At 53.2% G+C, this 70,519-nt stretch overlaps 2 protein-coding genes across 4 annotated transcripts in view; one reads left to right on the top strand and one right to left on the bottom strand.

Annotated features, from left to right (window-relative positions):
- KCNG2 (potassium voltage-gated channel modifier subfamily G member 2) overlaps window positions 1-24,722 on the top strand; it is a 25,385-nt gene extending 663 nt beyond the window's left edge. Inside the window, exon 2 of the mRNA XM_068994007.1 lies at window positions 23,922-24,722. Within this exon, the coding sequence (XP_068850108.1) occupies window positions 23,922-24,722 (801 nt within the window). The remainder of the gene's footprint in view (window positions 1-23,921) is intronic.
- Window positions 24,723-29,139: 4,417 nt separating this feature from the next.
- On the bottom strand, window positions 29,140-70,252 carry SLC66A2 (solute carrier family 66 member 2). 3 transcript variants are annotated; one of them, XM_068993758.1, is made up of 5 exons: window positions 69,990-70,252; window positions 65,306-65,439; window positions 58,228-58,281; window positions 43,668-43,884; window positions 29,140-30,571 (listed from the first exon to the last, which is right to left on the bottom strand). In XM_068993758.1, the coding sequence occupies exons 1-5, from the start codon at window positions 70,190-70,192 to the stop codon at window positions 30,364-30,366; spliced, it is 816 nt and encodes a 271-aa protein (XP_068849859.1). In that variant the 5' UTR covers window positions 70,193-70,252; the 3' UTR covers window positions 29,140-30,363. The 3 variants fall into 3 exon arrangements, with proteins under 3 accessions (XP_068849859.1, XP_068849860.1, XP_068849861.1); XM_068993759.1 differs by lacking the exon at window positions 58,228-58,281; XM_068993760.1 differs by lacking the exons at window positions 43,668-43,884; window positions 58,228-58,281 and having other exon boundaries at window positions 30,397-30,571.
- Window positions 70,253-70,519: the final 267 nt, after the last annotated feature.

Raw genomic sequence — 70,519 nt, 5'->3', positions numbered from 1 at the left:
ACCCGGGCTGGACTGGGCAGGGCTGGGGGTGGCGGAGACGGAACCGGCCCGGGTGGTGGGGGTCAGCGGGGACCTAGGGCTGGACTCGAGTCGCGGCCTGGAGGCAGCCGGGCCAGGGGAGGGAGGGGCACCCACGGCCTGGTGGCCTTAGGCACCCCTGCCCCGTTGGTTGAAACCATGGGCCCTGGAACCACCGCACCAGCTCCGGTTCGGGGGAGAGAGCCGCTGGCACGGGGGTGGGGGGAGGGGGGCACCAGGCTGTCCACTGCTGGCAGAGGCTCCACATTCCTGCCAGTTCTGAGAACTCAGTGAGTCCGCACGTCAGCGGCCTTCTCACCCATCCTGTCTGCCAGCCAGGCCCAGAAGCTTGGACAATTCGGAGCTAAAATGCCCGCTTTAGAGTGCTGTGCTGTAAACTCAAGTCCCGTCATCCTGGACCAGAAGAAGGGAACCTGGGAATTCTTCCAGGCGCCCAGCTCCTGCACTGGCTCTGAGCAGCTGGTGGACTTCCCGCCCCCTTGTTGACCTGAGAGGTACAGGTGGAAGTGTCCTCCACGGGTTGGGGACGGGTGTTTGTGTGCTGCACGCGCCCCGGAAGGTCTCAGATGCGTTCGGGGAGGCTAGAGTGGATGGCGTCGGGGCTGGGGTCAGGAGAGGGGAGCTGCTGTGTGTCTGACGATGTGACTGTCGCCCTGCAGCGTCACCTGCGTTTCCTCACGGAGTGGCGGGGGGTTCGCTGCCTGCCTGCTCTGCAGCTCCAGCTTCCAGGGGTGGGCATTGGACTTGAACACCCCCACCCCCGTCTAGGTGGAGCAGGTCAGAGCTCCCATAGCCCCTCCCCGAGAGCCCCTCGCTGTCCAGGGTCATGTCCAAGTTCACCCCATGTGGTCAGCTCATTATTCAGAGATGCAGAGCCCGGTCCTCTGGTAACAGCTATGAGTGGGCTCCACTGGGAGCCTGGTGACCCTGACTGCAGATCAAATTTAAATGTAAATTTTAGGAAATTGGTTTCGCTTCCTTCATTGTTTGGGTGTCTGATTCCTGGGCTGTCATTTCCAGTTGTCTTAACTATACCCAGGTTTTGGATTCTGCTTCTAAAGATGTGTTTGGACTTTCTAAGTAGCAATAACTCACAATCCGAGGAGGAAACCATTTACGCAAGAATCAGGGAACAGAAGTCAGGGCTGTGTCACCAGAGACTGAGCCGGCCTTGAGTCTCCTTGCTGGTCCCCACGTCAGCCACCATTCACATCCACCACCCACCTCTTTGTCATTTCCAGAAACATCGCTTCCTGCCACCCGACACTGTCTCACCAAATCAGTCCTCAGCTTAGGAAGTAAGGACCCCAGTGTGGGTGAGCACGTGCTGAGTGTGTCCATGTGTTGGTGAATCCATGGACTTATACCTGTGTGCACTGCCAGATCCCAGCACACTGCACACAGTAGGTGCCAAGTCACAGTAGGTGGTGTCACTGCCACAGGAAGGAAAAGTTTTTATGTTTCATCAACACTGTGTGAGGCAAAATACACGTGAAATTCACCAGCTGAGCTGTTTTTATGCGCAGTTCAGTGGCATTAACTACAGTCACATGTGCACCATCCATTGCTAGAAATCTCTCATCTTCCCAGACGGAAACTCTTCCCGCTATACACTGACTCCGCAGCCCCCAGAACCCGCCTTGGACCTTCTGCCTCTGTGGATCTAACAACCTTAGGGACTCTAAGAGGAATCATGCAGGCACCGTGTCCTCCAGGTTCACAGCGTTGTGGCAGATGTCAGACTCCTTCCTTCTTAGGGCCGAGTAGTGTCCCCTTTCCTTGCGCACCCGTTATCCATCCGTGACACCTGGGTCGCTTCCCCCTCTTGCTGTTGTAACACGCGTTGCTGTGGACACGTGTGCATGTGTCTGGTGAGTCCTGCCCTCGGGTCTGGGGCTTGTCCCAGCAGTGGGCCAGCTGGCATCTGTGATGATTCTGTGTTTATGTTTCCGGGGAGCTTCTGCTGTCTCCCCTGCTGCTGCAGCCTTGACTTACCAGGGAAGTTTCCAGGCACAAGGCATTGGAGATGTAGGGCAGAGAAGAACGTGAAACCCTTCATTATTTTCTTGATTGCTGGGTTTTTTCCCCAGTAGAACTTAGCCTGGGCTAAAATATTATCTATATGTGATCTCTGGTTTTAATTAAGTAGCTAAGTAATTTCTTTTCAAATTTTCAAGTCTTCTCTTGAAGGCTCCAGAAAGCGTCCTCTGAGGGGCTCAGCACCAACTGTCCCCTGAGCCTGAGTCTTCCACTAGCAAGGATGCTTCCGCGGGGCACCCACACTCTAGTGGATGGTCCAGATCAATGCACCCAACTTCCTCCTGGAGAAGGATCTTGGGGAGCAGGAAGTGTCCTCAGGAATCAGAGGTGGCTGGTGAGGCTCCCTTATCAGTCTGGGGGTGTCGCTCGTCATCTCTGGCAGCGTTAGTGTTTGATGGTTACTTTTATGTGTTGGTGAAGAAAAGCATGGAGGGAGAGGAAAGATTATTATCTTCCATTATTCAGGGAATCAGAGGAAAACGGTTCCGTGGTTCCTGCTGCTGGCCCACGAGATGCCCCCTTGAGTGAGTGGGGCCCCCACGGCGCTGAAGGAAGCCCCCAGTGCACAGAGATCCTGGCTTTGGGGCGGCTGGGGTGTGCCCTTTGGGCACAGGGACGTCTCCCTCTGCCTTGGCCCCGGGCGTGTCTCACTGTTGATGTCACGGAGTCTCTCGTGTTGCCTCGGGGCACCTTTCCCGCCCCAGGGAGGACTCTGCAGCCAGACTGCTCAGGCCAGCTGAGAGCCGTGGGCAGAGGCTGTGCAGGGCCTGTGTGCTTGTTGGGGGCTTCTGGGCAGTCTGCCCTGCTAGAGTCCAGGCTGTGGCCACCCCCGTGTCTCCTCGATGCCCGGGCAGCCCCTGTGGCCAGTGGTGGCTCTGTCAGGAATCTGCTCTCACACGTCGTAACTGAACGAGAGCTGGTCTCTGCTTTTCGTTGTTTATAGGCTGGATGATGGGAAAAGCATACTTGTGGGACGAACCTTGAAGACGCTGTGCAGAGGGAAACAAGCCAACTGTCAGGGCAGAGCCTGTGTGACTCCACCCCCCCTGAGGCGTTTGGAGTCAGCAGGCCCTTGGAGATGGAGGTGGACGGGCTGGGCGGGGGCCGGCGGGGCTCTGGGGGCCGGTGGGGCTCTGGGGGCCGGTGGGGCACAGACCACCAGGGGGAAGCAGCCAGGGTTCCACTGCATCCAGCGCCTCACAAGGTACCAAGGACCCTCGGCCCTCACGCTCAGCGAGAGAGCAGTGGGCCCCAGGCCGAATGGGGCCCCAGGCTTACGGGGGCGCCAGGCCGAGGGGCATGCAGCCCCAGCCCTTGCTGCTTCCTGCCCCGCCCATTGAAATGCAGGGGGTGGGGGGTCCCCAGTTCCATGTTCCTCGCCTCGGGGTCCAGGTCAGAGCAGCTGAGGGCTGGGCTCAGCCTGGGTGCCGGCCCTGCGCGACCCCCAGGCCCCTTCTCTGGCCCCCGCTGTCTGAAGCTGGCTCAGCGAGCACTGAGGCCTGCTTCTTGGGGACTCATTCAGGGTCAGGCCTTGATTCCAGCTCCGTCGTGGACCTGCGTGTGTCCCCGCTGCCACAAAACAAACCACCACCAATGGCCTCCTCAAACTGCCAGTCTCTGCCTCGTGGTCCTGCTGGGACGGGGCCTTCTGCAGGGCTGGTTCCTCCAGGGGACTCCCTCCCTTGTTCCGGGGCCCCTCAGCTGGCTCTCCTCTCCTGCCGCAGTCCCCTCCTGCTGCGGTCCCCTCCCTGCTGCCAGGAGGCTCCAGCTCCAGGGCTGACCCCTGACCTCCCTCCCGCATGTCACCATAGGAGCCCCAAGCTAGAGGGAGGCGAGCTTCCTATTCTGCTTTCTTGGGGTCTGCAGCGCCTCTGGCCTCACTCCTAGGGTGTTGGGGGCTCAGTGAAGGAGACAGAGCATGTTTCTAGCTGTTCCCCCAACACCTTGCTGTCGGGTAACACGCAGACCTCAGGTGTGCCCAGAGCACCCCATCCCTGCTGGATACTCGGTTCTGTGAGAGGTGTGTCCAGCGTGGTTAGGCGACCCCGGGAACGGGTGTGCACACTGGCGCCCACCCCGCTGGATGTCGCAGTGATCAGATGCTGAGGACAGGCCTTCGGAACCAGAGAGGCCTTTGTTCTGACAGTCGGCTCTTGGATTCCTCCCTGCGGGGCGTTGCCTGGAGACGGTGCTGGGCCTGCGGGTAGTGAGGCCCGGGTGCACACGCCGGCCTGGGGAACAGCGAGTCCTCAGAGGCTGTGTTCAACCCATCACTTCCTTTTCACGGAGGCTGGTGTTTGGCTTGCAAGTCGATTTTTAACTCTAAGCTCATATGATTAAATCAAGACCCACATAATTAGTTATGGATTTCATGAGTGCAACTTCGAGCACCAAATTCACGAAGACACTTGGCAACAGCATCGGAAGCTGGCGACAGAGCTGCTGCTGCGTGTGGGCACAGACAAGCTCGTTGAGCTTAACAGCCTGAGCCGGGCTGAGGGCTTCACTGCTCCAAGCTGTCAGTCAGGGCTCCCCAGCGCACAAACAGAACCGATGCAGCGGGCTTGGAGCCTGTTCCGTGGGGCACGGGTTATGACCCGCTGCGTTGTGAGAAAGCACGTCACTGCGCACAGGCTCAGGGGCTTTGCCTCTAATGACTTGACCTGGAGTCCCCCCAACCCCCGACTTGGATGACGTCAGGCCTTCGAGTTGATAGTGAAGTTTCTTAGACTTTGGGGGCTGCAGGATGGAATACAGGCGAGAAGGACATGAATTTTGGGTGCTGGGGGCCGAATGCTGCCATCTGAATGTCAAGTTCCCAGAATTCGCAGGCTGAATCCCAAGCCCAGTATGTCAGGAGGGGGGCTTCTGGGGGTGACAGAGTCAGAAAAGTTGAGCCTCGTCATCGGATTAGTCTCCTACAACAGTGACCACCCAGAGCTGCCCACCCGTTCCTCTGGAGCAGACACAGTGAGAAGGTGCTTCCGCAAACCAGGAGGCAGGGACCCACTAGACACCAGGCGTGTCGGGGCCTGGACCGCGGATGTCCAGCTCCAGGGCCGTGAGCCATGCGCTGCTCTTTCAGCGCCGCCAGCAGCAGGGCTTGAGCCAGTGGCAAAGAAGCCCCTGAGGCTCATTTCCTGTCCACGAGGGCTAAGAATGCTGCACTGGGGCCGCTGCCGCAGGACCGTGGGGGCCTCCCACGCGCATCAGCCGGACGCCGGGCCCCGCATCCAGGAGGCTCCAGTCCCACCCAGCAGGGGCCGTCTGTGTCCGGTTATCACACCATGCCAACGGGCTGTGGTGCTCCCTGCCGCGGTCAGGCCCAAGAAGCTGAAAGGAGGAAGGGAGGATGGACCCCAGCCGGCTGCCGGCTCAGCCACCGACTCCAGAGAGGGCCCTGAGCCCCAGGACTGAGCTGGGGACAGAGGCTCCCAGGGCCCTGGGCTGGACCATGGGTCTGGCCGGTTGGGTTTCTTATTTGCAAAGGTCTGATCCAGGAACCGACACGACCTGGTGGCCGATACTCCGCTGCAGGCGAAGCTGGGTCTGGGATAGGTCCAGCCCTGATCATCATGCTCTTCTGTTAAATGAGGGGGCCCCAGGGCTGCGAGGAAGGTGAAGCGGCAGCCCCTCCCCACGGGGAGTCTTGTCTGAAGCCCCCACTCTGGCCTGGCAACCCCGCCAGCCCCTAGAACTGCAGGCCGAGCCCCAGCAGTCATCAGCCACCGCGTTGGAGGGAACACTGGCTGTTTTCATGGGGGACCCTCCTGCCAGACTCTGAAAGGCTCTGGAAACACAGCCACATGTGCCAGGGGATAAACATGGAGCTTGGGGCATTTTCCTCCACTTTCCACGTAAATTTGGCAGAAAAAATAGGGGATTTCTGTTTTGGATTTGTGCTTTAGTCTGAGGGAAAAAAAGACTTGTGCTCAAATGCCTAGAATAGAAGCTACAAGATTCTTTTTTTTTTTTTTTAAGACAAGTTTTTCGAGCAGTTTTAAATCCACAGCAAAATTGAGAGGAAGGTGCAGAGAGTTCCTGTGGGCCCCCGCCCCACCCTTACACAGCATCGCCCATCATCAGCCTCCTGAGAGTGACGAACCTCGGTTGGCAACTGCCCAAAGCCTACGGTTTACATTAGGGCTCCACCTCATTCTATGGGTTTGGACACAAGTACAATGACCTCTATCCACTATAACGGTATCGCTCAGAACCATTTTCCTGCCCTGAAAACCCTCTGTGCCTCCCCGACCCCTCCCCTTCCCCAGGGCCTGGCCTCGCTGATCCTTTCACTTTATCTGTAGTTTTGCCTTTTTCAGAATGTCCCATAGTTGAAATGCTTTGCAGATTAACCTCTTTCAGTTAGTAATATGCATTTAAGTTTTATCCATTTTTTTCACGACTTGATAGCTTGTTTCTTTTTGGCCTTTAATAATACCCCATTGTTTGGATGTTCTGGAGTTGGTTTACCCACTGCTGACTGCAGGACCTCTTGGCTGCTTCCAGGTTTGACAGTTATGAACAGAGCTGCTATAAGTACCTCTGTGCAGGTTTTCATGTGAACATAAGGTTTTGATTCCTTTGGGTAAATACCAAGGAGTGTGGTTGCTATATCACTAGTGTAAAATAGACTTAGTTTTTACGAAAGCACCAAACTGTCTTCCAGAGTGCCTGCCCCACTTGCCTCCCCAGCGACGCTGACTGAGGCCCCGCTGCTCCCCTGCCGCTGGCGTCTGGGCTGCTGGTGCTCTGGACATGGGCCTTTCTGACAGGCGTGGTGTCTCCGTGTTGTTTTCCCTTGCATCTCCTTGACGACATATGAGTGGGGCGTCTTTTCATGTGCTGCTTGCCATCTGCGTATCTTCTTTTCTCCCATATTTACTGAGAACCTTGGCGGGCTCTGGCAGCAAATTTCCCGGTAAATCTCAACAGGTACCCTGGAGCTTACAGCTCTCAGACTTATTCACACTGAGCCTCCAGCAACTGAAACTCACAGTTCAGGCTTTCCTCCCAGCACTGCTTCCAGGCGGCTTTGAGTCTCGCCCCGGAAGCCTGGCTCCCTGTGTTCACCCATCTGTCACTCCAGTCTTGGGGGCAGTGGTTTGCTCTGTGCCCTCCCTTCTCTTACAGACCTGAGAAGACTGTGTTTTTCAATCTGTTCAGGTTTTTAGTTGTTGTTTGCAGGGTGTGGCAGCTGCCAAGCCCCTGACGTGCAGAACTGGAGGCCGGTCCCAAGACTCCACCATGATCTAGCCAAGGCTGTGGGTTCACCTTCTCTGTCACTCAAGAGGCAGACAGGTGCTGGTTAAGTTCTCAGACTTAAACGCAGACCAGGGCTCCCACCCCAGCCCCTGTACAGACTGCTGAAGACCCAAAAACACGTGGTCTCCTTTCTGAGCCTGTTTTCTCATCTATAAAATGAGGCTACTTCAGAGTTGTTAAGATTAAATTGAATAATGCTTGTGAAACAGCTTTCGACAGTGCTTTGCACAGAGAATTAAGTGACAGCTTTTACCCTTTTGCACACAAGGTGCTGCAGCACACGTGGGCCACGGGGCAGGTGGAGGCAAGGAGGCCGTGTCCAGGCACCGGCTTCTGTGGGGGACACAGTGGGTCTGCGGAGGGTAGGGGTCGGATGGGGGAAGCCAGTCCGCAGGCACAGCTGGAGAGGCAGCCGACCCGCGCTGCGTGGCTGTCCGCAGGCGCCTCGCCACACCCAGGATGCGAGCAGAGCCTGTGGCGAGGCCTCTGCCTCCCGGGTGGTGGAGGTGGCTGGCGGGGTGGCTGGGAGGCGGGGGCGGGGGAACCCCCTGGCTACCTCCCGCCCTCCCTCCTTTAGCCACAAGGAGTCCCCACGGGGTTCCCTGCACCCAAGTCTGCGCTGACCCCCTCTGGCCACTGCCCTCGTCTTCAAGAACTTTCCTGTCTCAGCTGCCTCTCTGGGGAGGCCAGGGTCCTGCTCTCCATACAACTGCCTAGATCAGGAGGGACGGTCACTTGCTCCAGATCCAGGAGGGTGGGAAGACGGGTGGACGTGGCCTGAGGGGGAGGTGGTGGGGCCTGCAGGTCCCTGCAGCCCGCACCCACCTGGCCAGCGCCCAGGGCCCCCCAGGCTGCTGCGCCCACCCTCCTGGGCGGCCCTGCTGTGCGGTGACGAGGACGTGCTGGGCAGCTGGGGCTTGGGGGGGGGGGGCAGGAGTCACCTTGTGTTGCAGGAGAGCTTGGGGTCCCCCTGCCCTGTGGCTGGCAGCGTGGGAGAGCTGTGAGAGCGCTGAACGTGGAGCCGATGTGGGTGCGGGTCCCGGGGCCTCTCAGGTGCCCCCGAGCCCTGACCTCCTCTCTTCCCCCCCGAGGCCTGCAGCGTTTTCTTTAAAAGCCACACATTTAAGGCAGGGAGATTATCCGGTACCAGGCAGTGGTGGGAACAGACCTGAGCATTCAGGTGATGCTAGGCTCCACCTGAAGGCAATGGCACCCCACTCCAGTGCTCTTGCCTGGAAAATCCCATGGACGGAGGAGCCTGGTGGGCTGTAGTCCATGGGGTCACTAAGAGTCAGACATGACTGAGCGACTTCACTTTGACTTTTCACTTTCATACATTGGAGAAGGAAATGGCAACCCACTCCAGTGTTCTTGCCTGGAGAATCCCAGGAACGGGGGAGCCTGATGAGCTGCTGTCTCTGGGGTTGCACAGAGTCGGACACGACTGAAGCGACTTAGCAGCAGCAGCAGGCTCCACTGAAGCCCTAGATGGGGCTGCCGTGGTGACTCAGCTGGTAAAGAATCTGCCTGCAATGCTGGAGACCTGGGTTCAATCCCCAGGTCAGAAAGACCCCCTGGAGAAGGGAACGGCTACCCACTCCAGTATTCTGGTCTGGAGAATCCCTTGGACAGAGGAGCCTGGCAGGCTTCAGTCCATGGGGTCACAGACTCAGACATGACCGAGCGACTTTTCAAGCCCTAGATGTTAATTATAACATGAATGTACATTTTTAATGAGAAGACAGTGCCTGCTGTAATTCATCAAATTGGCTGTTCCCAAACGAAGAGCTTGTGCTGTTTATTTTACCACAAATACTAACTTATTGACACCTGTCAGAAGTTTGGTGAGGGTCAGGGTCAGGCTGTCCTTGGGACACCCCTATGTTGGAAGTTCCTGGGGAGGGGGCGGCACTCTGAGGAGCATGGTGATGGGGTCCTGGAAGACTTGCTCTTCCTGATACAACCTAGAAATGAGCATCTGGAGAAGTAAATCTGGCGCGCCCACGGGAACCAGCCACCAAAGCTCCTGGGGAGGGGGCGGCACTCTGAGGAGCATGGTCAGGGGGTCCTGGAAGACTTGCTCTTCCTGATACAACCTAGAAATGAGCATCTGGAGAAGTAAACCTGGCGCGCCCGCGGGAACCAGCCACCAAAGCTCAGATCCTGCCTGGACGGTCAGCCAGGCCCCCCGCCTGCCTGGACGGCCTGTCCCTCTGCTCCCCCAGCGGCCCAAAGAACACGCCCCTCAGAGTGTCCTGGTTGTAAACACGATGCCTGCTCTTCACGGAGGCTGGGCAGGTACAAAGCTGTATGGAGAAGAAAGTGAAAATAAATTGCGAGGTCATTACTGAAGCCTGAGTGCACCTCACTACCTCTGCTCTGGAACCTCTCGTGAGACTGGAGGAGAAGCGCGCAGGCAGCGTCTTGTAGCCACTTGGTCCCCTAACAGTAGCAGCCAGGCAGTCCTGTTCTGTAGTTTCACATGTCCCCTCCTGCTTCCAGCCCTTCCTGTCACGAGCCCTGCTGGGATGAACACTTGCTCACCCAGCTTCCACTACTCAACCGCTCACCTGATCAGGTCCTCAGCTGTGCCCATCTTGGGGGCTGTGCCCATCTGGGGCCTGCAAACCTGCACCCCAGGTGCTGCCCTGAGGAGGCCTTGCCATGCCTTTGTGAGCTCGAGTTCCCCGGACCCTGGCCTACCAGTGCTGGGTGGCCTGGTAACAATTTGCCTGGTTCTTTAAAAAAAAAATTCACCTCCTGCTTTTTCAATTTCCGTTCGATCACCCCTAGAAGCCGACATCTCACGTCTTCACCTCCATTTGTACTTCCCACAGTTCCATCGCCTTCGTCCGCCTGCCCTGTGTGGTCTGTTCTCAGTTCCCTATGAGCATCTCGGGATTTCTCAGTGGGAGACAAGCAGGCGGCTTCACGGGGCCCCTCACCACGTCCGCCCCGTGCAGCCTTCCCTGCCCACCTGTCCCTCCATCCTTCACCCCCAGGATGTCCGTTCAGTGCTGGCCATGGCCCTGGTCCCACCCGTGAGGAGCTGTGCCCTGCCCACGTGTCTCTTGTCTTGGCTGCGGGGTGGATGTGCAGACACAGTCGGCGGGGAGGGCCGCCTTCCTGGAAAATATCACCTTCCGATGAACCGAGTCAGCACTGGGCGCAGGAGCCAGGGGCCCTCCTGCCTGGGTCGTGGGAGCCGGGAATTGTCGCAGGGCCAGCTGTCCAGCTTGGGAGTCTCTGCCCTTGTGGAGGAGCCACGTCTGAACCCAGGCAGCCAGGAAGGTGCGGTTAAGTCGGTGCTACCAAAGGTTCTCAGGGAAACTCAAGCAGCTGTGAGATGGGGGCGCCTGCACGGATGGGTGGGGCCAAACCCAGCACAGAAGAGAGGAGAAAGCACACCTGTGCCCTTGGCAAGAGCACAGCCACTGCTGTGGATGCACCCCAGGACCAGGGACTGAGATTGGGGAACAAATGAAGAGCAGTGGCTCCAGATTTTGTGTCCTTGTCTGTGACGCAGGAAGCATTCAGATTGGTGGTGGGGAACCGTTCTCCCCCGAGGTGGACGCCCTGCTTGCTGATCTGTGGGTGGCGCTGCTGTCACCAGCTTGCTGTCTGTGTCCGTCTCAGCTCATGCTGGTCACTTCCGCGGGGACGTTGGGGCCCTGGGCGTTTGCTCCTCGGGGCACCAAAGTGTGAGATGTTGGTGACCGCAGTTCTGTCTGATTCCTGAACCCTCGCTGGGTTCAGGTTGGTGCATCACGCTCAGGAGGGACCATGGAGGTCGATAGGGCCAATTGGAAGACAGGCTCCTTCCAGCCAGGGCAGGCAGAGGGTGGAGGACTTCACAGCAAGGTATCTTCATTTCTTTCTGTGTTACCCCATAAAGCTAGTCCGCAGGATGTTGACAGGAAGGTGAACTGACAGCTCTGCTTCAGTGCAGGTAATTTCAAGTGAGCGCATTCATGACTTCTATGTAAATAACTGTTTGATCTTTTTATACAATTTGTTCTCCTAAGTGGATTTAATATTCCTTCTCCTGATTATCTATTTGTACTACGAGAGTCTTTTATTACAGATAATTGGAAAAAAATAAACCTCAACTAAGTTCAAAGGCAAGTTATTATGAATGTTAGTAAATTGAGTTAATAAATATTTTCCTTTAAGTGCTCATGGGAGGCAGAGAGAAAATCTCACACAAAGCTGTTAATGAGTGGATAAATTAGTAAGGACGGAGCATTCACCCTTCTCAACATCCTGCCACACGCCGGTGTGTTCCCAGCTGCAGACAGTAGCTCAGACTGGCTCCTCTGCTGGACACAGGGTCCACGCTGGATCAACAGAGGGGTGTGAATCGGTGTCCAGAACACACTCGGGCAGCAAGGGGGCATGTGTTTTCAGAGTCTGATTACCCTGGATAAACACAGGCAGAGTCTACCTGCCTTGGGGTCTGCGGTGAAGCACCCCTGGCATCGGGGGCCTCGTGCCGGGCAGCAGGCGTCAGCCAAGCTCGGCGCTGTCCTTGTGGTGAGCAGTACACCCTGACCTGTCTGTCTTGTCACCCTCACACCTGAGTTTATCCTTGAGGAACAATGGCACTCAGGCTCCTTAGCAGAATGGATACCACAATTTTCGATGCTCTGAAAAGAGAACAAAGCTGGGATTGGGAGCGTGGCCAGGCCAGGCCTCTCCTGACCGCACCCAGGATGCTGGCTGCCCCATGGCCCAAGTTACTGAGGAAGCTAGTCAGGGTGCCTGCTTATTCTACTAGAAAATTGAGGCAGCGATAGTGCCACGGGAGTGCCAGGCCGTGGAGGCTGCAGTTTGGAAAACGGTTCAAAAACCACTTTGTTAGCTAGGACATGGAAGCAACCTAGACGTCCATCGGCAGACGAATGGGTAAGAAAGCTGTGGTACATATACACAATGGAATATTACTCAGCTATTAGAAAGAATGCATTTGAGTCAGTTCTAATGAGGTGGATGAAACTGGAGCCTATTATACAGAGTGAAGTAAGTCAGAAAGAAAAACACCAACACAGTATATTAACACATATATATGTAATTTAGGAAGATGGTAACGATGGCCCTGTGTGCGAGACAGCAAAAGAGAGACAGATGTGAAGAACAGTCTGTTGGACTCTGTGGGAGAAAGTGAGGGTGGGATGCTTTGAGAGAATAGCATTGAAAATGTATATTATCATATGTGAAATAGATCACCAGTCCAGGTTTTCAATGCATGAGACAGGGCGCTCAGGGCCAGTGCACTGGGATGACCCTGAGGGATGGGATGGGGAGAGAGGTGGGAGGGGGGTTCAGAATGGGGGACGCATGTACACCCGTGGCTGATTCATGTCCATGTTTGGCAAAACCACTACAATATTGTAAAGTAATTAGCCTCCAATTAAAATAAAGTAATTAATTCAAAATAAAAAAGCGACTGTTTCCAGAAGGGCCTGTCTCCTGGGCTCCACCCCCACCCATGGTGACACTTCTGGCCACCTGCCCTCCCCCGCAGGAGTCCCGAGCCTGGGAGTGGGTTTGGGGTGCAGCCACAGAAGGTGTGGGAGAAATGGCCGTGGGCTGAGCCAGCCCCAACGCTTGAGCCAGCACCTGTGCACGCATGGGCACCTGGATGGGGAGACTGCCGCCTGCTGGTGAGGGGACCCCGCCAAGGCCCCGCCTGACCTTCTCACCTGCGAAGCCCAGAGGCTCGGCCACTGAGGGGGAAGCCCATCAGGGAAAGGCGAAGGCGGAGCCTGGAGGAGCCGGGAGCCCCAGGGCCCGCGGGGCAGGCCCATGCGTGCGCAGCTGGGTGGGTGCACTTCAGGCACTGCTCTGAGGGTGCTGGGAGACTGATGGAAACTTGGGGGAGGGAAGGACCTCGGGGGTGTAGGTTTACTGCTGACCCGATTTTGGCCAAATAGGCCAGATGTGTGAAATTAGACAGGGATCAAGACCATCCCCATGGAAAAGAAATGCACAAAAGAAAAATGGCTGTCTGGGGAGGCTTTACAAATAGCTGTGAAAGAAGAGAGGTGAAAAGCAAAGGAGAAAAGGAAACATATAAGCATCTCAATGCAGAGTTCCAAAGAATAGCAAGGAGAGATAAGAAAGCCTTCCTCAGCGATCAATGCAAAGAATTAGAGGAAAAGAACAGAATGGGAAAGACTAGAGATCTCTTCAAGAAAATTAGAGATACCAAGGGAACATTTCATGCAAAGATGGGCTCGATAAAGGACAAAAATGGTCTGGACCTAACAGAAGCAGAAGATATTAAGAAGAGGTGGCAAGAATACACAGAAGAACTGTACAAAAAGGATCTTCACGACCTGGATAATCACGATGGTGTGATCACTCATCTAGAGCCAGACATCCTGGAATGTGAAGTCAAGTAGGCCTTAGAAAGCATCACTACGAATAAAGCTAGTGGAGGTGATGGAATTTCAGTTGAGCTGTTTCAAATCCTGAAAGATCATGCTGTGAAAGTGCTTCACTCAATATGCCAGCAAATTTGGAAAATTCAGCAGTGGCCACAAGACTGGAAAAGGTCAGTTTTCATTCCAATTCCAAAGAAAGGCAATGCCAAAGAATGCTCAAACTACCACACAACTGCACTCATCTCACATGCTAGTAAAGTAATGCTCAAAATTCTCCAAGCCAGGCTTCAGCAATACGTGAACCATGAACTTCCTGATGTTCAAGCTGGTTTTAGAAAAGGCAGAGGAACCAGAGATCAAATTGCCAACATCCGCTGGATCGTGGAAAAAGCAAGAGAGTTCCAGAAAAACATCTATTTCTGCTTTATTGACTATGCCAAAGCCTTTGTGTGGATCACAATAAACTGTGGAAAATTCTGAGAGAGATGGGAATACCAGACCACCTGACCTGCCTCTTGAGAAATCTGTATGCAGGTCAGGAAGCAACAGTTAGAACTGGACATGGAACAATAGACTGGTTCCAAATAGGAAAAGGAGTACGTGAAGGCTGTATATTGTCACCCTGCTTATTTAACTTCTATGCAGAGTACATCATGAGAAACGCTGGGCTGGAAGAAACACAAGCTGGAATCAAGATTGCCAGGAGAAATATCAATAACCTCAGATATGCAGATGACACCACCCTTATGGCAGGAAGTGAAGAGGAACTAAAAAGCCTCTTGATGAAAGTGAAAGAGGAGAGTGAAAAAGTTGGCTTAAAGCTCAACATTCAGAAAACGAAGATCATGGCATCCGGTCCCATCACTTCATAGGAAAGAGATGGGGAAACAGTGGAAACAGTGTCAGACTTTATTTTGGGGGGCTCCAAAATCACTGCAGATGGTGACTGGAGCTATGAAATTAAAAGACGCTTACTCCTTGGAAGGAAAGTTATGACTAACCTAGATAATATATTCAAAAGCAGAGACATTACTTTGCCAACTAAGGTCCGTCTAGTCAAGGCTATGGTTTTTCCTGTGGTCATGTATGGATGTGAGAGTTGGACTGTGAAGAAGGCTGAGCACCGAAGAACTGATGCTTTTGAACTGTGGTGTTGGAGAAGACTCTTGAGAGTCCCTTGGACTGCAAGGAGATCCAACCAGTCCATTCTGAAGATCAACCCTGGGATTTCTTTGGAGGGAATGATGCTAAAGCTGAAGCTCCAGTACTTTGGCCACCTCATGCGAAGAGTTGACTCATTGCAAAAGACTCTGATGCTGGGAGGGATTGGGGGCAGGAGAAGGGGACGACAGAGGATGAGATGGCTGGATGACATCACTGACTCGATGGACATGAGTCTGAGTGAACTCCGGGAGTTGGTGATGGACAGGGAGGCCTGGCATGCTGCGATTCATGGGGTCTCAAAGAGTCGGACACGACTGAGCAACTGAACTGAACTGAGGGTCATTTTCTAAAAGTTCCCAAAATAGTTCCTTCCACTTATCCACCTTAATGGTCCTTAAGAGAGTGGTGGGGCGCAGGGGTTCGCAGGCCGAATTGACTGGATTGACCTGTCTCCGGGCAGGTTTGGGGACCAAGGGGCCGCCTCCCACCCACCCCAGGGGGGCCTACAGTCTTCGTCCCTCCTCCTCCTGCACTCAGGGCCACCACCCACCCAATGGGGGCTTGCGGCTGGACTTGGCCAAGAGATGATGGGGGGAGCCAGGAGCCCAAGTTCAGCCCGGACGATGGGACGTCGTGTGCGGGTGTTCCTGGGGTGTGGGTCATGGGACCCCCAAGCACCCGGTGGGCTGAGGTCATCAGACTCCAGGTGAGGATGGCGAGTCTCCCTTCCCGCTGCCTGGGCTTCTGCCCCAGCAGCCCCACGGCCCCTTCCCACCTAACTGCCGCCGTGTCCCGAGGCCCCAGGCCCGGCAGGGGGGCCGAGGCCCGGGGCATCAGCGCTGCCTGGAGGAGCTTCAGCCTCTCAGAGCCTGGCCCCGGTGACGCCAGGCTGCCCAGAAGGGCTGAGGCGGAACGGGGCTGCGGGGCCACGGGGCCGCCGGGGTGGAAGTCTTTCATGTCATTTTCCGTACTCATCTGTGGCTGTGCTGGGTCTTGGGTGCTGGGCTGGCTCTTCTCTGGTTGTGTGCTCGGGCTTCTCATCGCGGTGGCTGCTCTCGTGGAGCAGGGCTCCGGGTACCCAGGCTTCGGTGGCCGTGGCGTGCTGGCTCTAGAGCGCGGGCTCAGCAGTTTGGCTCCGTTGCTCCGCCACATGTGGGATCTTCCTGGACCAGGGATGGAACCCGTGCCTCCTGCGTTGCCAGGCAGACTCTAGATTCCCCGAGCCACGCAGGAAGCCCTAATTGTTATTTCTTAACAATAGCTCTGCTGCTACATGACTCACATACTGCACAGTTTGCCCCTCTTGAGTGTACGATTCCGCCGTTTCTGGAGTGTGCACAAATTCTGGAGCCACCACTTCCGTCTGATTTTAGAGAATCTCCATCTCCCAGAAGACCCTGGTGGCTGGTTCATGCACTCCTCAGCCCCTCCCTGCTCCTCCCAGCCCTGAGCTACCAAGGCTGTGTCTTGAATATGTCCTTGTTCTGGATCCTGAGAACAGAGCCACCCAGCATGTCTGGCGTAGCTGGGCCCTCTCGCCCTGAGCTGTCTTCAGGGTTCATCCACGTTGTGGCAGCAGTCAGCGCTTCATTTCCTCCACGGCCCAGCAGTGTCCCAGTGTGTGTGCGGCTTCCAGATTTTCAGTCCGTCCGGCAGCAGGACACCTGGGTTGTGTCCAGCTCTTGGCTGTTGCGACTCACTCGACCCTGAACATCCAAGTACAGGCTTCTGTGTTGACTTCTCTGGGCACACACCTAGGAGTGGGATGGTGGGGCTGTGTGGCCACTCCATGAGGAAGGTTTGGGGGCACATCCAGGCTCTTGTCAAGGTGGCTAGACTGCGGCATGCTCCCATCAGCAGTGCAGAGGCCTGGTTTCTCCAGCATGTGTTGTCGGCTCTTACACTCTGGCTGTCCTGGTGGGGGTGAGCTAGGACCTTAGGGTGGGTTTGCCCAACATTTCCCCGGTGGTGAATGGTGCTGAGCCCCTTTTTATGTGCTTCTCAGTCACTTGTGTATCTGCTTTGAACAAAGGTCTATTCAGATCTCTCGCCTATGTTTTAAACTGGGCTGTCTTTTCTTTCCTGTCATTGAATTGGAGGAATTCTGTGTTCTCGATACCAGTCCCTTATCACGTATGATGTGCACACATATTCTTCCATTCTGCGGCTTGGCTTATACTTCCCAGACACTCTGTGTTCTCCATTACTCTGCTCAGTTCAGTTCAGTCGCTCAGTCGTGTCCGACTCTTCACGACCCCATGAACCGTGGCACGCCAGGCCTCCCTGTCCATCACCAACTCTCGGAGTCCACCCAAACCCATGTCCATTGAGTCGGTGATGCCATCCAACCATCTCCTCCTCTGTTGTCCCCTTCTCCTCCTGCCCTCAATCTTTCCCAGCATCAGGGTCTTTTCAAATGAGTTAGCTCTTCACATCAGGTGGCCAAAGTATTAGAGTTACAGCTTTAACATCAGTCCCTCCAATGAACACCCAGGACTGATCTCCTTTAGGATGGACTGGTTGGATCTCCTTGCAATCCAAGGGACTCTCAAGAGTCTTCTCCAACACCACAGTTCAAAAGCATCAGTTCTTCGGTGCTCAGCCTTCTTTATAGTCCAGCTATCACATCCATACATGACTACCGGAAAACTATAGCTTTGACTAGAAAGACCTTTGTTAACAAAGTAATGTCTCTGCTTTTGACTATGCTATCTAGGTTGGTCATAACTTTCCTTCCAAGGAGCAAGCGTCTTTTAATTTCATAGCTGCAGTCACCATCTGCAGTGATTTTGGAGCCCCAAAAAATAAAGTCTGACACTGTTTCCACTGTTTCCCCATCTCTTTCCCATGAAGTGATGGGACCGGATGCCATGATCTTTGTTTTCTGAATGTTGAGCTTTAAGCCAAATTTTTCACTCTCCTCTTTCACTTTCATTAAGAGGCTTTTTAGCTCCTCTTCACTTCCTGCCATAAGGGTGGTGTCATCTGCATATCTGAGGTTATTGATATTTCTCCCAGCAATCTTGATTCCAGCTTGCACTTTATCCAGCCCAGTGTTTCTCATGATATACTCTGCATATAAGTTAAATAAGCAAGGTGACAATATACAGCCTTGACATACTCCTTTTCTTATTTGGAACCAGTCTGTTGTTCCATGTCCAGTTCTAACTGTTGCTTCCTAACCTGCATACAGATTTCTCAAGAGGCAGGTCAGGTGGTCTGGTATTCCCATCTCTCTCAGAATTTTCCAGTTTATTGTGATCCACACAGTCAAAGCCTTTGGCATAATCAATTAACCAGAAATAAATATTTTTCTGGAACTCTCTTGCTTTTTTGATGATCCAGCAGATGTTGGCAATTTGATCTCTGGTTCCTCTGCCTTTGGTAAAACCAGCTTGAACATCTGGAAGTTCATGGTTCAAGTATTGCTGAAGCCTGGCTTGGAGAATTATGAGCATTACTCTACTAGCGTGTGAGTGAAAGTGAAGTCGCTCAGTTGTGTCCGACTCTTTGCAACCCCGTGGACTGTAGCCTACCAGGCTTCTCCGTCCATGGGATTTTCCAGTCAAGAATACTGGAGTGGGTTACCATTTCCTTCTCCAGGGGATCTTCCCAACCCAAGGACTGAACCCAGGTCTCCCGCATTGGAGGCAGACGCTTTAAACTCTGAGCCACCAGGGAGCCAGTAGCATGTGAGATGAGTGCAATTGTGTGGTAGTTTGAGCATTCTTTGGCATTGCCTTTCTTTGGGATTGGCATGAAAACTGACCTTTTCCAATCCTGTGGCCATTGCTGAGTTTTCCAAATTTTCTGGCATATATTGAGTGCAACACTTTCACAGCATCATCTTTCAGGATTTGAAACAGCTCAACTGGAATTCCATCACCTCCACTAGCTTTATTCGTAGTGATGCTTTCTAAGGCCTACTTGACTTCACATTCCAGGATGTCTGGCTCTAGGTTAGTGATCACACCATCATGATTATCTGGTCATGAAGCTCTTTTTTGTACAGTTCTTCTGGGTATTCTTGCCACCTCTTCTTTTTTTTTTTTTTCCAGAGGAAAATAGTATATTATTTCAATTAATTTCTTGCCACCTCTTCTTAATATCTTCTGCCTCTGTTAGGTCCAGACAATTTCTGTCCTTTATCGAGCCCATCTTTGCATGAAATGTTTCCTTGGTATCTCTAATTTTCTTGAAGAGATCTCTAGTCTTTCCCATTCTGTTCTTTTCCTCTAATTCTTTGCATTAATCACTGAGGAAGGCTTTCTTATCTCTCCTTGCTATTCTTTGGAACTCTGCATTCAAATGGGTATATCTTTCCTTTCTCCTTTGCTTTTCGCTTCCCTTCTTTTCACAGCTATTTGTAAGGCCTCTTCAGACAGCCAATTTGCTTTTTTGCATTTCTTTTTCTTGGGGATTGTCTTGATCCCTGTCTCCTGTACAGTGTCACCAACCTCTCTCCATATTTCATCAGGCACTCTGTCTATCAGGTCTAGTCCCTTAAATCTATTTCTCACTTGCACTGTATAATCATAAGGGATTTGATTTAGGTCATACTGAATGGTCTAGTGGTTTCCCCCACTTTTGTCAATTTAAGTCTGAATTTGGCAATAAGGAGTTCATGATCTGAGCCACAGTAAGCTCCCAGTCTTGTTTTTGCTGACTCTATAGAGCTTCTCCGTCTTTGGCTGCAAAGACTATAATCAATCTGATTTCAGTGTTGACCATCTGGTGATGTCCATGTGTAGAGTCTTCTCTTGTGTTGTTGGAAGAGGGTGTTTGCTATGACCAGTGCGTTCTCTTCGCAAAACTCTATTAGCCTTTTTTCTGCTTCATTCTGTACACCAAGGCCAAATTTGCCTGTTTCTCCAGGTGTTTCCTGACTTCCTACTTTTGCATTCCAGTCCCCTATAATGAAAAGGACATCTTTTTGGAGTGTTAGTTCTAAAAGGTCTTGTAGGTCTTCATAGAACAGTTCAACTTCAGCTTCTTCAGCGTTACTGCTCAGGGCATAGACTTGGATTACCGTGATATTGAATGGTTTGTCTTGGAAACGAACAGAGATCATTCTGTCGTTTTTGAGATTGCATCCAAGTACTGCATTTTGGACTCTTTTGTTGACTCTGATGGCTACTCCATTTTTTCTAAGGGAATCCTGCCCATGGTAGTAGGTACAATGGTCATTTGAGTTCAATTTACCCATTCCAGTCTGTCTTAGTTCGCTGACTCCTAGAATGTCGATGTTCACTCTTGCCATCTCCTGTTTGACCACTTCCAATTTGCCTTGATTCATGGACCTAACATTCCAGATTCCTATGCAATATTGCTCTTTACAGCATTGGACCTTGCTTCTATCACCAGTCCCATCCACAACTGGGTGTGGTTTTTGCTTTGGCTCCATCCCTTCATTCTTTCTGGAGTTATTTCTCCACTGATCTCCAGTAGCATATTGGGCACTTACCGACCTGGGGAGTTCATCTTTCATTGTCCTACCTTTTTGCCTTTCCATAGTGTTCATGGGGTTCTCAAGGCAAGAACACTGAAGTGGTTTGCCATTCCCTTCTCCAGTGGGCCACATTCTGTCAGACCTCTCCACCATGACCCGTCCGTCTTGGGTGCCCCCACAGGCATGGCTTAGTTTCATTGAGTTAGACAAGCTGTGGTCCGTGTGATCAGATTAGCTAGTTGTCTGTGATTGTGGTTTCAGTCTGTCTGCCCTCCGATGCCCTCTCTCAGCACCTACCGGTTAACTTGGGTTTCTCTTACCCTGGACGTGGGGCATCTCTTCACGGCTGTAAGTGCAGCTGCTGCTCCTCAGCTTGGCTGTGGGGTGGCTCCGCGCGGCCGCTAGCCTTCTAGGGCTGCTGTGACCAAGCGTCACAGAGGAACCGGAGGTCAGATCCCCAGCATCCGCTGGATCGTGGAAAAAGCAGGAGAGTCCCAGAAAAACATCTATTTCTGCTTTACTGACTATGCCAAAGCCTTTGACTGTGTGGATCACAATAAACTGTGGAAAATTCTGAGAGAGATGGGAATACCAGACCACCTGACCTGCCTCTTGAGAAATCTGTATGCAGGTCAGGAAGCAACAGTTAGAACTGGACATGGAACAACAGACTGGTTCCAAATAGGGAAAGGAGTATGTCAAAGCTGTATATTGTCACCCTGCTTATTTAACTTCTATGCAGAGTACATCATGAGAAACGCTGGGCTGGAAGAAGCGCAAGCTGGAATCAAGATTGCTGGGAGGAATATGAATAACCTCAGATATGCAGATGACACCACCCTTATGGCAGAAAGTGAAGAGGAACTAAAAAGCCTCTTGATGAAAGTGAAAGAGGAGAGTGAAAAAGTTGGCTTAAAGCTCAACATTCAGAAAACGAAGATCATGGCATCTGGCCCCATCACTTCATGGGAAAGAGATGGGGAAACAGTGGAAACAGTGTCAGACTTTATTTTCTTGGGCTCCAAAATCACTGCAGATGGTGATTGTAGCCATGAAATTAAAAGACACTTACTCCTTGGAAGAAAAGTTATGACCAACCTAGGTGGCATATGGAAAAGCAGAGACATTATTTTGCCAGCTAAGGTCCATCTAGTCAGGGCTATGGTTTTTCCAGTGGTCACATATGGATGTGAGAGTTGGACTGTGAAGAAAGCTGAGCGCCGAAGAATTGATGCTTTTGAACTGTGGTGTTGGAGAAGACTCTTGAGAGTCCCTTGGACTGCAAGGAGATCCCACCAGTCCATTCTGAAGATCTGCCCTGGGATTTCTTTGGAGGGAATAATGCTAAAGCTGAAACTCCAATACTTTGGCCACCTCATGTGAAGAGTTGACACATTGGAAAAGACTCTGATGCTGGGAGGGATTGAGGGCAGGAGGAAAAGGGGACGACAGAGGATGAGATGGCTGGATGGCATCACTGACTCGATGGATGTAAGTCTGAGTGAAGTCTGGGAGTTGGTGATGGACAGGGAGGCCTGGCGTGCTGCGATTCATGGGGTCACAAAGAGTCGGACACGACTGAGCGACTGAACTGAACTGAACTGAACTGACCATGTTACTGAACAGAAACCTGTTTTCTCACAATCAAGTCTGAGATCCCAATGTTGACAGCTTGCTTCCTCCTGAGACCTCTCCCCTTGGCAAGTGGACAGCAGTCCTCTCCTGTGTCCTCACGTGGTCCTGCCTCTGCGTGTGTGTGTCTCCTTACCTCCTCTTCTCAAAAGGACACCAGTCCTGTTGTTGGACCAGGGCCCACACACAACCTCTTGTAGCCTTGTTGTTCAATTGCTAAGTCATGTCCAACTGTTTGCACCCCATGGACTGCAGCACACCAGGCCAAAATATTGGAGCTTTAGCTTCAGCATCAGTCCTTCCAATGAGTAATCAGGGTTGACTTCCTTTAGGATTGACTGGTTTGACTGGTTTGATCTCCTTGCTCTCCAAGGGTTCTCAAGAGTGTTCTCCAGCATCACAGTTCGAAAGCATCAATTCTTCAGCGCTCAGCCTTCTTTTTGGTCCAACTCTCACATAGGTACATGACTACTAGAAAAACCATAGCTTTGACTAGACAGACTTGTGTCGGCATGTTTAATCTGTCTGTTTTATCTTGCTTGCTCCTGCGCTTGGTATTGAGAAGAGGCTGGGACCACTGGTTTTCAGCCTGGAGACCTTCCTTAGAGTTCTATAAGGCAGTTCTCAGGTTCTGTTCTGGGCTAGTCTTCATTTCGCCTTCATGCTTCGGTGACAGTGTTGCTGGATATAGGAGCCTCAGGTAGGCGGGTGTTTTCTGAGTGGTGTGAACACGGTCATCCACAGCTTCCTGCTGAGATGTTAGATTGCTAATCTCACCTGAGTGACCTCTCAGGTGACCCATCGCTGTCTCTGCTGTTCTCAAGATTTTCTCCTTATCAGTATTTTTCCTGTGATGTCTCTTCCCTGGCAGAACTCAGCGAGCCTCCTGGGTGTGTGGGTCATTGCTTTTCAGCAGATCTGGGGGGTTGCAGCCACTGTTTCTCAAACACTCTCCTCGCTCTCCCCAATCCCGCTGGTACCTGATGATGCCACAGTGCTGGCCCAACCCGTGTGTCCCAGGTTCTCGCTGATCTCAACCTGCGTAATCGCCACCAGCAATCTCCTAGTTCTCTAACCCTTTCTTCTGACAGTTTACTTCCACTGCTGAGCTCCTGTAGTTTTCTGAATTTTCTGTTATTGTATGCTTCAACTTCAAATTTTCCATTTGACTCTTTAAAAATTTTTCTTTATTGATATTCTCCATCTGATGCTATGAACCGGCAATCAACTTTTCTTTAGTTCTGTGACCGTATTTATAATGGCAGTTTTGAAGCTTTTTGTTAATCTGACATTTGGTCATTCTCATAGGCAGTTTCTGTTGCCTGATTTTTTTCTTTTTTCTGATGTATGGGTCATACTTTACTGTTTCTTTGCCTGCCCTATGATTTTTTATTGAAAACTGGGCATTTTAGGTGATAAAATATCCAGGAACACTGGATATCGCCCTCCCCACTTCATGTTACTGTTCTTTGCTGTGTGTTTAATGATTGGTTGGATTATTTTAGTAAAGTCTATTTTATTTTCTTTTTGGTATCTCCCTGAGCAGTCTCCTCCATGATCTGGGACTTTTTTTGGGGGGTGGGGGGGCGGGGGTCTTGGTTCAAATACCAAAGACTCTTTTTTAAATGAATTTCCATAGATTTTCTTGAACAAATGTTTCATTTGCTGTTGTCCTTGGAACGGCTTCCAGAACTTTAAGTGGTTGTTTTTGGTTTTTTTTTGTAAACAAATTCCCCAGCTTTGCTGGGGAGCTGGTCACCTGAGCTCCGCTCACTCCCTCGCAGGAAGCCTACCTCCTAGTACTTCTTTTTTTTAAAAAAATAAAACACAACAGTAATTGGTTTTTTGTCCACAACCCTTGCCCTGCAGTGCGGTCATCTGGAGAAAGGGCAGCCCAGGAAGGATAGGCCTCCATGCCCCCAACACGAGTACCCCTCTCCCTGCAGGGTGAGTGCTCCCCTAAGTGTCGCAGCCTGTTCGTGCTGGAGACGGTGTGCGTGGCCTGGTTCTCCTTCGAGTTCCTGCTGCGCTCGCTGCAGGCCGAGAGCAAGTGCGCCTTCCTGCGGACCCCGCTCAACATCATCGACATCCTGGCCATCCTGCCCTTCTACGTGTCGCTGCTCGTGGGCCTGGCGGCCCGGCCCGGCGTGGGAGGCAACAAGCTGCTGGAGCGCGCGGGGCTGGTGCTGCGGCTGCTGCGGGCGCTGCGCGTGCTCTACGTGATGCGCCTGGCGCGCCACTCGCTGGGGTTGCGCTCGCTCGGCCTGACCGTGCGCCGCTGCGCGCGCGAGTTTGGGCTGCTGCTGCTCTTCCTCTGCGTGGCCATGGCCCTCTTTGCGCCGCTCGTGCACCTGGCCGAGCGCGAGCTGGGTGCGCGCCGCGACTTCTCCAGCGTGCCAGCCAGCTACTGGTGGGCCGTCATCTCCATGACCACCGTGGGCTATGGCGACATGGTGCCGCGCAGCCTGCCCGGGCAGGTGGTGGCGCTGAGCAGCATCCTCAGCGGGATCCTGCTCATGGCCTTCCCAGTCACCTCCATCTTCCACACCTTCTCGCGCTCCTACTCGGAGCTCAAGGAGCAGCAGCAGCGTGCCGCCAGCCCCGAGCCCGCCCTGCGCGAGGACAGCACGCGCTCCGCCTCCGCCTCCGCCACCGCCACGGAGGACGACGGCTCGCAGAGCCCCGACGGCAACGGCTCGGCCGGGGCCTCTGCGGAGGGGCCGTGGGCACGGGCGGGGCCGACCTGACCTGCGGGGGCAGTCGGGGGCCTGGGGGTAGCACAGCGTCCTCACCCGCCCCTCCGAGCGCTCGGAGGGGCGGGACGGCTTTGGGGCCGGGCTTCTGTCGTCAGCCTGCATGTTGCTCCACCCGCGCACACCAGAACTTGGCCTGGGCCTGACCCGGCCTGACTCGGGGGTCAAAGCCATCCTGTGCTTGGAGTAAAGAGTTTCACCCTAGGAGCACCACCAGCCTGTTCTGCGCTTTCCTTTTTTGTCTCCAGAGTTTTGACTCCATGGCCAACTAAAAATAAATTCCACAGTCTTAGAAGTTCCAAGCCTGTAGCAAATGCCAGAAGGCCACACTTGTCCTTCAGCGTCACCCTGACCTTGCCCTGCTGATCACTGTGGGGCTCAGCGGGGTTGGGGGGCAGACTTAGGGAGCTGTGGGGAAAGGGCAGTGCCTTCCTGCTCCTGCCGTCACCCCTGGGGGCCATGCCCCTTCAGAGGGGGGCATTCCCGTCGGCTCTGTAGAGGCCACATCCCCACCAAGTGACGGGGGCGCTTACAGCTCCAGTTCCTTTGAGGGGGGCGTTTGCCAGCCCTGACCTCTGACCTCCCTTCCGTAGCCCTCACCTGCTCTCCCCTTGGAATGCCCTGCAACGCTGCAGGCCTACATATCAGCCAGGGGCCCCACGGCCTCCCCGGGCGCCTGGCCCCCTTCCCGGGCGTGCAGCTGCTGGAAGCTGGTCGTGACCGAGCTGCTGCTTCTCCGGGGAGGGGAGGGTCTGTGCCGATGCGGCTCTTCCACCACACGCCTGCTCCTCTGGAGGAAACGACTTCCTCCTGGGCAGGGGGGCTCACTGACTGTCCCCCCAAGGGTTCGGTCAGTGGTGGGACACCCCCTCTTCACTGCGGTGGCTCTGAGGGCCCCTAGGAGCCCTGCAGAACCAAAACCACCGTGGGTCACAGGATAGGTGCCGTGGGCTGTGAGTGCCCTGGAGTGGCCCTGTGGATCTGAGTGGATCCCCAAGCCTCCAGGGGTTTGGAGAACCACGTGGGGACGGGAGCACACTGCTCCCCAGCACCCGGGCAGGCCACTCGCCCTGGCTTTCCTGCTTCTCCTCGCATCCCTGCCGCGACCCTCCCACACGGTCCCTCGGGCCGAGTGCTGGTGGGCCTCTGCTGGCCGTAGCAGGAACCTAGGCCACATAGGGTTGGGGCTGGGGGCAGCCCAGCCTGGGCTGGGGGCAGGAACGGGCCTGGTCCCTGCCAGCCTGTGGCCCCACACTCACCCAGGAAGCCCACACCAAGACGCTCCTTGGGACAGTCTCTGTGAGTCCTGCAAGACACGATGTGCCACGGCTGCTTCCTGCCAGAGCTCTCTGGTTTGTCCGAACACATCTGTACACGTTTAAAGAGGGTGGTCTGTGTCAGTGACATTCCAGGGACCTTCAGCAAACAGCCCCCTACCCTCAGGGCTGCTCCTGCACATGCTGTAACCTCCCTGGGCCCGGACTGGCCCTCCACCGCCTCAGCTGACCCCTGGGGGCTCAGGGATCCACTCGGATCCAAAGGGCCACTCCAGGGCTGAACATACTCTACCGTCAGTGATGGGGGTCTGAAACCCCCATATCTGCTGCCAAAATAGGCCCAACTCCAGTGCCTCTTACTTCAGGGGAAAATGCCCGCCGCCCCCCACCCCCCGCCCCCCGCCAGTTTCCTCCCAGCCAGCTGGAGTCCAGGACGGGCAGTGAGCGGCGCGCGGGGCTGTGGGCAGGCGGGCAGCTCTCCGAGCTGTTCACCTGCTCTCACTCTGAGTGGATGCGGTCACTTGCCCAGGAGCCGGGGCAGCAGCACTGTCTCGTTCCCATTTCCAAAGTGTCCCCCTTGTTGAGAAGAAGAGCTATGAAAGTGACCCTCATATATTTTTCTCACTGGGAGCTCCAAGTGGCGTTACTATTAAAAATACCTCCCTTGCCCCAGTGGACGGATTGTCCAGGGCCTGGACACAGAGCCCTCTTGGCCTGTGTGGCACCAGGCCTGGGAAGCCGCCCGCTCTGCTCTGTCTTGGAAGGGCAGCTCCTCAGAGGAACACAGGAGCTGCTTCCAAGCTGGTTCTCTGCTCATCGGTCAAGTCACAGAGGAGGCTACAGGTAAGTTTTCAGGAACAAAGATGGGTTCCCCAAAAAGGCACCCCATGTATTTTTTTGCCTTTTTTAAAAAGTATTTAAACTTTTACTGAATAATTTTTAATTAAAATAGTTATTCTGAATTAACACATTATCAGATGGAAAATAAACATCCATGCCAGAGCAGCACCCCTGCCTTGCACCACTCAGTACGGGGAATCCGGGGTCCACACTGAGACCCTGTGCTGCCCGGGGTGGCCGTGTCAACTGTCACCAGCTCGGGTCAGCTCCAATGGCTGACTTCACCCTCGGACGCTCCAGGGCTGGCGTGACTCATCGAAAAAACTTAATTCCCTTTCATATATCTTGACTGGGTGGATTTTTTTTGCCTTGCCCCCATTGTAAATGCTCTAAAACAAGCTGCTTAGTAGAAACAGCTCCAACTCGATGTTCTATACAGAACTGTGCATTTTCCTTGAAATACCTCTTCTGGCCTTTATAGGAGACACTCCCCAACCTCTTGAGACATTCCGTTGTCAAGGGAACTGTGTGAACTGATGGAGACCAGGGGGCTGCCTACTTCAGCCTGGTCCTGCTGGCCCAGGGAGGTCACTGTCTGAGGGATCTGAGGGGCAACTCTGGTGTCACAGGCCAGCACTGTCCCCAGGGATCTGAGGGGCGACCCCGGTGTCACAGGCCAGTCCTTTCCCCAAGGGATCTGAGGGGCGACCCCGGTGTCACAGGCCAGCACTGTCCCCAGGGATCTGAGGGGCAACACCGGTGTTACACATCAGCAGTTTCCCCCAAGGATCTGAGGGGCGACCCCGGTGTCACAGGCCAGCACTGTCCCCAGGGATCTGAGGGGCGACCCTGGTGTCACACATCAGCAGTTTCCCCCAAGGATCTGAGGGGCGACCCTGGTGTCACACATCAGCAGTTTCCCCCAAGGATCTGAGGGGCGACCCCGGTGTCACAGGCAGCGCTGTCCCCAGGGATCTTAGGGGCGACCCCGGTGTCACAGGCCAGCACTGTCCCCAGGGATCTGAGGGGCGACCCCGGTGTCACACATCAGCAGTTTCCCCCAAGGATCTGAGGGGCGACCCTGGTGTCACAGGCAGCGCTGTCCCCAGGGATCTGAGGGGCGACCCCGGTGTCACAGGCCAGTCCTTTCCCCAAGGGATCTGAGGGGCGACCCCGGTGTCACAGGCCAGTCCTTTCCCCAAGGGATCTGAGGGGCGACCCCGGTGTCACAGGCAGTGCTGTCCCCAGGGATCTGAGGGGCGACCCCGGTGTCACAGGCAGTGCTGTCCCCAGGGATCTGAGGGGCGACCCCGGTGTCACAGGCAGTGCTGTCCCCAGGGATCTGAGGGGCGACCCTGGTGTCACACGTCAGCACTTTCCCCCAAGGATCTGAGGGGCGACCCTGGTGTCACAGGCAGCGCTGTCCCCAGGGATCTTAGGGGCGACCCTGGTGTCACACGTCAGCACTTTCCCCCAGGGATCTGAGGGGCGACCCCAGTGTCACAGGCCAGTCCTTTCCCCAAGGGATCTGAGGGGCGACCCCGGTGTCACAGGCCAGCACTGTCCCCAGGGATCTGAGGGGCGACTCTGGTGTCACACATCAGCAGTTTCCCCCAAGGATCTGAGGGGCGACCCTGGTGTCACAGGCAGCGCTGTCCCCAGGGATCTGAGGGGCGACCCCGGTGTCACAGGCCAGTCCTTTCCCCAAGGGATCTGAGGGGCGACCCCGGTGTCACAGGCCAGCACTGTCCCCAGGGATCTGAGGGGCGACTCTGGTGTCACACGTCAGCAGTTTCCCCCAAGGATCTGAGGGGCGACCCTGGTGTCACAGGCAGCGCTGTCCCCAGGGATCTTAGGGGCGACCCTGGTGTCACACGTCAGCACTTTCCCCCAGGGATCTGAGGGGCGACCCTGGTGTCACAGGCAGCGCTGTCCCCAGGGATCTTAGGGGTGACCCTGGTGTCACACGTCAGCACTTTCCCCCAGGGATCTGAGGGGCGACCCCAGTGTCATAGGCAGTGCTGTCCCCAGGGATCTGAGGGGCGACCCTGGTGTCACAGGCCGCACTGTCCCCCAGGGATCTGAGGGGCGACCCCGGTGTCATAGGCCAGTCCTCTCCTCCAGGGCAGGGTGCTGGCCCAGCACTTCCCTGGGATCCCCTGAGGTGAAGGACAGATGGGCCCTTGACTCTGCCCTGGGCTGTGTTCCAGCTCCACTCACAAGGCCACACTGGATCCACAGCAGTTTATTGAGTTAAAGTCACCCTGACAGGACCACAGGGCTCTCACAAGGGGCACGCACGGCACCGCCACACCCGGTGACAGACATCTCCTTTCATTTTAAAAAATAAACATTTTCAGAGCATTTTGCAGGCCAGAGAGCTGCACGGGATCCTCAAACATTCAGGAGCTTTTGAGGAAAAGTCAGGAGGAGGAGACGGCTACGCATGCCTTCCACCAACCACACAAACGCGGGTGCTTTGGTAGCAGCCCAGGGAACGTGGACGCCACAGGCCCTCCGCCCAGCAGGAGGGGAAGTGCCTGTGGGAAGCCTGCAGAAGTGTCTAGAACACTCGCCTGGGAGGCTGAGATGCCTGTGTAGACTGAAGAGGGCCAATGTCAGACACAGCAGACGCAGAGGGCTGCGCAGAAGGTGGGGGCAGCAGCGGGGCCTCTGCACAGCATTGAGAAGCCTGCCCTGCCGCCCCCTGCCCTGACCCACAGGCGCCTCCAGGCCTGGAAGACGGACGCCTTGGGCTGTGTCTGCAAGGGCACGATTCCCAGAGGGAAGGGATGCCTGGGGCAGCCCAACCCCGGACCTGGGCCCCCAGCCTTCCTGGGTGCGCCTTGGGCCCACCAGCACCCAGGCTCCCCTCCCAACACCCCGGGCCCACACCAGCCACAGCCTGGCCAGACGCATTGAGTCCACAGAAGCCTCACCAGAAGGGGCTGGTGGAGTAGCAAGGCCACCAGGGCCTGGAAAGGTGCCAACCTGGAGTGAGGAAGCCGGAGCCCTGCGTCCCACATGGCTGAGCCCGACGCTGCGGTGCATCACCCCAGCCGGCCTGAGACCGCAGGCCCCTCGGGCAGGGACCCGGGCTCCCCGATGCTGTTTCTCACTCCCACCTCGTCTCGCCCCTCCTGAGACCCCCTGGCCTGGCTGCAAGCCCTCCCACCTGCCACATCAGGGCCCCGGGGCCCGAGACCTGGAGGTTCCCAGAGGTCCCGGGTCCCGTGGGGCGCCCCAGGTTCCCCAGTTGTGTCCTGAGCTGAAGTGGAAGGGAGGCCTGCTTTCCGTTAGCTTGAGAGTGCAGCAGCCCCACCTGGGGAGACCTGCTTGTGGAGTCCTGGGTGGCAGAGCGCAGCGTTGGCCCCCAGGCCCCGCCATACCCAAGAGCCAGAGGCCAGGCGAGTCTCCCACGGCCGGGCCTATCTTGGGGCTGCGGTGCCCACTGCCCATGTGGGGCACAGGTGGCCGGGCCAGAAGCCCTGGTCCCGCGTCCTCATCCTCTGGCCACCTCAGAGGGCCTTGGCACTGGCGGGGTGGGCCGCATGGGGGGCTGGCTTCAGAGGGTAGCGGGTGAACACGTAGGCCTGCCCCAGGATGGCCAGGTCCACCAGTACCTGCAGCAGCCCACACACTGAGAACTGCAGGGGCGCCCCGTTCAGCAGGAAGTAGGCCGTCTTGAAGGTGTCACCACTCGTCCACATGAGGACCATCTTGATGCTGCAGAGACACAGAAGCGGTCAGGGGTCACAGACTGGGGTCAGGGGTCATAGATCAGGGTCAGGGGACTTAACCCAGGGGTCAGTCCGGGGACATGCCAGACTCTGGCCCACCCTCCTGTCCTGGCCGTGAAGCCACCACATGCATGGCCGCAGGGACAGGAAGGCCCTCGAGCAGGAGAAGCCTCAGGTCTGTGGGGCAGAGAAGGGCGCCGCAGGGCCAAGCTCACGTGGGCTCACAAATGTCCCGTCCTGGCTGCAGGCACAGCACGTGTGTGGCCCTCAGGTGACATGCGATGGCCTCAGGCAGGAGAGGCCCGTCACACCATGTCCCACAAGGCAAGCTCGCAGCACGAGAACTGGCCTGGGGGGCAGCCCTCTGCCCCCGACACCTGCACCCAGGGCACTGAGCAGGAGACCAGGGGCCTCTTTTGGGAACTCCTGGCTCAGCCAGGCTCCTCGCTCCAAAGATAGCCTGACGGTAATCCCCTTCTGGTCATCGATGGCACGCCCAGAGTCTCAGACCAGTCCTTGGAGCAGAGAGGGGTCCCGCGTCACCGACCGCTCGTGTCTGCACACACCTCTCCACGTCTAACACCTGGCCGGCCAGGTAGCATGCGCCAGCACACTGTTTCCCTGCATAAAATGTTTAAATCAGACCCATTTCCACAGCAGGCGAACCTTATGTGGCTGATTAAGCCAGGCCACAGTTTGTGGGGGCAGCTGCCTCTCGGCTGTGAGGACCCCAGGGATAGGATGAAGGTCTGAGCCGTCTATGCTGAGGGCAGGGCAGGCACTCCGTGCTCCTGAGGTGGCCCCATCCACCTGGGGCTGGGAGGCCTCTGACCCCAGGCCGGTTCTCACCAGTAAAGCCAGGCAAGGGGCTGTGACCCGTGTCCAGGGTAGTGATCCCCAAATCCCCAGCTCTGTCCACTGGAGCATCAGACGGACCACACAGAAGCAGGGCAGAAAGTGGACAGTTCCCCCAACCTGCACTCTCGAAAGCTGGAGCTTCCAGGACCCTTACTCAGGAGAATGGTTCAGGCTGAGGCTCCAAGCCCGGCCCCCATCCACCCTATGTCCCGGCGTCTGCGTCCAAGCAGCCCTGCGACTCTTGCTGGCTTACCGTGTGGGCTCACATGGTGTTTAAAGACTTTGGTTCTTAGTTAGCTGATATAACTCTGCATTTAAACAGCAGGATCACTATACATCACCAGTCCTTTTTCTCTGGCTGCTTTCACCATTTGACTTTGGTTTCACAGTCTGTGACAGAATGCACGTTTGGGACTTGCTGAGTACCTTAAAATCCATACATGGATCTTGCACTAAATTTGGGAAGTTTTCAGACATCATTTCTTCAACTCTTCTGTGCCACTCTCGCCTCTCCTGGTCTCAGGTGACACAAACGTTAGACATCTTGCTGCTGTCCCTGAGTCTGTTCTTTTTTTTCCCCTATTTTTTTTCCTGTTGTTCAGAATGATTTGTATCAATCCTCAAGTTCATTAATTTGTGCTCTGTCATCTCCATTCTACTAATGAAGTATGTTTTCTGTTCAGCTACTGTATTTTTCAATTTAAAAATTTTGAGTTACTTTTCTCATAGCTTTTATTTCTCCCTTGTGATGGTCCATCTTTGCACTGATTTCAGGAGTATCTGCTATTGCTCTTTAGAGAATAGTTACACCAGTGCCTTTAAGATATGGTAACTCCAGTCTCTGTGTCAATTCTTTTGTTGTCTGTGGTCTTTTCTTTTGAGAGTTGTTGAGATTTTCCTAATCTTCATGGTGAGTAATTTTGGTTAACATCCTGGAGATTTTTAACACTAAGTAAGGAGACTCTGTCTTACTGCAATCCTGTGGAGAATGTTTTTTTTGTTGTTGTTCCAGCAGGAAACTGACATGGTTAAGTTCGAGCTGCACACTGTGGCTGTTATTTGGGGACTATGGCTGAATTCAGTTGTTTCCAAAACCACTCAGATCTGCACAGCATGGCCAGCAATCAGTGGCCAGCATGGGACTTGGGTGGCGGTCTGCCCCAAAGGTCCTGGGGGAACCCCTTTCCACGCCCTAGACAGAAAGCTTTCTGCCCTGTGCACCCTTCTGGGCTTGGGGCTGTGTAGGAGTCCAGAATGACAGATGTGGGAAAACAAGATGCGTCCTGTCATTCATGTAATGCGTCCTCCCACAGTCCGCCCGGTCCTGTACCCAGGACTGCTCCACCCATCCGGTCCAGTCTGTAGGTGCACCCAAGGGAGACATGGGCCCGGCATGAAAAGACCCGAGGTTGGTAGTCAGGGGAGCATCCATCCTGAGTGTACTGGCCTCTGCTGACTGATCCCTGTGGATGAGACCTACTGGGCCCTGGACAGAGGCTGAGGACTGGGAGGGAGGGTGTCTTGTTGCTGTCCTCTCTTCTATGTGGCATCTTTCCCCACAAACTTGTGCCCCTCTCTCCATCTGAATTCTGTCCTGCTCTGGAGCACCAACTCAGAATTTGAGAGTGAAGTAGTAGTGTGCCAAGTGGCCTGCAGGTGACTCTACATCATGGACACGGAGGGGACTGGATGGGACCACCCACAGCGGTGTCTGGAAGGAACAGCAGGTGGGGGGCGGGCGCACAGGGGCTGCCTGGCAGCGGCAGACCAGAGCGGCAGAGATGCTGGCCTGCCAGCGAGGCTACTCACAGCTCTCCAGCTCAGAGCACTTCCATTTCAAAGGAAACCCACCCCCACAGAGCAAGCATTTCCAGGAGAAGCTCTGACAAGCAAGCCCAATTTCTGCAAACAGCTGTGAAGATGGGAAGAGAACTAACGTCGTAAATCAGCCTAGTTTCATTCTACAGCGCTAAGAGCCAAGGCACAGTCTCCCCTAGAGACACCAGAACTTAGCAGGAGACCCAAGGACCCTCCCTCCCAAAACAGACACCACGTGGTGGCCTGTGCAGTGCCCCGTTTAGAGGGGAGATGCTGAGGCACAGACAGGTTGGGTTACTCACCCAAGGACACACAGCAAATGCCTCGCAGGGTGGGAAGGCCGCAGAGGGGTGGCAGAAGGCACAGCTGAGCCCGTCCCAGCTGGTGTCCCTCTGGGCCTGAAAGCCCAGGTGCACCTTTGCCCTAGCAAGCGGAGACGTGTGGGCAACGCCAAGAGCTGGGCTCTGCCTGACACACACACACATTTTTAGGTGCCCAGATGCCTCTCCTGGCCTTGGCCCTCAGTTGGCTCTCGCCCCAGAAGCAGGAATCCGACAGCCTTCTGAGGCCCCACGACCAGCCCCGCGTGTTGAGGGCTCAAGGCAAATGTTTAATCAAACTGTTCCTCCCAGTCCAAGTACCACCCTGAGCTGCGGGAGCCCACGTGCCAGGAGTGGACACTTGACGTACAAGCTCATGTTCCGAGCCCCCTGGTCACCCTGGACCCTGCCCCCTGTGGGCATGTGCACAGGCCCAGACCCCGTCTCCCCCACGGGGTCAGGTCACCTGTTACCCTCAACAGCTTTCAGGTGGGCCAGCCGTGAGGCCCAATTACCACCATCCAGCAGGCCAGGGACGTCCTAGTGTGTATCAAGGCCGGAGTGTGCCCACTGCACATGGCGGGGTCTCTAGGAAGACCCCGCCTCGACTGAGGGCTGCCAGTCCGGGCTTCGGACAGCACAGGGAGCCCAGGGCACGGAGGAGCTGTGGGAGCTGGTCTGCGCAGGCGGAGACTGTCCCCAGGCTGCATTCTTCAGCTGGGGGTGGGCAGGGTGGGTGGCTTGGGAGCTGATTCCTTTCCCTCGGTTCCTCCTCACCCTGGCCCCAACTCCAGCTGCTGCGTCCTGTGCCTGATCTTCCCCACGAGTTTAATCCAGGATCCCGTTACTTCATTCTTGGCACCAGCTTTTTTCCTCCGAAACCGAGCAGCCCGACGACTATTCCTAAAATACTTCTCACCTCACCCTTGCCCCGGCCAGCCACCCAGAACGCCTCTCCCCAGCCAGCGCCCACGCAGCACGAGCCTCACTCCTGCACTGGCCTCGCTGGCGCCCACGTGCGTCCCTGCCGCTCCTCACTCCCACCTCCGAGCCCGCGCCCACACCTCCCTCCTTCCCGCCCATCCAATCGCTACTGCTACTGCTAAGTCACTTCAGTCGTGTCCGACTCTGTGCCACCCCACAGACGGAAGCCCACCAGGCTCCCCCGTCCCTGAGATTCTCCAAGCAAGAACACTGGAGTGGGTTGCCATTTCCTTCTCCAGTGCATGAAAGTGAAAAGTGAAAGTGAAGTCGCTCAGTCATGTCTGACCCTCAGCAACCCCATGGACTGCAGCCCACCAGGATCCTCCGTCCATGGGATTCTCCAGGCAAGAGTACTGGAGTGAGGGGCCATTGCCTTCTCCGTCCCACCCATCCAAAGCTCCCCCAAAATTCAAAGCCTACCCAGAACACAGGAGTAGGTCTCTGTGACCAAGGGTCACAAGGTTTCTTAGGTGTGACACCAAAGGCATAGCAATTAAAAAAAAAAATACACTTCATCAAAATTCAAATCTTTTGTGCTGCAGTGTGAAAAGATGGCCTGCAATGGAGAAGATGAATGCAAACCAATAAGAATATTTAAAGATCTCTACAAGTCAATAAGGAAAGCAATCAAATTTTTACATGGGCAAAAATCTGAACAGACATTTCTCTAAAGAAGATACACAAACAGCCAATAATCACAGGAAAAGGTGTTTGATGTCATCAGTCATCAGGAAAATGCAAATCAAAGCCACAGGAGACCCGACTTCACGCCCACATGGACGGCTATGATGAGAAGGTAACCAGTGCTGGTGAGGCTGTGCAAAGGCCAGAATCCTGCACCTCCAGCGGGAACGTAAAACGGTGCGGCCGCGACTCACCAGCTCCACTCCTAAGTGTGTCCAAGACAGAGGAACACATGTCCGCACAGAAACTGGCACACAGACAACACTGTTGTTCACAGCAACACTGCTCATGGTTGCCAAGAGGATGCCAAACTGCCCAGACGTCCACCAACTAAAGAGGAGATCAGCAGAGCTTGACCTGTGAGCACAGTGACTGTCACTCAGGAAGGATGGACACTGGCCGCTCACTGTGCATGGCCTTGGGAGTGTGACGGAGAGTGAAAGCAGCAGAGAGGACCATGTGCCGTGTCATTCCATTTCTCTAACGCATCCAGAACAGACAGAGCCGTGGAGACAGAAAGCAGATCAGTGGTTCTGAGGCCTGGCCGAGGCGGGGGCAGTGGAGAGTGATTGCCAGCGGGCACGAGACTGCTTTTCAGGTGACGAAACGCCCTAAAATTAGACTGGCGATGGCTGCACAGCTCTGTGAATGCACTAAAATCCACTGGATGGGGTGCTTTAGATGGGTGATGGTGTGACAAGTTACTGCTCCATGAAGTTATCTGTCTAAGTTCCAGGGCTTTGGTTGGACTCTAATTCCAGCCCTCCTCATCTCCTGACTGGCCCCTGGGTGTGCAAGTGTGGTGTGTGCTGTGGTGGAGGTGTACCTGCGTGTGTGTGCACACTCTAATGGGCATCGTGCACGGCACCTCCACTCACGATGGCAGGCTCACCACGTGTCAAGGACGACACAGAGGACAATGGGTGGGGGGCTGGGAGTGACGCACATGTGGCCCCAGGGAGATGCCACCCTGATTCCCAAGCAGCTGAGGCCCCAGGCTTGAGGGCAGGTCTGGAGCTGGACCAGGTGAGCACTTCCCTGATGCTGGACGCTGCTGTCAAAGCCAGGAGTGTCCCGGCTGGGACAAGTCAGCAGCCAGCCCGAACTGCTGCACCCAGAAGCGTCCCCGCCTCACAATACCACACACGTGACCTCCTCCTGGGGCCCCCGCGGCCAGGGCCAGCGTTGTCTCCGAACACCCCTCCATCCACCGGCCTCCTGCCTGCCCCTGCCTCTCCCCGGTCATAACTGGATCCACCACTGGTTTTCCCCACGTTGGCCCCCTTCACCCACCCCCAGGCTCTCCAGTAATTACTTGTTGGGGAACATCTAATGCAGCAAAACGCGGAGGAAGGAGGAGGGAACTTGGCTACAAGTTGCCATTCAGGGCCGCAGTGCTAATTAGTGACCTTATCTCAAAGCTGCGTCAGTTTCTGTTACTGGTTCAGAAGCATCATTCCAATAATCGCTTAACATTCTGTAAAGGGAAATCATTCAAAAGTACCTCCTGCATTTCCTCCAAGGCAGAGGCAGCAAAAGCATGCATGTGAGTATGTATGAATATGTGTGTGCACATGTGTGAGTGTGCATGAGTGTGTGTGCACACCTGTGTGTGTGAGCGCACACCCTCTGAGCAGGTCCCCTGGGAGATGGATGAAGCTGGTCTTTGAGCAGGACCTCACAGTCCCTCCCCTCTCGCACTCTCTGATGGTCTGAGGCCGAGTGTCCCGCAGCAGATCTGAGCTGGCCTTGACCACAGGGCTTCGAGAGTTCCGAGTCCCAGCAGGTCCAGGACTGCTCCATCTTGGGGGTGAAACAGAAACCTCGCTGGGGGACACCTGAGGATGCTCAGATCAGCCCACATGGTGCAGCTGCTGGGCAGTGGGCATGGGGGCCAGGGGCAGCCATGAGCCCAAGTCCGGAGTCCAGGAGTGGACACCGGAAAGGGTGGGAGGGCTCTGGTCCTGAGCTCTGGATGGGAGAAGCCAATCTCAGGGGGCTCCTGTGTCCTCGCCAGTGGGGCTGTCCACTGGCCAGAGTGTCGCGGGCTGGGGCAGGTTCTGGTTTCAGGCTGAACCGGGCCACCACGTGCATACCCGGCACACCACCTTCTCTCCTCCAGGCCGGGGTGTGGACAGGTGAGGGGCACTTCCCTCACGACCCCACCGTCCTCACCTCTGCCTGGGAACCAGCCATCTGCCCTCCAGGAATCCAGCTGCAACGTGTCGGGGTGGACACTCAGGGAACCCCGGCCGCCACGGCTCAGGCTCCCTGAACCAACAGGCAGAGGGCGCTGGCCCCGGGGGCACAGGTCAGACCAGCCCCAGCTGCACAGGGACACCTGGTGTCTCCTGCTCAGGATCATGGAGTCGGACTCACTGCCCTTTGACTGCCAAGCCATTCTGGGTGCTGGGGACACTGCAAAGAAAGAAGGCCCCTGCCCTGGGGACAGTGCCACAACCAGACTGATAGACTTTATCAGGGACAGAGCAGAGACCGGGCTGGGGCTGAGGGAAGACCCCTGAGAGGACATGCAGAGCCCAGGTGCCTGTGAGCTGGGCTGAGAGAAGCAGATGCTGGGGCGGCCTGTTTACACAGAGGATTCAGATTTAATCCACTGTCACGTGAACATCCCATCATCTTACAGGTTCTCTTACACAGACTTCTGTGAAGAAGAACTAATGTTACAGGAAACAAAACTGCATGAGGCTCCACACCTGCACTTTTTCTCCAAGCACTCAGCTTGCTCACTCACTAAGAAAGAGGGTTGTTGTTCAGTTGTCATTTCCGACTCTCTTGAGACCCCGTGGACTGTAGCCTGCCAGGCTCCTCAGTCCCCAGGTGCTGGGTCTTTAAAAGCACACAGAGCAAGGTCACCCTGCACAGACCCCAGCTCGATGCCCAGGAGCAAGGAGCACAGCCCTGCCCTGAGCCTGGGGCCCGGGGCCCCGTCACCACCCGTTGCTGGCACAGCCCCACGTCACCTGCACCATCAGCTGGCAGGGGACGCGGGCAGCAGTGAAGGATGGCCCCAGGACCGGCCCTGCAGACCCCCCAGAGCCTGGCTGTCCTGGGCTCGCAGAACCACCCATCCTCATCACGCTGCCCCAGAGCCCGCTCTTGGGCCGGCAGCTGCCTGTTATCAGGTCAGTCTCCTTAACGAGGACGAGCGCAGTCTGGAGAGGACCCTGCACGGGCAGCCAACTGGAGCAGCGACGCCGGCCTCCTTTGCAAGCCTGGGGCCTGCTCAGGACCCGCCGGTTGACGGCTGGGCCTCCACCCCACGCGGGGCTAGCGCTGCGGGCACCTCCAGGCCTTCTCATACCCACTCAACCAGAGTGCGGGCTCCCGCTGCCTGCAGCCCCAGGGGAACTCCTCTGCCTCTGTGCCCTCACACCCGCAGCCCAACTCCTCACCCCAGCACCTGACCCCTCACCCAGCACCCCAACTCCTCACCCCAGCACCCTGACCCCTCACACAGCACCCCAACTCCTCACCCCAGCACCTGACCCATCACACAGCACCCCGACCCCTCACCCAGCACCCCAACTCCTCACCCCAGCACCTGACCCATCACACAGCACCCCAACTCCTCACCCCAGCACCCTGACCCCTCACACCAGCACCCTGACCCCTCACCACAGCAACCCAACCCCTTACCCAAGCACCCTGACCCCTTCCCCATCACCCTAACCCACTACACCCACACCGACCCCTCCCATCTGCACCCCAACCCCTCACACCCCAGCACCCCGACCCCTCACACCCACACCCCGACCCCTCATATCCCACACCCCGACCCCTCACACCAGCACCCTGACCCCTCAAACCAGCACGCCGACCCCTCACACTGACCCCTTACACTCCACACACCAACACCTCACATCCACACACCCCGACCCCTCACACCCCTCACGCTGACCCCTCACACCAGCACCCTGACCCCTCATACCCCTCACGCTGACCCCTCACACCAGCACCCTGACCCCTCACACCGACCCCTCACCCCATCACCCTGACCCATTACAACCACACCAACCCCTCACACCTGCATCCCGACCCCTCACCCCAGCACCCTGACACCTCATCCCAGCACCCCAACCCCTCACACCCCAGCACCCCGATCCCTCACACCCACACCCCGACCCCTCATATCCCACACCCCGACCCCTCACACCAGCACCCTGACCCCTCACACCAGCACCCCGACCCCTCACACCGACCTTATACCCCACACCCCGACACATCACACCCACACACCCCGACCCCTCACACCCCAGCACCCCGATCCCTCACACCCCTCAACATGACCCCTCACACCCCACACCCTGACCTCTCACGCCCCACACCCCAACCCCTCACACCCAGCACCCCAACCCCTCACACCTGCACCCACCCCCTCACACCCTTCACGCTGACCCGTCACACCAGCACCCTGACCCCTCACACCCCTCACACCCAGAAACCCCAACCCCTCACACCAGCACCCCGACCCCTCACAACCCACACCCCGACCCCTCACACCAGCACCCCGACCCCTCACACCCACACCCCACCCCTCACACCAGCACCCTGACCCCCTCATACCCCACACCCTGACCGCCTCACACCAGCACCTCAATCTCCTCACAGCCTGTGCCCCAACCCCCTCACACCAGCACCCTCAGGAGGTGGGCAGGTGGAGTCAGGTGAGCGGGCACCAGAGGAGAGGGGCTTGCGGTCACAGAGCAGAAGACCACGCTCATCCCTCATGTCCTAAAGTCAGGACCTCCTCAGACAGCACTGCCCACCCCCACACAGCTCCCCAGGCTCCCCTCCAAGTGCCAGGAACTTCTGCTTGTCCTGTCACTGAGAACAAGAAGTGGTTGCCCCCTACCCCACTGAGGCCAGAAGTGGGATGGCCACGCCTGCGGCGGCACTTCTGCAGAGCGGCCCCAACCTCTGTGGTCTGGCCAGGCATCTTTCCAACATCACCTTAGCTGGATGAGTCACTGCAGCCCCACCAGGGACGTGGTACCCACCAGGGATGTGGTACCCACTGGGGCCTTCTGCAATTTTCGCCACTGGGTACAAATTCTCTAAGAATTAGCCCAATTGGCCAGGTACCCACAGTGGTAAATTTTCCATGTTCATAAACGCATCCCCAAGGGTTCTCCTATTTCCCAAAAGTGACTTAGAGAATCAACTATTTTAATCCTTCATTAGTTCATTCAACAAATATTTACTGAACTGCTGTAATTTTCCAAACACTGTCAGATGTTGGGGAAAGAAAGGGATGGGATGCAGTCCATGTCCTCAAGGTCATCAGTCAAGTGGACGAGCTGGCAAGTTGAAACATGGTTAAGCTGTGGTTTTCCAGTAGTCGTGTACAGACGTGAGAGGTGGACCATACAGAAGACTGAGTGCCAAAGAATTGATGCTACTGTGGTGTTGGAGAAGACTCTTGAGAGTCCCTTGGACTGCAAGGAGATCCAACCAGTCAATCCTAAAGGAAATCAACCCTGAATATTCACTTAAAGGACTGATGCTGAAGCTGAAGTTCCAATACTTTGGACACCTGATGTGAAGAGCTGACTCACTGGAAAAGACCCTGATGCTGGGAAAGAGTGAAGCCAGGAGGAGAAGGGGACGACAGAGGATGAGATGGTTGGATGGCATCACTGACTCGATGGATGTGACTTTGAGCAAAGTCCAGGAGACAATGAAGAACAGGGAAGCCTGCCATGCTGCAGTCCATGGGGTCACAGAGTTGGACCTGACTTAGTGACTAAACAACAATAGGGAAAAACAATAAAATGACAATGGCTTTCTCATCAGAAGCCATGGAGACCAGAAGGAAATGGCACATTTTTCAAGGTCTAAAAGAAAAGAACTATCAAACCAGACCCTACATCAGCAGAAACATCCTTCAGATGAAAGGGTATCGAGACATTCTCAGGTGAGGGAAAAGTGAAAAAACCTGCCACCACCTGACAGCCTTAGAGGGTTGTTGTTCAGTTGTCATTTCCGACTCTCTTGAGACCCCCGTGGACTGTAGCCTGCCAGAAATTTCTCAAAGCAAGGGGAAAAAAAAAACAACAAGAAAAGGAATATTGGAGTAGGAAGGAAGACAGAATATCGTAAGCAAAAATAAATACAATAGACTTTCCCATTCCTCTTCAATTTTGTGCATTACACTGATTGAAGCAAAAATTAAAACATTATCTGATGTTCTAAATATGAATAGAGAAAATACTGAAGAAAATTATAAGTGGAGGGGAACATTTTATGTATATAATGTATAATGTATTAAATATATCATCAAAGGAGGTAAAGTTTCTACCCTGCATCCAAAGTGGTAAAATGATGACACAATTATGTGGTAAGTTATATGCATAATATATTACTTAGACAAGTCACTAAAAAATCTGTACAGAGAGACACTCACTCAAAAGCACTATAGATAAATAACCACTAAATAATAACTCCCCCTTCTCCCCTCCTCTAGGCCCTGGCAACCCATTGGGTTGTTGCTCTGTTATGAACATGGGCTTACAATATCTGTTCAAGACCATGCTTTCAATTCTCTTGGTTATACACCCATGGTTCAGTTCAGTTCAGTCGCTCAGTCATGTCCGACTCTTTGCGACCCCATGAATTGCAGCACGCCAGGCCTCCCTGTCCATCACCAACTCCCAGAGTTCACTCAAACTCACGTCCATCGAGTCAGTGATGCCATCCAGCCATCTCATCCTCTGTCATCCCCTTCTCCTCCTGCCCCCAATCCCTCCCAGCATCAGAGTCTTTTCCAATGAGTCAACTCTTCACATGAGGTGGCCAAAGTACTGGAGTTTCATCTTCAGCATCATTCCTTCCAAAGAACACCCAGGACTGATCTCCTTTAGAATGGACTGGTTGGATCTCCTTGCAGTCCAAGGGACTCTCAAGAGTCTTCTCCAACACTACAGTTCAAAAGCATCAATTCTTCGGCGCTCAGCTTTCTTCACAGTCCAACTCTCACATCCATACATGACTACTGGAAAAACCATAGCCTTAACTAGACGGACGTTTGTTGGCAAAGTAATGTCTCTGCTTTTGAATATGCCACCTAGGTTGGTTATAACTTTCGTTCCAAGGAGTAAGCGTCTTTTAATTTCATGGCTGCAGTCACCATCTGCAGTGATTTTGGAGCCCAGAAAAATAAACTCTGACATTGTTTCCACTGTTTCCCCATCTATTTCCCATGAAGTGATGGGACCAGATGCCATGATCTTAGTTTTCTGAATGTTGAGCTTTAAGCCAACTTTTTCACTCTCCATTTTCACTTTCATCAAGAGGCTTTTTAGTTCCTCTTCACTTTCTGCCATAATACCGCCTATGAATTTGACAACTCTAAGCTCATATAAGTGGAATCACATAGTATTTGTCCTTTGTGATTGGCTTAATTCCACTGAGCATCGTGTCCTCAAATTTCCCTACTGAAACCTGTGTGAGAATTCCCTTCCTGTTAAGACTGATTAATTTTCCACTGTATGGACGGACCACGTTTTGCTTATCCATTCAACCACTGATGGACACTTGGGTTGTTACTCTGTTATGAACATGGGCTTACAATATCTGTTCAAGACCATGCTTTCAATTCTCTTGGTTATACACCCAGAAGCAGAATTGCTGGGTCACATGCAGGAGACATAAGAAACTCCAGTTCAATTCCTGGGTCGGGAAGATCCCCTGGTGGAGGGCATGGCAACCCACTCCAGTATTCTTGCCTTTCAGAATCCCATGGACAGAGGAGCCTGGTGGGCTACTGTCCCTGGGGTCACAAAGAGTCAGACATGACTGAAACGACTTAGCACATAGTAGTTCTATTTTTAATATTTTGAGGAAATGCCACACTGTTTTCCACAGAAGCTGTACCATTTTGCTTCCCATGAACAGAACAGAAGAATTCCAATTTTTGCACATCCTCACTAACTCCTGCTGTTCTTCCAACAGTCACCGTTTGAATGCGTCAGAGGCAGTGTCTCTGCAGTTTTCGTTGTGTGGGTCTTTCTCCTCCTTGGTTAAGTTAATTCCTAAGCACTTTACACTTTCTGATGTTATTGCAAATAAACTATTTTTGCTTCACTGGGGAGTGCCTGGACCTTTTCCTGGTGGTGCCAAGTGGAAGGAGCTGCTGTGTTATCTCCTGCATTAAAGGGCTTGAACCTTCTGCCTTCTGGAGACATCCGTGGACCCCCACCCCATCCATGGCTCACAGTGAGCTGCCTCACAGGAGGCTCTTGGCCTCCCCTCACCTGCTGAACACAAACTCACCTGCTTGCACACCAAGAGATCAGGAGAGCAATGAGCAAACCGAAACTGCTCATGCACTGGCAGTTTTCCCAGTAGAGCTGACCACCAAGCAGCCACACCTGAACATCTGATGTCTGCCCCTACCTCATGCCCTCCGTGGACTGGTGGCGGTGGTTGCGGTAGAGCTGCGGCACACCCAGCATGGCCTCGGTCAGCACGGCCAGGAAGCCCAGGGTCTCCACAAAGAGGGCCGAGTCAATGGACAGGTAGGTGATGTAGCCCGCCACACCAGTGAAGGCCAGGACACACTGCACGTAGTCTGCAAAGCTGCTCCAGTGCCAGAAGTGGTGGGGGTCGAAGTCTAGGGCAAAAGAAACAGACGTGAACTGGGGGCGGGGTCGAGGGCGAGCTCAGCGTGAGGAGGACGCGAGTGAGGAGGGCGAGCTCAGCGTGAGGAGGACGCTGGTGAGGAGGGCGAGCTCAGCGTGAGGAGGACGGGGATGAGGAGGGCAAGATCAGTGTGAGGAGGGCGAGCTCAGCGTGAGGAGGACGCTGGTGAGGAGGGTGAGCTCAGCGTGAGGAGGACGCTGGTGAGGAGGGTGAGCTCAGCGTGAGGAGGACGCTGGTGAGGAGGGTGAGCTCAGCGTGAGGAGGACGCTGGTGAGGAGGGCGAGCTCAGTGTGAGGAGGACGCGAGTGAGGAGGGCGAGCTCAGCGTGAGGAGGACGCGAGTGAGGAGGGTGAGCTCAGCGTGAGGAGGACGCGAGTGAGGAGGGTGAGCTCAGCGTGAGGAGGCCTCGGGTGAGGAGGGCGAGCTCAGCGTGAGGAGGACGTGAGTGAGGAGGGTGAGCTCAGCGTGAGGAGGACGCGAGTGAGGAGGGTGAGCTCAGCGTGAGGAGGGCGAGGTCAGCGTGAGGAGGACATGACTGAGAGTACTCAGGTACTTGAACAAATATCTGCCCCCAGTCCAGGATGTCAGCACAAGCCTGGAGGGGAACGGTGCCCAGAGAAGAGCCTCACGTCACCCATGTCCGCCCGCCCTCCAGGGAGGGCCCCGGGGCTTCACCCTGGCTCCCCAGGCTGCGGCGCCCATGTGACTACCTCCCCTCTCTTGCTCGCTCCCTTCAGGCCATCACTGTCTCCAGTCTGCTGACCCCTGTCCCACCATGTCACAGGCAGGTTCAGCAAAGCTGTTTTAGCCAAAAACATTCATCCACACAAATGCCAGAAATGAGGCCCAGCGAAGGTCAAAGGTCACCCCGTGGTGCTCAGTGGCACCAGCACCCTTTCGAGCCCCTCCCCTCAATGAACACCGAGGACAGGACCCCTCGCTGAGTCCACCGTGACAGACATGCAGGGGAACACAGAAACCAAATAGTGGGATTAAGACGTGGGGAGAGGGCGTCCCTGGGAGGGCGAGGTGCCCAGACCTTGGCCGCCACCCGCCAAAGAGCTCAGTTACATGGCTGCCATTTGCCAAGTCTGCAAAAAGATCTATGTTTACACAAAGAAGATACAAAATTGTGTTTTATGTAACTAAACTCATTTGTGACAAAAAACACAGCCTCAGATAAATTTAAAGAATTCCTTTTGAAACATATAGTCAGATGAGCCCTCACCCACTTTCTGCCCCCAGCACAACAGACAGAGCAGCAGCCTCCCCATCAGCCTGGCACCCGCGAGGGCCCTGAGCGGGCAAGCCAGGCCACACAGGAGGAACCTCGCGCTGGCAAGATACACTGCACGTGCCAGCTCCCAGGACTCAACACTTAGGGACCTGCCTTCTCCGAAAGATTAGAGCCAAATAATTCAATTCAAGAGGGGCAACCCCAGTGGCTCAGTGGTAAAGAAGCTGCCTACAATGCAGGACACTCGTTCGATGGGAAGATCCCCTGGAGAAGGGCATGGCAACCCACTCCAGGATTCTTGCCTGGAGAATCCCATGGACAGAGGAGCCTGGCGGGCTACAGTCCATGTGGTGGCAAAGAACCTCAGCGACAAGAACATGGATCTTCTTACGGGGAGTAATTGGGATGAGTTGCAGTAATGAGCCTAATTCCTGCCGTTCAGGTTTACAGACCTTCAACCATGTGGGTCAGACTCCACACTCCAGACAATACTCAGGCATCACAGCTCTCAGATTATCACCCGACAGTCCCACCACCTGAGCACCCATTGCTGCAGCTGTGACGACGGTGTGGTCACCGCAACCACCAGCATTGCTGGGACAACCCCCAGCAGTAAACCCGACTCCAGCATGGAACCATCATTCGCCTTCCGAAGCTGAAGCACAGGCCTGCTGGAGACCACACCCAGGAACCAGCTGGCAGCCCAGGCGAGAGGGCAGGCGGAGCAGGGGGAGGCAGGAGGGGCCAGGAAGGGACATGGGTGCGGTCCCACAGCATCACCAGGCCCCGCCTCTGAGTGAGGACAGGGGGCCTAGAAACAGTTATGCAACTTGCCTACAGTTCTATGGTTAGGTGCCAAGGGACCAAATAGACATGGTTTGAATAAATAACTCAAGGCTGTTTTCTCAAAGGGTCCTAATGATTGCAATGAGACATCATCATCAATAAGCATGAATTCCAGTAAAGGAGTAAACCTGCCCAATTCAATACTCATTTGACAAACAGCACTCAAAGAACAAGATTCAGGAGGCCGGTTTGTGCCTCCAAGGCCAGCATCACTTGGTGACTGCTGCGTGCCCTCCAGGGGTGCAGACAAAGTTCCCCGAGGACAGGAAAGGGCATGAGGAGGCAGGATCAGAGTTGGTCAGGGGGAAAGAGGACAAATCACAGTCGACTCCCACTTTCCGAAGCCTATCCCTGCCATATCTCAGGCAGAGAAACGTCTCTTTCAGGAACTCCCCTGTGGACCACTGTTTCTGACGTTCCAAAAAAACATACCAGTACCTGGGAGCGGCTGGCCCCTTCCAAGAGGATACATCAGTGAAACATGGAAGGAAGGAGAAAGAATCTTCACATGCATTTTAACAATATTTATCACATATCCGAGACAAGACAGGATGGCAAAGTGTGATGAGATCAAGAAGACCATAAGCCCCACAGATGACCAGCTGCATTTCCCAGAACTAATCTCAGAATGTCTAAAGCCCACAAAAATATTCAGTACACTAAATTCACAATGTCTGACATCGGATCAAAACTGACCATTGGAAAGGGTAACTAAGTGGGTGAATACATATGACTTTTTTCTTATCATTTAAATCTTATTAATAGATAAGGCTCCCCTGGTGGCTCAGAGGGTAAAGAATCATCCTGCAATGCAGGAGACCTGGGTTTGATCCCTGCATAGAGAAGATCCCCCGCATAAAGAAGGGAATGGCACCCCACTCCAGTACTCTGGCCTGGGAAATCCCACGGACAGAGGGGCCTGGTGGGCTACAGTCCATGGGGTTGAACATGACTGAGCAACTAGTGCACACACACATACACACACACACACACACACACACGACCAGGGGCTACTTAAACAAAGAAGGACAATGTAGCAGGGGGTTTTAGCGCATGGAAAGCTAACCATATAACAATTACACTAAGGTGGGCTGGTTATAAAGAGACATATGTGTTTCCACTAAGATCAGGACCAAATCAAGCAAGTTCGCTCTCATCACTTCTAATCAACACTGTGCTAGAGGCGCTATCCAGAGCAATCAGGCAAGAAAAGGGGGGAGAGGAAGAAGTAAAATGATCCGTATTCACAGATGACATGATCTTCTTATCAAATATATAAGGGACCCATTAAAGCCCACGAGAACGAACAAATGAGCTCGGCAAGATTGCAGGCTATCAGAGCAACTTATAAAAGTAAACTGCATTTCTACATACTAGCAGTGAACAATCAGAAACTAAGTTTAAAAAGCAATACCTTACACAATACCATAAAAGATATGAAATACTTAGGGACAGATCTGACAACGTGCAAGATGGGTACACTGAAAACTACAAAACACTGCTGAGGGCGACCAAAGAAGACACAGGTAAGAGGACAGCCTATGGAGCTCCTATACTGGAAGTCTCAACGCTGTCGTGTCGGAGCCTCCAAGGCCAGCCCCGGGTACGGTGATCTTCAGGGGGACTCACCCAGCGTGCCAGCGTAGTCCCAGCTGTGACACACGGCCACAGGACACACAGCCGAGTCAACGAAGGGAAAGGCAGGTGGGAAGCGCCCAGAGGACTCCAGCTGTGGCTTCCAGGAGCCTCTCCCTTGGATGAGCTTGATCCTCCAGCAACAGACAGCGACCAGGGGAGCTCATCAAGGCCTCAGTGCCCAGAGTTTTTACCAGGGTCTGGCCACGTGACACCCTCCGCTTAACACACAGTGAAATTGCAGACATCCAGAAGGACAGCAGGTGTCCAGACAACTGAAGCACAGAGAGCACCTCTTGCCAATTCTGGGAACAATGGGAAGTCTCCCAAAATCCAAGTTCCCAGACATCACTCAGGGGCCTGCTGGGGAGGCAGGCCTCTCTAAGGACAGCAGCCCCAGGGTGGCTGTGGTAACGCCCTCTGCACAATCATAATGATTAGTCTCCCCAGATTATAGATTCAAGATAACCCCAACCAAAGTCCTAGCATGCTTAATGTAGAAAGTGACAAATTGACCCTAAAATCCACATGGAAAGGCAAAGCACACAGAACAGAGAACAAAGCCGGAGGACTAACACTACCTGATCCAAGCCTCAGTACCAAGCCAGTAATCAGGACAGCGTGGTGCTGGCACAGGAACCGAGAAATAAATCAATTCATCAGAACAGAGTCCAGAAACAGACCCACACAGAGAGAGCTGACTTCTGACAGAGATGCATAGGTGATTTAGTGGGGAAAAAAGACAGTCTTTGGACATCCATACACAAAAGCAGTAAAGTTGAATCCATACCTCACACCAGAAACAAAAAGTAACTCACAGTTAATTAGATCACAGATCTAAATGTAAAACCTAAAACTACCAGGAAGAAAAACAGGGAGAAACCTTTGTGGCCCTGAGTTTGACAAAGATGCCTCAGATCTGACACCAAAAGCACAATCAGCAACAGAACAAACTAATAAGCTGGGCTCCATAAAAAATTAAAAACTTCTGCTCGTCAGAAGAAATTACTGAAAGAATGAAAAGACAAAGCACAGACAGGGAGAAGAACCTGCAAGCCATGTATCCGATGAAAGGACCTGTATCCAAAACATTAAAAACTCACAACTCAATAAGAACAACTTTTAAAGGGACAGAAGACCTGGATACTTTACCAATGAAGATTATAAGGATGACAAAGAAGCACACGAAAAGACGTGACATCATCAGTGAAATGCAAAGACAGACAACAATGAAATGCCACCACATACCTACCTGAATGGAAAAAAAAATTTTTTTTAAGGTCCATACAAAGTATTGATGAGGATGCAAAGCAACTGGAATTCACACACTGCTGGTGGGAATGCAAAATGGTATAGCACTTTGGAAGACAGTGCAACAATTTCTTTAAAAATTAAACATACACTTACCATATGATCCAGCCAGTCCACTGCTAGGTATATACCCAAGAGAAAAGAAAGCATATGTTCATATAAGACCTGAACGCAAGAGTTCATTCACAGTTTCATTTGTAACAATCAAAAACTGGAAATGATCCAAATATCCATCAACCAGTTAATAAACAGAAAACTTGTAATATAACCATATAACTCAACAATAAAAAGGAACAAACTGTTGATACACTCTACACCCTGGACAAATTTCAAAACAATTATGCTCAGTGAAAGAAACCAGACAAAACAGTATGTACTGGATGGTTCCAAATTCTGGTAAAATTCCAGTAAACGTGTCAAATTCTAGTAAATGCAAATGAATGGTGACAGAAAGCAGATTAGTATTGGGGGGAGGTGGGGGGTCACAAAGAGGAAAACTGTGGGGTGACCAGCATGTTCACTGTCTTGGTCGGGCGAAGGCTGTACACAGGCCCAAGCTGACCAGAGCTTCACACTTTGATGCACTCATTGCATGCTGATCAGACCTCAGTAAAGCTGCTAAAAGGAAACAGAGCTGCTTGAGTGGACAGGGAGCTCAGAGGGGCCTGAAGAGCAAGGGCAGGGGGACAGGCCCTCCGTCTCGGGAAGCCCACCCTCATGGCTGAGTCTCAGAGCTGCACACGGGCTGAATGAGACCTGGTGCGGCTTTATCTGCCAGTTCTCTGGGGCAAAGAAGGGGCCAGCTTCCTGGTTAAGGCCCTCCCGGGTCTCCCTGACCATCTCTGCCACTCGGGCTCCCTCAGGTGCAAGGACGGGCCCCGAGTCCTCACACGAGGGAACTGCCAGCATCCCAACCCTGCCCCGTCACAGCCCGGGGCAGTGGCCGCCACCAGCATCCTTGAGGGCCTCCACACCCCGCGACAGAGCCCCCGGCTGCCCCCGGACGGGCTTCCTCCAGGTCACAGAGCTGGGAGGGAACACTGCTGGAGCCCGTCCACCTCTCTGCCTCCCGGACTTGCAGGTAGGTAAGGACACCCCCAAGGGACATGCTCTCAACACATCCTCAGTGCACGGGCAACCCTGGGGGGCCACACCCAAGGGCTCCTGAGAACCTGAGTCATCCAACCACGACCGCTACAGAGAGGCTGGGGGAGGAAGCATGAGTGCTGCCGCAGGGAAGACACACATGCCCCGGTCCATCGGAGAGGACAGGACCAAGAGAGGCTCTGCCGGACACCAAAGCCTGACAGTCTACAAACAAGCACCACTTACAACTCCCGGGAGAGAAGTAAACATTCCTTTTGAATATATATGATTTACAACAATAAGACAAACAACCCAATTAAAAAATGATAAGGACCCAAATAAACATTCCTCTAAAGACACACAGATAGCCAACAAACACATGAAAAGATGCTCAACATCACGAATTGTAAGGAACTCAAGTCAAAACCTTAATGAGATATCACTCTACAGTTACTATGATGGCAAAAGTGAAAAGGACAATAGAAAGTCTTGATGAGGATGTGGAGAAACTGGGACCTACATACACAGCTGATAGGAATGTAAAATGGTGCCGCCACTTTAAAATGCAGTCCAGCAGTTCCTCAAATGATGAAACGTGGAGTTACCACACAGCCCAGCAACTCTATTCCTATGTAAACGCCCCCAAAGAACTGAAAACCTTCTTGTTCACGTGAAAACTTCCCTTGATTATTCACAACTGGACTATTCACAACAAGCCAAAAGGTAGAAACAACCCAAATGTCCATCACTGGACACATGGATAAACAAAATGTGGTCCAGCCACACAGTGGAATATTACTCAGCCTTGAAAAGGAATGAAGTACTAACACAGGCTACAACCGGGATGAATCCTGAAAATACATGCTCAGTTAAAGAATTCAGACACAAAAGTCTGTATTATTCCCTCACATGGCGTGTCCAGAATAAGCAAAACAGAGACAGAAAACAGATCAGTGGTTACCAGGGCTTGGGGTAAGGCAACTGGGTGGTGTGGGGTCTGTTTTGGGCTGATGGAAATGTTCTGTAATGAGATGGTGGTGGTCACTGCACAACACTGTGAATGTACTAAAAACCAATGAACTGTACACTTTCAAATTGTATACAGACATACATATTCACTTTAGAGAATATATTCTCTAATACTGAAGATAAAAATAGTTCTTTCAAACTTCAAGTTTGAGGTGCTGTCATTTGAATCCTGAACAATTTAAAATACATTTAATGACCCTTCTACCCATTAATTGTAACTGATGTGTTGTGGTGAGTTAAAACAAGCAGCAGGGAGAAAAAAGCAGGCAATTACATAAAGAAAAATGTCAGCTGAGGATAACCCTGGGTAGATACAGAAAGCATGAAGTGAGACTTTCAGAGCTTAGTCAGAAAAAGAAGAACACAGAAGACGCTTAATAAAATGTATAGATCGCTGATCTGTAATCAGAAGAATCAAGCATTTCTTATACTTCTTTAGGGATTCCTATGTCAAAGATTTTTTTATTAATAATTTTTAAAATAAGCTAAGAAAGAAGAATGGCCTGCACTCGCTCTCAAAACTGATTCTAGACCAGGCACAGGGGCGGGCTGGCACCCTACTCCTGAAACAGAGCCACTCACGTGACACCTTCCTCCTGGGCCGCTGGGTCCCACTCTGTGCATGAGCGGATGGTGCTCGGAGAACAGGGACGCAGGCAGAACGCCGACAGGAGGATGCCCACGAGAGCTGAGGTGTTAATAGAAATCACCTTCCCTCTCACTCCCCTGGCAAGCCCCCAGCTCAACCGGGATGTGCTTTCTCCCTGGATGTGTTTTCCAGTCAGTGGCCCCAAAGGGCAAGTCTGGATGGCAAGGCACTCAGAGCTGAAAGAAGATCCCAGGTGTGCGGGCCAGTCAATCAGCACAGGGCCTCCAATCCACCCAGCTGGCCTGCCCCTGAGCTGCTGCTAAAGATGCCTGGTGGTGACCAGCACATCCCTGAAGCTTCCCAATTATGTAAACGTGGAGAAATCCCCACCTGGCTGACAGAAGGTCTGAGGCTCCCTGGATCCACAAAGCCATTCCTTCCCTGCTCAGTCCAATCACTTCTGAGTTAAGAAGCCATTTGCTCTCTGAAGAATCTGCACCAGGAGTTTGCGTCCTAGTGGCAAGAAGGACTTGATTTCCTATCGAATTGTATTTTTATGCTCCAAACGACTATGTAAGAGATTTGGTCTCAAAGGGTATAGACCGGCCACCGATGATGCTGGAGCAAGCAGCGGCCTGGAGAGAGGGTGGCCGCCCTTCCTGCCTTGCATCAGAGCGATTCCAGCAGCAGCTCTAGCCACGCGGCCACCTGAGGATGCTGCAGTCGGCCTGCCGCTTTCCTCCCCAGAGAAAACCAGGACTAGCGAATGAGCGGGCACCCCAGGTCAGCGACGGTGACCTGCCCCAGGCCCAGGGTCCACTGAGGATGCGCGGGGCTGGCCTGGGCCCCTGTTCCCCCAGGGATGGTCCGGAGGGCTCCCCTACGTGGGCTCTGCTGCAGGAAAGCCCAGCTCCGCGGAGCCGACTTTTAAAAAATCACAACCCCCTGGCCAGTCTCAGTGGACAGCTTCAGGCTCTCAGATCGTGAGGACACATCGCAAAGAGAAAGGGTCTGGGGTCGGCGTGGGCCGGACCTCTGACTGGGGCGCCTGGCCCGGCCGGCGGCGGGGCGGATGCGGAGGCCTGGTTGCTGCCGCCGGGCAGGCTGTGAGTCAGACCCGCACACCTCCCCTCTCCGGCGGGGTAGGCCGCCCCGGGCCGCAGCCGCCCCCTATCCTCGCGCCCGCCCCGCCCATCAGACCCAGTCACCTGCGGACACCCGGCTCCGCGCTAGGGACCCTCGATCCAGGCCGCGTGGCCCGCGCGCCCCCGTGTGGCCAGCCCGCCCTGCCGCTCCCGGGAACGCGCGTGCCAACGACTGAAGACACAGTGGCGCGAGCCCGGGGGGGGGCAGGAACCCCAGCAGCGGGGACGGGTGGGTCCCCACGTGCCTGAGGCTGTTGTCAAAATCAACAGAGCAAGCAGCTACTGGTCAGAGTGTCAGACCCCACCACTCCCCAGAAGCTTAACAGGGGGACAAAGGAGAGTCAAGGTCAGCTCCTGGCACCCTTAGGCCAGGTCACTAAACACAGAGACAAGCAAACAAGCCCCCAAGCACAGTGGGGTCGGTGTCTGGAGTTGCTACAGTATTTTACCTAAAATAGCCAGTTTTCAACAAAGTATGGCAAGTGGCCCATACAGAGAAGAAAAAAAAGGAAACTACTTTTTAAGAGACAGAAGAACCATTAGACTTGGCAGAAAAGACTTCAAAGCAGTCCGTAAACGTTCCATTAAAAAAACATTAAAGGGAACCACACATAAAGAATAGAAGGAAAGGCTTCCCTGGTGGTTCAGTAGATAAGAACTGGCCTGCCAATGCACAGCACACGGGTTCGATCCCTGATCAGGGAAGATCCCACATGCCACAAAGCAACTAAGCTGGCACACCGCAACTACTGAGTCTGTGCTTCACAACTAGACAAGCCACCGCAGTGTGAAGCCCGCACACAGCAACGAAGAACCTGTGCAGCCACAAATAAATGAATGTTTCATAAAACAGAATTAAAGGAAGTACACTGACAGTGTCTTATCAAATAGAGAGTATCAATAGAGAGGCAGAAATTACTAAAAAGGACCAAATGAAAATTCTGGAATTGCAAAGTCCAGAAACTGAGGTCAAAAGACACAATCCTGGTGCACAACAGCAGAGCTGAGCTGGCAGAAGAACCAGCAAGCTTGAGGGCAGACTGATAAAGATCGCGCAGTGAGAATGAGAAAACAGAATTCCGAAAACTGAACAAGACCTCAGAGACACAGGGACAGCAGTCAGTGCACAAGCATGTGACGTGTACCTGGGAGGAGAGGAGGGGAGAAAGGAGAGGAGAACAGCCAAAGGCATGATGACTAAAAACTCCCAGATATGATGAAAATATCAGTTTACACACCCAAGCAGCTTAACAAATTCCAAAAAGGATAACGCAAAGGGATCCACACCCTCACATATCATAGTCAACCTGCTGAATGCCAAAGGAGAAACCCTTGAAATCAGCAAGAGAAGGACGTCCCTGGCAGTCCAGTGGTAGACTCCACACTCTCACTGCCGAGGGCTCAGGTTCACTCCCTGATCGGGGAACCAGGATCCCGTAAGTCACATGGCATGGCTGAAAGAGCAATTAGCAAGAGAAAATGAAAAACACACTCGAGAGGCAGCAAAAACAAACAAACAAACCCTGTCAACCAAAATTCTTACATTCAGCAAAACACTTTTTTTGCTGGCCATACAGCTTATGGGATCTTAGTTCCTTGATGAAGGACTGAACCCAGGCTCTAGGCCCTAGGCAGTGAGAGCAGAGTCCTAACCACTGGACCACCAGGGAATTCCGCAAAACATTTTTAAAAAATGGCAAAACAAAGACATTTCCAGATAAAAAAGATCTGGGAGAATTTCTTGTTAGCAGACCCATCTTATAGGGAATACTAAAAATAAATTATTCATTCTGAAAGAAAGGACCTCAGGCAGTAATTATAAACCACTTGAGAAAAACAGAAAGTATAGGTAATGGTGATCATGTAGGTAAAAGGCAGTAAAAGTGCATATTTCTTCTGTTTTTCTCTTTTAATTGATTAAAAAATCAAGTTAGTATAATTTTAAAGTAGCTTTTGGTAAGATGCACATCATAAGCTTTGGTGTTCGAGTCAAACACCAAGCAAATAACATAATATAACGTGATACAATGTAGTATACTATTATATATACATATGTGTGTGTGTATATATATATATATTTGAGGCTTACTAAAGGAATTAAAATATTACACTAAAAGTGTTCACTTAATACAAAAGAAAGTAATGGAGAAGGAACCGGTGGAGGTTAGGATAGATGGGAGGACAGAAAGCAGACAGTGAAATGACGAGTGTAAATTCAAACACAGTGACATGAAACGTGAGTGAAGTAGACAATCTAATCAAAGGCCAGAACAGCCAGAATGAATTTTTTTAAAGATCCATTATATGCTTTCTATGGAGAAGGCAATGGCAACCCACTCCAGTGTTCTTGCCTGGAGAATCCCAGGGACGGGGGAGCCTGGTGGGCTGCCGTCTATGAGGTCACAGAGAGTCGGACACGACTGAAGCGACTTAGCAGCAGCAGCAGCATACACTTTCTACAGGAGACATACTTTAGATTCAAAGATATAAAAAATAAGTCAAAAGCACAATAGAAAAAGATATACCATACAAACAGCAATCACAGTAGTAGTTTTTTTCTACTATCAGAAAAAAACAGACTTTAAAACAAAACGATCTATGCAACTGTATGTGAATCATATCTCAATAAAACCATTAAAAAAAAAAAGATCACTGGAAATAAAGGACAATTTTATAATGATAAAAGGGCCAATCTGTCATTAAGATAAAACTATACACATACACACCTAACAGTGCCCCAAAATATAAAAAGCAAAAACTGACAGAGGTGAAAAGAGAAACAAATAAGGTAGTTGGAGATTTCAATACACATTTCTAGTAGCTGACGTAACAACTCGACAGAGGAATAAGGGAAGAGGAGAGCTGACAATACTATGAAACCTAACCAGACGCTCCTCCACCCAACCTGATGAGTAGAACATACATCATTCACAAGCGCACATGGAATGCTCTCCAGGAGAGACCATTGGACAAGCCATCAAACAAGCCTCAATTTAAAATGACTGGAATGATAACAAAATATTTTCTCCAACTACAATGGTTTAAATTAGAAATCAATGCATGTATGCTATGCATGCAGGCTAGGTCGTTTCAGTGGTGTCCAGCTCTGCAACTCTATGAACTATAGCCCGCCAGGCTCCTCTGTCCATGGGATTCTCCAGGCAAGAATACTGGAGTGGGTTGCCACGCTCTTCTCCAGGGGATCTTCCCAACCCAGGGACCAAACTGGCATCTCTTAGGTCTCCTTCATTGGCAGGTATGTTCTTTATCACTAGTGCCACCTGGGAAACTCCTAGAAATCAATAATAGAAGGAAATGTGGGGGATTCATTATATATGTGGAAATTAACACACTCGTAAGTAACAAATGAGTTAAAGAAGAAATCCTGAAGGAAATGTAAAAACATTTTAAGGCCAATGAAAACATACCAAAACTTACAGGATGCAGTGAATGCATTACTTACAAAGAAATTATGGTTATAAAAGTTATATTTAAAAAGATGATCAACTATATGTCAGTAAAAAAAGAAGGAATATCTCAAATGCATAAATTAACCTTTTAACAAACTAAAAAAAAAAAAACTAAACCCAAAACAAGCAGAAGGAAAGAGATAATAAACACTAAAGTGGAAATAAACTAGGGACTAGAAAACAATAGAGAAACATCAACAAAACCAAAAGTTGGCTCTCTGAAAAAAATCAATTAAATGCACGAACCTTTAGCTGCAAGAAACAAAACAAGATGGAGAGAGAGAGAGAGGAGACTCGAGTTACTAATGTCAAGAGTTAAAAAGAGATCATTACCACTAACTTTACAGAAATAAAAAAGATTATAAAAACAATATATGCCAACAAATAACAGATTAATTGGACAAATTCCAAGAAAGAATTTCTCTTGAAACTAACTCAGGAAGAAACAGAAAGTAAGAATAGATTTACAAGTAAAGACTGAATTAGTCCTTTTAAACTTTCCACAGAAAGCGTAAGCCCAGATTGGTTTCACTGTCTGATCCCACCAAACACGCAAAAGAACGGATAAACCTGAAGCAACTGCTGAAAAAGCCCCCGGATCTGTTGCACTGTACAGCGAGTACAGTCGTAACCATCGGACTTGCCAGAAGACTAAAAGTGATCATCCAACCGTCAGACTTGCCAGGAGATGAAAAGTGATCATCCAACCAGCAGACTTGCTAGGAGACTAAAAGTGATCATCCACCCATAAAAAAAATGGTAAAGATGTAATGTGATAGAGGTATTCACTACCACTACTGGGCTATTATATCACAGTATATATATGTGTCAACATGTGCCTTTAATTTACCTGTCAAACATATTTCAATTAAAACACTTTTAATTAATAAATAATAGCAATTATTCACAAATTCTTTTAAAAAATAGAAGAGGAAGGAACGCTTCCCATTTCCAGCTTATTTCATAAGACCAGTTCTGTCCTGATACTAAAATCAATTGTCATATGAAGAAGGGGGAAACAAAGGAACCCAAGCAACCTAATACTAGCAAACAAAACCTAGTAACTTATAAAAATGATTATAAATCATGATCAGATGAGATTCATCCCAAGAATGCAAGGTTGGCTCAACATACAAAACTCCATCAACATAATGTACTGCAATTAGTAGAATAAATGACAAAAACCACATGATCACCTCAACAGACACAAAAGGCATTTGACAAACTCAAATATCTTCTCACGATGAAAACAAACTCAGAATAGAAGGGCACTTGCTTAACCTAATACAGGGCTTCTTTATAGAATCCATAGCCAACACCATACTCAGTGTCAAGAAGGAAATGCTCTCTCACTATGACCAGTAACTAGACAAGCACATCTACTCTCCTACTTCTGGGCACAGTAATTAGGCAAGAAAAGAAATAAAGTTTCCAGATTGGAGAAGAAGGAGTAAAACTCTCTATCTGTGGATGACATAATCTTGCATATAGAAAATCCTCAACTATCCATTAAAAAGCTATTAGAATGAATGAGTTCAGCAAAGCTGCAGGTCCCAAGATCGATATGTGAGAATCAATTCCATTTCTACAAAGTAACAATGAACAATCCAAAGTGAAAATTAAGAAAACAACACCATTTACCATAAAATCAAAAATAAAATACTTTGGAATAAGCTTAACAAACGGAATTCCAAAACTTGTGTTCAGATCACGTCTTTCTTTTTACCTCTCTGCATCCTTCCCCCATTAACATACACAGAAAATGGGTAGGTTTCTAGTGGTTACTTCATGCTTGAAAACAGCAGGCTGTGTTAGTTAGCTGGCTGGAGACGCAGCCACGCGGGGTGGGTGATGCCCATGCAAGGAGAGGATGCGGCACGGGTGGGAGTGGAGACAGAGACAGACAGAGCTAGAGCAGGGAGCGGCCCCGGTGCTCCAGGGGTGGCGCATGCTGCGTGGTACATACCCAGAAAGGACTGCCCGGGGGGGACTCTGACTTCTCCATCTTTATTATCTGCAGCTACATTTAAAAAGAGAAAGAGAGAGAAAACAGAAAGGAAGAAGAGACAAAAACAGACCGGTTTTAACACTGGTAAGTCCTTGTTGCATTTCTTTAAAAAAATAAAACATGGAACAGAAGACAAGCTTTTGGTTTCTGTGCATTAGGAAATCCACTTTGTGAACTATTTTTCTCCAAACCTGTCCTCTTTCAAAATAAGTCCCCGGGACAGAGGGGAAAAATGACACGTCACCAAATCTCACTTAATTTCTAAGGTCGGAGGTGCTGACAAGATACAGCAGACCCTGCTTCCACCTTCCCCCAGAAACTCATCTGGACACAAACCCTGGCTGCAAGACAGCTGTCCCAGGGTCCAGACTCTTTAGAACAAAGCTGTTTCCCGAGGGCACTTAACACAACACCCACTGTGAGCAGACATCTAGTTCAGCATGTGAACCTGCCCGCCCTTGGACATCACATCAAGTCAGGGAACAGGGCTGGCAGCTGCCCCCCAGCGGTGGCCCAGGAAGGACCACTGCCAGCCACCTCGCCTTCCCACCCATTCCCGCCCCACCTGAGACTTCCCTAGACTGGGCCACCCCAGGACAACGACAGACTGACCAGAGGCCCTGAAGACCACCAGAGCTCCTCCAGGGGGTTTCCACCTGCAAGTGGAGCTGAGGATGGCGGTCAGGAACCAAGGTCAGGAGCAAAGGCAGGAGCAAAGGTCATGGGTCTGCACTAGGCAATGGAAACTACCCCAAACTGTAAATTTTTCAAGTAGTCAGCTAAAAGCAAATACCAGCCTTTCTGCCTAGACCCGGGGACAGCTGATACCACTCAGGGAAGAGCTGGGGGGATGGAGGGGGTGGTTCATAAACCAACAGGAGCCACTGTCTCCTCTCCTTACCCCTCCTCCCTTCCAACACCCCTTTCTGCACCTTCTGGGTTCTGAGTCCCCAGAGTTGGTCCGATTCTCCCAGATTTTTGCTTCTGTCTTTGATTTAGACCAAGTTCACCATTAATGGGCACCTCCTCTAAAGATCAAAGTACAAAAAGAGGGAAGGGGGGTAGGCTACAGGACAGGGCGTTCCACTCAGCCACTTATGGGCTTGGGCGCAAAGCTGCCCTTCTCTCTCCCGGCTTGATCCCGCTGAGCTGACAAGCAGAGCTTCACACATGCCCAGCAGAACCATCGGGCGTGGCCAGGTGGAGGGCTTGGGGTCAGCCAGACACACACCCTGGTCAGGGCAGCCAGCAGCAAGCTGGGTGGGAAGGTCACATCCAGTGCACAGCGTCAAGCGACCTGAGGTTTTTCGGCTGGAAAGCAACATGATCAGATCTACATTTTAGAAAAACACCTTCATGTAGGACAGATGGAGGAAAGGGCGCTCTGAAGCCGAGAGACACTGGCAATGTTTTGTGATCACGTGCCCCCAAGATCTGTACTGAAGACACACCAGGCACCAAGCTTCAGAAATGACTGCAACGCTTCCATACCACATTGCCCTCAGAGCCTGCACCCCCCACTAGGAGGAGGGCCCCTGCCCCCTTGACTCAGGGTGGGCCTGAGGTGCAGGTCGGCAGAAGCAATGCTGTGTGATTTCCAAGACCAGATCTTTAAAAAGATGCAGTGTCCACCAGGTTCTTCCCAGACACTCCCGTTGAAACATGGCTCCACAGTGTGAGGAAGGCCAGTTCTCATGAGGAGCCCACGTGGGAGTGTTCCAGCAGAGCCCAGCTGAGGTCCGACAGCCAGCACCACGTAGACACATGAGTGAGGAGTTAAGGGAGGAACAGAGAGAGAGGGAGAGAGGGTGGGAGAGGCAAAGAGAGAGCGAGATCCAGAACCAGAGGAAGACACGGGGAGGACAGGCAGAGGCAAGAGACAGTGAGAGAGCAAACAGCCCAAACTGCAGAGTCTGGGGTGAAAATGTCCTTTCCTGTCCCCAAATTTGGGGCCCACCTGTCGAGCAGCCACAGAGACAGGAGCCAGAGATGACAAAGCAGAAGTTTCAGCAGGGCTGAGAAAGGACAGTCAGCTCTGGGGCGGCCAGAGGACAGGACGGTGCTTAGCAGACAAGAGGCAGCTCTGCAAATGCCCCGGGGCACTCTGGTCCTCAACACAGTTTGAGACTCACTGCTGGGGGCGCCTTGGACAGACGACGTGGGGGCTACGTGTGGGAGGGGGCGGAGGTGGACAACGGCTGCAGCAGAGAGGTAGGGGGCCCAGGGCCCACGAGGAGGTGTGTTCATGGTGGTCCAGCAACACAGGAACAGAAGACCCTAGGTCAGCACCGGGCAGTGGGCTGGACTGAGGCAGGATTGTACCCTGAGGTCCAAGGACACAAAGGAGCCCCTGAAAATGCAGAAGAGTCTGTGGATAAGCATCCTCCTGGGAAGGGGGATCCTCAGCTTTCATTCTCGGGATGTTATACGATTCTCCCCACCCAACATTTTCTTCCAGCTGGACGAAGCTATTAACTACATACCATAAAAAATTCACACTTTGAGTGTGTTTAGAACATTCCCAGAGTCCTGCCACCACCACTACTACAGAACTCTAGGGCTTTCATCAGCTCACAAGGAACCCTGTCCTCTTCCGCAGTCAGCCCATCCCCCTCTACCTCCCAGCCAATTCCACCAGAGTGCTGAGACTTGGGGCAAATCTCAACTGAATTCACTCAGGTATCCGGCTGGTGGCCCACTCACTGGGAGGCACTCGCTGTTTCTAGTGACTGCACGACACAGGCATTTGGCAGGAGGGACGTGTGACCCTGAGGACCCCATTTAAACAACTCAGCAGCCTCGCTGTTGGCATGACCTCAAGACAGCACCCGCCGGAAGCTGAGAGGGAACCGAGCTGAGAACGGCATTCCACGTCCTGGAAACTTCCCTGCCCCACCCACTGGGGCCCCAAAGAACCCCAATCCAACAGCCATCCCAGGGGCCCAGACTGGGGCCTCCAAGGCCAGGTCTGGGGCAGGAAACTGGACAGCGAGCTCAGAGCATCTTGTCACAGCAAGGTCCGCGGTCCAGGGGACCACCATGCCAGGGGCAAGAGCCAGCAGCAGAGGGTCTGAGGCGGGCAGCGGCCACAGGGGCAGGGGACTTCTGCTACGTGGATCATGGGGTAAAGTAAAACAAACACACTCACCACTGCAAGGTGCTGGGAACTGATTTTGAAAAGTAAATAAAGAGAAATATGGAAATCACCCCTGAATTGGAAGGACTGATGCTGAACCTCCATATTTGGCCACCTGATGCGAAGAGCCAATTTGTTAGAAAAGACCCTGATGCTGGGAAAGACTGAGGGCAGGAGAAGGGGACAACAGAGGATGAGATGGTTGGATGGCATCACCGACTCAATGGACGTGACTTTGAGCAAACTCTGGGAGGTAGTGAAGGACAGGAGGGCCTGTCATGCTGCAGTCCATGGGGTCGCAGAGTCGGACCTGACTTAGTGACTGAACAACAAGTGAACATTCACCTGCCTCTCCTTTATAAATCAAACTGTTGAAATGCTGAGCAGCATCCACGGGGAAGTACCTCTAGAGGGGCAGGGACAATAGAGTGGGGTGCTGGGCGGCTGGGACAGACTGTTGGGTCTGGGCCCTGGGCCCCCGTGGCCACCCTCCAGAGAGGCCAGCTGCCAGGGGTGCCTCCTGGAGGAAGAGCACAACGGTCCTGCAGAATCGAAAGGGCGGACCTGGATCAAATCACCTTGCAGAATGTTCTTCACAGGGCAGCCCACACAGCCCTGGTTCAGCAGCCTGATTCTGTGCAGATCCTGCAGCCCTGACCCTCCCAAGTGCTGCTGCCGGTCCGCTGACCCCGTGCTGGGCACGAAGTGCACAACGTAGAACAAACAACAGACAGGTTCCAAGGACAAAGGGGATTTAGGGAGAACTATAGATTAAAAGGGCTTCCCAGGTGGCACTAGTGGTAAAGAACCCACCTGCCGATGCAGGAGATATAAGAGACAGGGGTTCGATCCCTAGGTCGGGAAGATCCCCTGGAGGAGGGCATGGCAACCCACTCCAGTATCCTGGCCTGGAGAATCCCATGGACAGAGGAGCCTGGCGGGTTACCGTCCATGGGGTCACAAAGAGTCAGTCATGACTGAAGGGACTGAGCATGCACCCCCGTATAGATTAAGAAGACAAATTACAACAACAAGAAGACACCGACCAATCACAGTGTGTGGCCCATAACCAGATCTTGATCTAAGGAAACAACCTGGCCAAACACTTAGGAAACACAAGAGACAGTTGGAAACTCACACAGACGGTGGTTTGATAATAAGGAAGAGCTGACTTCTCATGGAATGATGATATTGTGTCATGCTTTCTTAAAGTCCTATCTTTTAGAGACACGCTACAGACCATCTACAAATGGCCTGTATCGAGGATTTGCTTCAGAAACTGCAGGAAGAGGATGTGCACGGGCTCTGGAAAATGGTCGGAGGCTGTCACGGCCCCACACAGAGCACCATATGCTGCTCTCCCACTTCTGCATGTTTGAAATTCTCCACAATAAACAGTGAAAAAGGAAAACACAGCACTGTCAAGACAGACACCACCCTCCACTCCCGGTTCACATTAAACAGCAGGTTTATATTAGCATCTCCAGCCAATTTCTCCCTGAAACACGTGGCCTCCGTGCATGCCGCCCCATCTTGGACATCCTGAAAGGGGAACCCACCCCTCTGGGTCCTGCCTCCACTGCACACGAGGGCACTGAAAAGCTTCTGTGAATGAGAGGTTTTAAAACATTTGATCCTAATTTTGAAACTGATCCCAATCTTGTGATGCTGGAGACTGAAAAAGAAACACTTGGGAAAAAACACCACAGTGTTCCAAGCAATGGCCTCTGGGCAGTGGGGTGGAGACTTTTGTGTTGTGTCCTGTCTCCTCCAAAATGTCTACTGAGCAGGTGTCACTCATCAGATAACAAATTAGATATTTTTCTAAGTAACCTGCTTTTTCTCCTTAACACCACTAATGTTTCTTTAATTGTAACTTTCAAGTTGAATGGGTGACCTTCAGAACTGAAAACTTTTATAAAAGATGGCTGGAAAACATTCAAGCTTTTTTGCAGTCTGCCTGACCATCCTATAGCTGAAGTTGGGCTCCTCAGACTCTCCTCCTGAGTTATTTTAACGTGCATGGTCAGTTCCCCTGGAAGTCTGCCTCCTGGGGCCAGAGGCACCCTCACAGCCCTAGCTGACACATTCCGGAAGCGGAAGCTGGCCACCTGCCAGGTGGAGGGGGCTAAGGGGGTGGGGAAAGCACAGGACAGAGGCCCATGGGCTGCAGAGCTTCCCAACCCAAACCACTTGGTGTTTTCACAGCCTGCTTCTGGCAGATGAGAGGAAATAAACCCACACACTCATTAAAGGCTTCCCTAGGAGGACGCAGAGACTTAAGTATCTCTTAAACAGTGGACACAAAAATACGTAAATCACCCTGGATTCGAGTCCTGAATTCTCCAACTCTTCTGAATTCTCAAACTCTTAGCTGGTGTGGGCAAAGGTGAGGAGACGACCCTCCCTGAGGCTGCGCTGGGCCCAGGGGTCAGGAGCCATAGCCCTCCCCTCCCCCAGAGTCGAGGGCGCCCACTAGCACACCGGCCAATGCCTGCGAGCTGCCATTAGGTGTTAAATTATGAGTTCACTGCGCGACACGGGGGCCTGGCTCCTGCTGTCATCATGGCCCACACGGCTGCTAACAAGGTCACTGCTGCAGAGCCCGAGGCTCAGGGCGCTGAGCCACCAGGGCACCGATGTCTCCCCAGGCCTTCCCCCACCCGGTGAGGACGGACGCGCTGACCATGCACACGGCCCACTCCGCGGTCGGCCGTGAGATCCTGCACCCCTTATAGGCGAGGTTCAAGGGGCACATATCACAGATGCCCTTGTCTCAGAGGAAATTAAGCTGCAGCTCCTCCCTAGTGAGGGATCCGCGATACAGGAGCCCTGCTTCCTGGGCACCAGCAGCAGCACGGTCAGCACCACCTCGGGTGAGTGTTCCCAAGTCACAGCGGGGAGGACGGTGCTGATGGGGAGAAGCAGCAGAAACAGGCAGTGCTGATCACCTTTACAGCCTAAGCGACACTCAGCGGTCCAGGCTACTCACTGGAGCTGGAGGCCGGCCCATTTTCTACACAGACTCACACTAAAAGCAGAAGCTACACAAGAGGAAATGATTCACTCAAAGTGAAAGAAAATAACCATCAGGAAAAAGAAAACGAGCAGGGCAGGAGCACAGTCCACAAGAGTCCCAGAACTAAACAAACACCGGAGAATACGCTTCTCTAAGCAGCAACTAAGGCTGCGCACACACAGCCTCAGACGAAATCAAAGCGAGAACTGTCTTAGATTCAGTCATTAGACAAAGAAGTGCAGCAGTGAACCCCCTGCAGAGAGAAGCCCACCAGCCCACTTGGTCAAACACAGAACATCTGCTTGGAATGATCACAGTCAAAGGAAAAGGCAAAATCAGGAGCAGTATCTTCCATTTTCTAAGCTGCCAAAAAATGCACGTGGGTTGAGCGTGGAATTCTCCAACCTGAACTCATGGACCCTGTGTGCCCATCCAAAGCCCACAGAGCATGACGCCAGGTGAATGTTTAACAAGGTACATAACTGATCCCAGTTGACTCGGGAGGAAGACAAAAACGGAGAGGCTGTGTTAAGAGCACAAGCCACACACAAGTTCAAAGATAAACCGCCTCCGCAGGGAACGTCTGCCTCCAGCCTGGTCAAGCCAGAAACAGACCAGCAGTACCACCTCCTGCCCGATGAGGGTCCAGTGTGACCACGGCCACAGCCAAGGGCATGTTAAGGAGAGCTGATCACTTGCCCAAGTCCCAGCTCCATGTTGTCGAGTCAGTCACTGATGGAGAACACGGCTGCCATGACAGACGCCAGCGCCACTTGGTGAGACTGCGACTGCCTGGGCAGCCCAGTGTCTCCCCGGGAGCTCCGGCTGAGTGCCACTCCTGGAGTCACTGGGCTTTCTCCCCGAAGCTGCCGGTTACCCACCTGAAAAGACCCGGCGTTTCAGGTTCAGCTCATTGGCCACGCGGACCTCGGTGCAGAGCTTCAGCATGAGCAGCATGGTTAGGATCATGACGACGCTCTGCCAGAGCAGTGGTGACTCGAAGCGCCTCCCGAACCTGTGGGGGACACGCCGTGGCATCAGGGAGGCACCGGGCAGAGCGCCGTGTGCTGGTCAGACAGCGCCGGGGTGGGAGGGCCCAGACCCGTCCTGGGCAGCCAGCCCGGGTCTCCACAAATGCCTGGGATCACGTGCAGGAGTGAGACATGCCGCATACCCCTCCCCAGGAATCGCTGGGGCCTTCCCAAGGCCTCAGACTGACTGTGAGCGGGCCTCCTGCGCACTGCCCACCCCCCAAAAGCCCAGCCAGGCATCCATCACCCTCCTGCAGAGACGCTGCTACCGCCAGTGAGACACCCAGGCTCCAGATCACCTGCCTCCCCAGGAAGGTGCATCCTAGGGTTGGGACCAAGAGCAGCCCCGCCCCCTGCCTGAAGAGAGGGGCCAGCCAGGCCAGCACAGTCCAAAGTGTGAGCAGAGCAGGGCACCAGGCCCCCACCCCTCACGAGGGAAGAGGTGAAGTCAGCGAGGGCATGGGTGCAGGCCTGGCAGACCCCCACTGAAGCCCCATGTCCCCCTCTTCTCCCAGCCCCAGCCCGCCCAGCTATAGGACCCCAGGCCTTCCTGCTAACTTTTGTGTTGAGCATTTTACCACCTCAGCCAAGAATTCCTGAAGGCCAGAGCCACAGTCCAGTGACCAGCACCAGTGGGCCCATTAGAAGACCCCAGTCCCCAAGGGGTGATCACAGCACTGCCCTCCCCGTATCAGCTGGGGGTCTCAAACGTGGCCACCCAGAACCACAGGGCCTGGGACATTCGATCCAGCCTACTGCAAGCCTGCAAACCCATCACCCGAAGGTGAGGCCTGGGCACAGCGCCCTGCAAGCCCAGGCCCCAGTCTTACTTGGCTGTTCCGGGGCAGAGTCCACTGGGAGCAGTTTCCCACACCTGAGCTGGTACCAACTGTCAGAGTCGGGAGGCCCTGGATGGCCCTCCCCTGACCCTGAAATCAGGCGACAGGCAGACAGTGGCCCACCTCCCCGGCCCCTCCCTCACACCCATCCCTTCAAGGAGGCGGTCACCGAGAGCTGCCGCTGCTGCGGCCACACACGTGCTTCTGCACAGGCTGTTCCGGCCACCACGCTGCCCTGGCCCTCGTGCTGTGACTCGCCACCTCTGGGCTTCGTCTCCTCTGTAAAGTGCAGACCCTCAAGCCTATGGCCGTTTGAGGACATTTCTAGCCAATTCTAGGAACTAGCCCCCACTGGTTACCTAGCTGACCCCAGGGGCTGACAGACCCATAGATAATCCAGAAGAGGAGACATAGAAGGGTCTGTATCAGGCTGGGGGCACTGGAGCAGGTGGGCATCACAATAAACACTTTGGTCTAGTGTTTCACTTCTATTTAGTTACAGGACTGAAGACATGGGATTTAGGCCATTATATAATAAATGCCACTTCCATTTTTTGAAATTGTTCAACAGAAACAATGAGTGACTAGAAAAACGGGAAAAAATGAAGGTTTGTGCTTCACCTTATACCACACACCAAAAAATCAAATCTAGGTGAATTCAATATTTACAGTAAAGAGAGAGATTTATAGTGAAGTAAGTGTGGTGGCAGAGGTGAATATTTAACTGCTTTTAGGGTGAAGACAAGCAAAACAAGACACAAAATTTCAAAAAGCTCAACTTCCCACAAAAGATATACAAGTGACAAAACAAATAAACAAAGTTCAACATCATTAGTAATTTTTAAAAGCTCATTAAAATAGACCCTATGTTGTACTCATCAGGTGGGTTAAACTTCTCCCTTTAACCTTTACAGTCTGTGCTGGCACGCTGTCAGAGAGCCCTTTCTCCCCTCCTGCCTTGACACTGAAGTTGGCACAGCCTCTCATGCAGATGATGGGAGAGCCCGGCTCAGGGGAGCTGGTCCATGCACATCCCCCCAGGGTGCAGCACACACCTGTCATTCCCAGGGAGACACACACTGCAGAAAACGTGCAAAGTTTCACAGAGCTTGAGAAAAGTTTCCACCAGGAACACCTCTGATGCGCCTTCAAAGCCCCAGAGAAAAGCTCAAGTGGAAGAGAAGCTGGGTATCTATTTCCTGCTCCCACCAGGACGCCTTCTGCCTAAGTAGCAGCTTGCCACTACCCCTCTGATACAGTGTCCAGGAGTCTCGGATACAATTTTACTACATCTCCAATACAATGTCACCACACCTCTGGTACAGTGTTACAATCTCTCTGATCAGACAGGGGTGTGGCTGGAGAACTAGCTCCCAGATAAATCAGGCCCTGGGTCAGAGGCCCTGCAGCACCATCCCTGTATCTCTCCCTCCCTTCCCTGCAAAAATCACTCAGTCCTTCTGGCTTCTGACAACACAAATGCCAAGTCCTGTCCATCAGCACTGTGCATGATCTGCTGAATGCTGGTTCTGCAAAAGGATGGAAAGAATCATAAGAATGAAAGCATTAGAGTCTCGTGACTTTCCGAAACCTGGGGTTTATGTAGCTTGGTCAGCCTCCAACAGGCCTGCAGAGCCACTCACATGCCGCATGCTAGAAATTTCCCAGGGGCTTCCCAGGCAGATAAGAGTTTCTAGGACTGCCTTCCCGGCAAGCTCTAGGGAACTACACTCTTCACTTCCTCTATGTCCACCACTGTTCTTACACTGACCCGGCTCCATCCCACCCGGAGCCCCCGGCCTGAGCTCTGTCCCTCCCCACCACCCAGAACCCATGTATGTGTGTCTGTATGTTCCACACAGCATTGCTGCTAAAGTTTTAACCCCACAGCATCCACCCAGGGTCTGGCTCATGGGAAACCCTCAGAAACCTGTTAAATGAAATGGGCTGCTAACCTATGAAGCCTGGAGGGGACTCTGTTAACCTATGAAGCCCGGAGAGGACCCAGGAGTAGGTGCTTTGGAGGCTCCAGAGAAAGGAAGGAAATGGGTGACAGGCAAGGTCCCTCAGAGCAGAGGGACCTTGGGACCAGGTGGGCAGAGATGCACACACTCATTACAAGTTGTAGGCGAAGCCTAGCCTGTCTGCTGAGCTTAACCACACGAACTAGAAAGTACTGCCAGGTGTGAAGTACAGGGAAAGCACATTCCCAGGTGAAAGGGACGCTGGAGCAGAGACCAGTGCCCCTTGCCAGCCCTTCCTTCTTCCCATAGGATCTCACAGACTTCTGGGATCCTGGCTGAAGGCAATCCTGTGTGTTCACAGGGCAGCCATTGAACCCCTGAAGCGACACAGGCCAGTTGAGGCAGCTCAATCCTCCTCTGTTTGAAGGAGACCTGCCCCTGCCTAAAGGAAGTGTGGCTCCCAAGCTGGGGGACCTTGGCTGGGCTGAGCCTGGGCTGGAGCGCCAGCGTGACAGCGGTCCGGGGCCCTGCTTCTGTGTCCCTCAGACCCAGGGGCAAGCAGCCGAGAGAGGGAAGGGGGGCATCTTGCTGCAGTGAGAGAGTGCTGACCTCAGCCAAGCAGAAAGGAAGAGTCTTTAAAATGCAGTTTTTCAACAGATGCCAAACAAGTTAAAAGATAAGTGACCTCTGACCCCTCCTTCAGAAGTAGATGGCCCAAAGGCAGGGCTCACGGTCTGACAAATTCTCCTGGAAGAAGGGGTCACTCACCATCTCACATTTTAAAACCCCACACTGAGCAAAAACACAGTGAGAGTGCCCAAGGGCTGCCTGGGGCCAGGCGGTCCAGAAGGTGAAGGAGCTGAGAATTTCTGGACTCCGGGGACTCACACCCTGATGACCGGCCAAAACTCATCAAACTACACACGTGAGATTGCACGTTTCTTTAATGTAATTCCTACCTCAGTAAGGCTGACTTAAAATTAATTAGAAGGAAAGCTTGATTTCTCCAACAGTGACCCGAAAGCTGACAAAGGGCCTGGGATTCTCCCGCAGGAAGGACAGTCCTGGGTTTTACCGAAATCAGGAGGCTGCGAGACCTCTTCTCATGTCCTCTGAAAATGTACCTTCCCAGTTACATCTGGCTTCAACAGCTGTTAAAATAACACCCTACTCCTTACCAGAATGCAAATGCCAGTAAGAGCAACCTGACTGGGAGGAGCAAGAAGAGACAGTCCCTTAAGTACTAGCCAGAAAGTTGACTTACCATTAAAAAAAAAACCAACATAAAACCCCACACACAACAGAGAAGGCAGGAAAGGCGGCCCTTCAAGGCAGACGCCGGGAGTACTGCTTCCTGTCCGGCTCAGACGCCCCTCCTGACAGCTTTCACTGGCCAGTGCCTTGTTCTTCCTGCAGCCCGCCCTCGGTCACTGGTGTTCATGAACTCCCTTCCTTTTCTCTCCACTGCCCCCAGATGGCACGCAAATGCCTGAAGGCAGGGGCCCAGTCCTAGACGCAGCCCCACAGAGAAGGCCCTGGGTGTCTTGCGAAGGTAGGAGCCACACGAAATGAAAACGCAGATCTGAGACTATGCGATTCTCTCCCTTCCTACCACTTTCCCTGGGAAACAGTCTCATCGTTTCACAGCTCCTTCCCAGGAAGTACAGACACTTCCACCCACTGGCCTCACGCAGACAAGAGAAGGCCATCTGCGCGGGGCACCCCACCTACCAGAAGAGTATCCGTAAGATATTGGCCACCAGGAGCACCAGACACACGTAGGTGGAGAAGCCCTCGGCGTTCTGAGTCCGCCGGATGTCCCGGTACTGCGGGATGTATGGCACCACGCCTCCGAAGACCATGGCACCAGCTGCGCCCCAGGAAACCAGCTGGTGCAGCGGGACCAGAAGCCAGCCCAAGCCTTCCGCTTCCATCCCGCTCGCCCGGCGGCCTGCCGGCTGACTGACGTCCACCCGGCCCGCGCGCCCTCCGCGCTCCCGGGCTCCCGGCGCGCGCTGTCACCCCCACGTGCCGCCGCCGCCCGGGACCATCCTCCGCCGCGGGCCTGGAGAGAGGAAAAGAAGTAAGGACTCAGCCGGGCCGCCTCGCCCAGAGGAGCCGCGCCCCGCGCATGGCCCGAGGCCCAGGACGCGCCCAGGGCGCACCGCCGGCTCGCGCGCGGGGCACGACCCCTCCTCGGGCGCGCACCCCGGGCTCCGCGGGAGAGCCGAGGCGCTGGCCGCCAGCCTGCGGCCGGCGGG

This window comes from Capricornis sumatraensis, chromosome 21 (genome assembly GCF_032405125.1).
Source record: "Capricornis sumatraensis isolate serow.1 chromosome 21, serow.2, whole genome shotgun sequence".
Taxonomy (NCBI): domain Eukaryota; kingdom Metazoa; phylum Chordata; class Mammalia; order Artiodactyla; family Bovidae; genus Capricornis; species Capricornis sumatraensis.
Note: the sequence above shows the minus strand (reverse complement) of the source record. Positions and strands in the feature narration are given on the sequence as shown.

Coding starts and splice junctions, on each gene's coding strand:
- SLC66A2 (XM_068993758.1), bottom strand. CDS start 70,192: ATGGAAGCGGAAGGCTTGGGCTGGCTTCTGGTCCCGCTGCACCAGCTG. Junction 43,885..58,227: donor CCCCGGGCAGTCCTTTCTGG/GTATGTACCACG, acceptor CTTTTGCCCTAG/ACTTCGACCCCCACCACTTC. Junction 30,572..43,667: donor CAGTCCACGGAGGGCATGAG/GTAGGGGCAGAC, acceptor GTGTCTCTGCAG/CATCAAGATGGTCCTCATGT.